The sequence below is a fragment of the Ixodes scapularis genome, unplaced genomic scaffold (genome assembly GCF_016920785.2).
Source record: "Ixodes scapularis isolate PalLabHiFi unplaced genomic scaffold, ASM1692078v2 PGA_scaffold3__209_contigs__length_174095766, whole genome shotgun sequence".
NCBI classification, from domain to species: Eukaryota; Metazoa; Arthropoda; class Arachnida; order Ixodida; family Ixodidae; genus Ixodes; species Ixodes scapularis.
The window spans coordinates 15,803,020-15,866,103 of NW_024609868.1; the positions used below are offsets into that span (position 1 = coordinate 15,803,020).

General features: G+C 45.7%; 1 protein-coding gene across 7 annotated transcripts; it reads left to right on the top strand.

Moving 5' to 3' along the window:
* Positions 1 to 14,925: 14,925 nt before the first annotated feature.
* LOC8050678 (dynamin-1) lies at positions 14,926 to 59,613 on the top strand. Of its 7 annotated transcripts, none has more exons than XM_040499855.2 (18): positions 14,941 to 15,252; positions 20,027 to 20,100; positions 21,084 to 21,233; positions 22,768 to 22,971; positions 24,245 to 24,343; positions 24,878 to 24,986; positions 25,388 to 25,582; positions 28,302 to 28,440; positions 28,997 to 29,203; positions 30,457 to 30,614; positions 36,203 to 36,220; positions 39,476 to 39,530; positions 40,969 to 40,980; positions 43,373 to 43,486; positions 43,642 to 43,751; positions 45,551 to 46,093; positions 46,965 to 47,162; positions 50,783 to 51,873. In XM_040499855.2, exons 1-18 carry the CDS (start codon positions 15,089 to 15,091, stop codon positions 50,871 to 50,873), a joined length of 2,640 nt encoding a protein of 879 aa, XP_040355789.1. In that variant the 5' UTR covers positions 14,941 to 15,088; the 3' UTR covers positions 50,874 to 51,873. The 7 variants fall into 7 exon arrangements, with proteins under 7 accessions (XP_042148242.1, XP_040355789.1, XP_040355790.1 ...); XM_029991184.4 differs by lacking the exon at positions 50,783 to 51,873 and adding an exon at positions 57,795 to 59,613 and having other exon boundaries at positions 14,949 to 15,252; XM_042292308.1 differs by lacking the exons at positions 36,203 to 36,220; positions 50,783 to 51,873 and adding an exon at positions 57,795 to 59,613 and having other exon boundaries at positions 14,926 to 15,252.
* The last annotated feature ends 3,471 nt before the right edge of the window (positions 59,614 to 63,084 follow it).

Consider the following 63,084-nt stretch of genomic DNA (forward strand, 5'->3'; position numbering starts at 1 on the left):
ATCTCAAAGGCTATGGCTAGAGTCGTGCACTTTATGAGATGCGGCAAGAGTCGCTGGTGTTGGCGACGCTGGGACGCGAGGCTAGGCCTGCACGCCTTGCCTTCTTTCATGGTATACAATTGGCAGCGGTCAACGTCTCAAGGTTCACGATCCGCGAGGCACCGCTACCATCCGTTACCACCCCCAGTCCGGTGCTGTGATGACTCGGCAGAAAGCGCGGTCGGTGACGAGCACGGGGGTTGTGCATGCCGGAAGTCTGCCGGCAGTCTGGCGCGTCCATGCGGGGCAGAAAGAAGCGGTCATGCTCGGCTGTGCTGGAAGGCCGGCGCGTGTCGCTGCCCTTGGGCGCGGTACCGCATTGTGCAGTGCCGTACGCAAAGCGACGCGGTCGTCGTAGGTCGTTCCCCGCCCCTCGATCACTTCATCGCATCGCGGGGACACAGTGTGCCCACGACTACAGAGTGTTTTCAACCGCTCGATCGGGGCCCTCGTTTGCAGTACGAGCTGAGGAAGCGTTGGTCGTCTGAAAGCGTCTCTGCCTTTCCGTTCGCCTCGCTTTCCCCCTCTCCACCCGAAAACGCACGCGCACTGGCGACCGAGTGCACCCGGGGAGGCGTCCGCCATTAAATTGAGAACACTGTCCCCACGGTTTGAGTTGCACCGTCTCTGAAATCTAGGGACACGGCGCGGAGGGTGTCGACGACGGGCCCGACGCCGCTAATTCGCCGGACTAAATCGACTTCCTGCAAACGACCTCGGAGATGGATGATGTCCCCGCGGGTGCCGGAGACGCTTCTCCTGATGAGCCAACTTGTAGTGTGACGTTTTGTTTGTCTTTGTTTTCTTGGGTAACCGTAATGCGCGTGTATGTAGACGAAAAATTATTATTCGTAAAGCAGTGGCTGCATATTTGAAATAGAGGAAGAGCTTTGGTTCGGGGGACCGCGGTCCTCGTGGCAGTGTGTAATTTAGCCTGGACTAGAGACTGTAATTTAACGTGGGCAGAAACGAAGCTAAATCCCTATCTGTATGTAAGCCTAACCCACCAGCGAACACGTGCATCCTAAAAAGAGGCACAAGGCAAAATTAAAAGCTAACAGTAACTGCACCATGAACCCACAAAGCAAAGATAGAAAAAACAAGTCTTGAAAATATTGAAAAAAAAAAAAAAGAAAAGAAAAATCAGGAATAAAGAATGAGGAATTCGAGGCAAGTACCTGGAATACAAACCTCAAATTGGCACGACAACGATGCGTAAAGTACTGCCCCTATAAAAGAAGTTATAGCGTATTATATATATATATATATATTGTGAACGAAGAGGGGAGAAGGTGATTATTCAATATATTGCATTAAAGTTAGGGAAAGGGAAAGGGACTGCAGCCTTCGCCCCGGACAGGCGAAGGTTGCGGGTTCAATCCCCGCTCCTGGCCCAATTTTTCGCCAGCTCTCTTTCCCTAACTTTAATGCAATAAATTCAATAATCACCTTCTCCTCTCTTCGTTCACAATATTGTCACGAATGACAATGGATGAGGCGGTGATACTGAAGAAATTAAACGTTTAATGGGGCCGAACTTGTGCCCGAAAATAAAAGAGCACAAAAGATAATAACAGAGCGTCGCGGGCGTCGAAGTCGGCGTAATCGCAGGTTCGAGCGCTGGGGTGAGACTGAACAAGCACTTTTAGAACAACAAAAGCAGGGATAAACGATAGAAGTTATGTCCGCAGCAAGAATAAACGAGAGCTTTCTACAAGTCTGTGACCCTGCGCGCGGCAATATTACTACGGCTGCACCTGTCCAATCTTCACTCATACACACACACACACACACACACATATACGTATATATCTTTTCTGGACACGGGGGGGGGGGGGGGGGGGGGGGGACTGTGCCAGGTGCGTTTTTGTTGGAGCCATAAGTTGATCTTCACTTGATATCATAAACGATTGGTTTGTTGATTGGATAAACTCCATCAGTTACGTAAACTAATGTAGTTGATTAACGTAGAAGTTTGGCCTAGTTGGTATTCATACATTTCATTTTGATTATTATTATTATGTAAACTAATGACTTTTCTCATTAATAAATCTGTTAGTTTTTTTAATATTGTCGCTTGCTCATGGGTTTTTCATGAGAATCTAATCGTTTATACGTACGTCTCGTGGTGAAAGTCCAGCCGCGTAGCGAAACAAGGTTAGCAGATAGATCTTTTGTCAAATTACCCAAGCACCAAAGAGAATGCTGGGAACGTAGGTGCACGCGCTGCAACACGCACTCGCCTTATCAGTATAAAATATTGGAAGTAACCAGTGTTGGTAAAGTACATCTAAAGTGCTTGAAATAAAGTACAAAGTAAATTGGAGGTTATGTCGGGCGGAATGTTCTTGAAGTAAAGTACGATAAATACAATGTACCTTCAAAGTAAAGTACAACTTCTTACACAATCTTTCATGGTGCCTTTTCGTGCCCCTATGGAGTGTTCTCTGTTTTATCTGGCATACCCCAGAAGTAATCGGGGGTGGATAATTTATTTTCGGAAATGACAGCGAATATTGGATAAAGTCAAATGGCGACAGGGTAGTGATTATCGGAAATTGCGCCAAATTCAGAAGTCATTCCGACTTCACAATATGGCGCCGCCTGCACTGCCCACGTAGCACGAAAACGTTCTGAGAACATTCCGGGAATGTTCAAAATAACATAGACAACATTCTTGGAATGTTGAAGATTTACGTAAGAACATGCGATCAACGTTGGCTTCACCTGCGAAAATTCTAGGAATGTTCGGAAGCGAACGTTCTAAGAATGTTGCACATATGAATGTTCAAAGGGGAACGTTCCGAGAACATTGTGCATACGAATGTTCGCCAACAAACGTTTTTAGAATGTTGAGCAGCATGCCTTGTAAGGAATGTTCGCATACGAACGTTCCTAGAACGTTCCGAATGGTGTTTAACGTTCCTTCAACATTCAGAACACCCAGGGAATGTTCGCACGACATTGGATGCTACGTGGATGGTTGCACCCAAAGTTAAACGTATGCGGAGCGCAAGTTCGTCTGCTTCTTTTGCAGGGGGCTGTGGTGACGTCAGAGAGACGCCGAGCTCCTATTGGCTCCGATTGAAGGATAGTGGGTAGATCTCTAGGCAGCCTGCATTGAAATCTACCCAGTATCCTTCAATCGGAGCCAATGAGAGCTCGGCATCGCTCTGACGTCACCACAGCCCCCTGCAAAAGTAGCAGACGAATGAGCGCAATTAAGTTCGTCTGCTTCTTTTGCAGGGGGCTGTGGTGACTTCAGAATGCCGAGCTCTAGCTTCCGAAAGCAAGCCTCTCGTGGACGAGAGTGTCCTCTCCTAATATTTTAACCTCCTCGCTTGCGCTGATCGAGCGAGGAGTAGCGAGGAAATACCGAGTTTAAATCGGAGGCATCCGGTTTAGAGAAGCTCGTTTTCGCGAACGTCGTTTCACCGACCCCAGTTTATCGGATCCCTTTGTAGAGGACCCGATGAGCCTCCGTTTAGCGAATTCGGCCGCCGCGAAGTGGCGTATGCGGGTAAGCCAGGTGAATTAACATTTTTGTAATGAGCCGCCGCGAACGGCCGCCGCGTAGCGGCGGGAGCGCAGCGGGGGGCTTGGGTTAAAGCGCGAAACACATGTACGACGAAACCGTCCGATCCGACGTCCGATCAGGTAATACGACGGTCGGAGGCGAGGGTCTTCAACGTTCTCCGGTGCTACAAAAACCCTCGCCACCCAAGGTCATTCCGGCCGTCCGCACGTCGGATCGGACGGTTTCGTCGTACACGTGTTTCGCGCTTAACGCGCGCACCAGTGATGCACGCGATGAGTAGGAAAACCTCTTTTTTAAAAAGCGTCTCCTTTTTGATAAACAGCGTTTCTCTAGATTGAGGCTCTGTTTCCTCTAAACCGCGTGCTTCGATGAAATGGCATTCGATCAATCGTAGAAAACCCGTTCTAAATGCTGTGGGAAAGCTTCCCTCTGTACGAAAGGAGCGATGCGTCGTCTGCTCGCGTTTCTGGAGAGAGTAAAATATCCCTCCCAGTATTTCTTCAGAGTTGACAAATCACAAATTTGGAATACAAATTCAAAGGGGCGATGCAACGATTTGTGTACTTTGCGCAAATACCGCTTAAAACGGATTCCTGACGTTAATGACATGTCAAACACCCGTTCGTTTTCCACCCAACGCCAATAGAAGTCACAGAAAAAAATTAAAGAAAAACGAGCAGCGTTCACCCCCTCAACTCACAGCCAGAACAAGCGGCCACGTGATCTGGAGCCGATTATATGCCGCCAGTGTTGATCATAGCCACGCGCTGGGGTTGGCAAGGCACAGGACACGCGCTGAGCTCCATGACCAGGGTTCCATGACATTGTTATGGTTCGGCTATTGTCGTCATTACAGCGATTGGACACGGGCCACTACCCGAATGCTTCTCGAGCTATCGATTATCACGTGTCCAAATCAAGTGTTCACGCAATACTCGGGTCCAAACTTTGAGCCGCATTAAAATATCGTGACTGTGCCGTACTGCGAACACCCAGCTACGACATCAAGTTTTGCAAAGAAGACATTGAATGAAAACGCTCTCTTTTGCCTTTGAAATTACACCGCAACAAAGGAGTTTCTTGGCCAGTGGCCCGTTGCGTGCGAGTACCCTTGAGTCCCACTGGTGCCAGTATATATATGCTCATGTAAAGGCCCTTTAACAAGTCTAAATTTCGGGAATGTACTTTGAAGTCGAGAATGTACTTTCCTCAGAAAGTATAAAAAAACAATGTTGAGTAAAGTACAAGTACATACTCAGACAATATACTTCAAGTAAAGTACAAGTTTTCGAAACCCACTTGAACTAGTAGTACTTTAAGTACAATGTACTGAAAGTACTTTCCAGCACTGTAAATAACCAAAGTAAGGCGTTGACGGACGCACCACGTCCAAAGTGCCAGTTACTGCTGCATATGCCAGCACGTGCAGCCCATATAACTACACTTACAGCATGCTCGTTGGTGCTTGAGTAATTTAGCAGGAGGTATATTCAGTTTTCCGCTGGGAAACGGGAGGAAGCGAATGGTGCGTAAGCCTTTTTAATGATTTTGTTTTAGCATCTGCGTGCCTGACGTTACATCCTGGAACAAGCAAAACAATTGGACGCGACGAACATAACGGCAATGACGCACGCAGTGCCAAACAAGCGTTCCAAGGGGCGAAAAGCCGCAGAGTAAAAATATAATTACTAATAAATTGCGAAGCATACAAGTTCATCGCAGCTGGAGCCCATTCAGGTTTGCGCACGGATATGGCCATGTCACGGATAGACAAAAGTAATAAACAAAACTGTGTGCGTAACACACACGCACACACACAAAAAAAAAAAAATATCACCGACACGAGATGCGAGAAATAACGAACTAAGTGAGTCACATTTGCAACATTTGAAACTCAGTATCGTAAGTTGATCGTGTTCACGATTGTAATGTGGGTTTGTTTCGAGATCTGTAGTTCATGCTACGACACAAGAATCACAAACACATTCAAAATAACTCAAGCTCTGTCTGTGTGTACGAGTCCACCAGGCAACTTGCAGTAGCGAATCAAAGTCACTCGAAGCTAAGCAGCTAACCCCCCAAATATTTTTAGATTGCCGTATACAAATTGCTGCTACAGTTAAAAAGGCGAAGTAACGATTTTTGTACTTTGCACCATTACGGCTTAGAATGGATCCCCGACGTTTCAAGCCTATTAAACGCGTGTTAGTTTTCCCTCCCCACGCAATGGAAATCGCCCTTGTCTTGCCCCCTCCTTCCCCTTCCCGCTCCTTTTAACTTTCCTTCTTCTATAGTGGAGTTCTGAAGGCGAAGCGTCCAGCAATAAATCATTTGTTCGTTGAAAGTTGGAAGATGTGTTGTCCCGTCCCCTGTCTTTACGTATATAACTCTTTCTAAACTTGCATCATTACCAACGCGCTCACTAACAAGTACAAGTAAAAAAAGAAAGACGTTTACAATTTTTGTTTGTAATGACGAATTAGAGCGCAGCTCTTTAGGAGGAGGAGGGGAGGGTATGCCCCTCTTTCTCATCCGTACCCTCTCCTCCTCCCGTACTCCTCCCTCGTCCTTTTTCCTCCTCCTGCTCCTCTCTTGAGGTATTTCGATTTTGTGACATTCCTACAAAACAATCTGATATATATGTATATATATATATATATATATATATATATATACAACGGGCATGGTGGCGGGGGGCCGAAGGCGTGGGTATAGAAGAAGAAAAGAACCCTTAGTGGAAACAGCAACGACGGACGATTTAATCTGCGACGACTTTCTCCACTCCACAAGCTCCACTCTGGAAGTTCTGCCAGTGCCAGGAAGCAGGACAGCAGGATCAAGGCGGGAAAACGAGACAGCGTTAGAGTCAACACTTTGACGAAGCACGTCATACTCTCGATGTCATCCAACTTGCTGTCGGCTCTGTCGAAGATTGCTCGGTGTTTTTGATTTCCTCAGCATTAGTCTTGAGCTTGCTGCCCCGAAATGGCACAGCGAGGGCACGTCCCTCGGGGCCAGTGGTATGTTTTCCTGCATTACTGGTATGAAGTTCTTTGTCTTGCACGAAATATTTGGCGAGTGACATAGGCGAGAGATACAGAGCTACCACGAACAAGCCGTTGTCGACGTCACTTGTGACGTCACGGTGACGTCATCGTGGGAAATGTCCCATAATGCAACGCGCAAGTCAGAGTGAGACTTGTGCGTTGCATTATGGGACGTTTCCCATAATGCAACGCGCACGTACGCCGACGGCGACGGCGACGCCGCTCAAGCCGGAAAGCTGCGCTCTAAGAAACGAGCTCCGTTTATTCTCTAACAAGCAGCCAGAACAAGCGGCCACGTGACCTGGAGCCGATTGTGTGCCCAGTGATGTGATTGGTCTGAGTCGATCTAAAATAGCTTTTAAAAAAGCCAAAAATACATTTTAAGAAAGAAACAAGCTTTTGGAGTATGAGTGCACACTTTATTTTCATTCATAGCGCAGAAAATATTATGTTAAGATTATTGTGTCGGCCTGTCAAATTGAAAGGTAGTGTCTACTTTTCCGTATGTGCAACCTTTCGTTAGCATCGATTGCACATCGGGAACGATTTCCTCAATGAACAGCGTTTAATTGCGCGGAGAAGCACCAGACGCTTTAACAAGACGACTGATGAAGGACAGCACAAACTGCTGTGAATGGTTATTTTTGGTACTGAATCCCACTAAAAAATGCTACAATACAAGAATCTTGAGCACCTAAATTAATGTTTCCTTCAAGTTCTAAAGGTTGTAATAAAACTGCAACTTTAATTTAAATGAACGTCAGATACATTTTTTATATAAATAACTTCATAACAAAAATTTGCATGTGAACGAATAATATGCCTTATTAAAAACAATCGCGCCGAACTCGTTAAGGTTCTCCGCATGTTTCCATTCACTGGTCTTGCCAATTTAGTTCTAATTCACTCGCACCCGTATAAAAGTGATAACAAAAAAAAAAGGTTGCCATAAAAATACACCTACAAAAAAGTGCATATAAACCTTCTTGCAATACCGAAGTATCCTTGCTAACTTTCGAATTTAAAAAAAGAAAAAGGTACCTTGAGGATATTGCAGTCTATTAGATATACAAGCCGAAGTTGCATTCAGAAATTGTCGCGTCTCGCTTTGGAAGAGTGCTTTCCCCTTAGCACGCGGGTGCGCTGCGGCGAAGCAAGACACTCCAAAATCGCGATGCTCAGTTTGCAGTTTTCGCTTCTCTGCAGTACATCAACGCGCGGGGAGAAGCGCACTCAACGAAGCTGACTAACCCTGCAAAACAGACAACGAACATGAGAATTATTGCGAAACTTCCGAGTACTGTCATCTTCGATACGAAATGCAGTCGAAGGGTGCGTGCGTTATTTGAGGCGATAATCAAAAGTTCTGAAAACTCGCATAAGCACACCGTAACGATCCACGCGGGAGGCGTGGCTGGGAAGCGAGGCCCGAGCAATTTTATTCTGAGTATTATTCCTATTAAGTTTTGGCGCAATGTTGGCGCAAAATTCTTCACATTTAGGTAAAACGTTGCAGGATGTAGCAGGCTAGGCACTTTGGCGCAAATGGCGCAGCGATCAGACCACTGTATGCCGCCAATGCTCCTCATATATCCACTCGCAGGGGTTGGCAAAACACATAACACGCGCAGAGTTCCAGACATTGTTAGTTATCGGCTATTGTAGTCATTGCAACGGTTGGCCACGAGCCACTGGCCGAACGTCCGTCAAGCTAAATTATCACGAGCCCAAATAAAGTGCTCACGCAATGCTCGAGCTATGCCCAACACAGCAAAGGGGGGATCGGTGGCCGAGTGGGCTAGCGTACACCAGCTTGGAGAACGTGAAGCAATAAATAGCTCGCGCTGCAGAACCCAGTGATCCGGGGTACAGTCCCCCACCCATGCCCGTCTCGATTTGGATGATCATCGTACCGGCGTGGCGATCGTGTACCATTATATTGCGTGGTGCACGTTAGAGACCCCAGGCTAGCGACAGGCTAGATTGCTCATCTACAGTTGAGAGACAAGTCGTCCGTTGAGGCAGACTAAGTTCAGGCGGTACAAACACACAGAAAAGAATACGCTCACTTTTATTCTTGAAATTACACCACAACAAAGAAGCTTCTAGTTCAGGGCGTTGCGTGCGAGTATTTCTGAATACCACTAGGGCCGTTAAGCTCTCGCAAACTGAAAAACATTCCGACTGAATATTGTTGCACCGCCCCTTTAATGTAACAATGAAGTATAAACCGCATGTGAGCAATTTGACGAGCGACGAGACAAGCGACGGCGACTCGCTTCGCTGTCGCTCGGTCAGTTGCGCGACGAGGCAAACCGCATGAAAGCGACGGGAGCAAGCGACGAAGGCGATGAGCAACGTTTTCTAGAAATCCAAAATCAAACGACGCGACGAGCGACAATGAAAAATCACCGTCGCTCGCTAGTCGCTGACTCTCCTCGCTCGTGCCGTCGCTCGTTTCGTCGCTCGGGGCAATAAGGGCTGTAATATGACGATGAACATGTTCTTGTATGAATAGGAATATGTTCACAACGACAGACAGTATAAAAAGATTGTAATTGTTTTGACTTTTTTTTTATCGCTTGTAACGAGTGCATTATTGGAGCAATTTGGGAAGAAAAAAAAAAAGAACGTATCTTTATTAAAATAATGTTTCGAAGTGGAGATTTCAGCTGCTGCAGTACCAGCACCACCGGTTTTGTTTTCTATTTTTTTTCTCGTTTCGTTTTGCGTAACAAAGGGAAACCAAATCACGACGGTTTAATGGACGGCTATAGTACTGGAAATATGATCAGTAATTAAATTTATGCTGAAGCAACTCTTCTCTTTCCGCCGAGAAAGAAAGAAAACCAAACAAACAAAGTAAATATCGAAGCGCACGAATATAAATATTTTTTTTTTCTTCTGGGAAACCCGACGCATTATACAATTTAAACAGGGCCAGTGTCACGTAAAAAGGGGAAAAAAATAAAAAAAAGAGAAGAAAAGGTATAGGCCCTACGATAAATATGACTCTTAGCGGTCGGTGACCTTTTGGCAGCCATTGCCCGAAAGGGTCACCCTTGTTTTGATGATCTGCTCGCTGATGCGTGCCTTGCCCCGGGATTGTTGTTCCCTCAAAAGACATTCGAGAGCATTTCTTTTTTTTTTTTTTTGCTAGCAATAAAATTGTCGAATTTACCAAAGGAAATAGGAAAAATAAATAAATATATAAGAAGATATGGCAGTCGTATGGGGACCGAAAAAAGGAAGTTCTGAGGAGTCTGCTAGTGACACAACAAAAGAAGATAACGGATGGCGTTTCCGAGGTGCCAGTTGAGAGTTTGGGTTCAAAATCGTTTTGGATGGAAATGCAGCTTTCATCCGCCGAGATTTATGCATCTCAAACTGCGCTGGCAGCAGTAGTTCGACGGCGACCATGCTGGATATGCAGGTTTTTGTCTTCGTTATTATTAGAGCGCAGCTCTTTGACGTCCGTTTCCGGATTGAGTGGCGACGGCGTCGGCGTAACCGCGCGTTGCATTTTGGGACGTTTCCCATAATGACGTCACGAGTCACGTCACCCTCGTGACGTCACACGGCGCCTAATATTGGCGAAAAAATTTTCCACTAAATTTTTGGGGGACATTTTTCCGCCAAATTTAGCGGGGGAATATTTCCCTGCGTACCCTTTCCTCCCCTCTGTGCCCTTCCCTCCTCCTCCTCAAGAGTTGTACTCTAATTCGGCTTCACAGAGAATTGTAAGCATCTTTCATTTTTATTATTTTATTTTAATTTTGTTTTGTTTTTTACGCAGAAAAATTACTATACGGAGATCTGTCGCCCTTTCAGTATCGCGATAACGTTCGTAGCCATGTCGGAACGGCCCTATATGCATATAGGGCATACAAACATACGCTCAAGTAAAGCCCGAGCGAACGGAAGGGCCTGAAAACTGGCGATGGTCGCTTTAGCAGTGGCAAACTTTCATCTTGTTCAATCAATTATTTGCGAGCATGCTCGCAAATAATAATCAATTATTTGCGAGCATGCTCGCAAATAATTGATTGAACAAGATGAAAGTTTGCCACTGCTAAAGCGACCATCGCCAGTTTTCAGGCCCTTCCGTTCGCTCGGGCTTTACTTGAGCGTATGTTTGTATGCACGTGTCCGTGCGCGCGCAGTCATCGATGTCTGTGAACATTGATAGGTTGCGAGTCGTCGATAGTACAAAGTGGATAGGTGAAATTTTTTTCTGTCATCACTCAAAGGATGAGGCATTGAGTTAACTGGAGAAACTAAACGTATAAGGGGGCGAACTTGCGCCCAAAATAAAATAGAAGAACGTTAGCGTCGCAAGCGTCGATGTCGGCGAAACAGCAGGATCGAGCGCTGGGGGGGAACTGACTCGCCACGCGAAGCCCTTTATATACGCGCGTGGACTTCTGGAATAATCGGCGTAGAAGGTTCGACACGTAGAACAATCGGACCTAGAATAAACAACAATGTTCTCGAATTCGCCAGAAAAGTAAACTGAAAGAATTATTAAAAAGACGCGTAACTCCCTGAGATCAAACTCTGGGCGTCCGCGCGAAAGTCAAGAGCGGTAACCACGCGGTCACGCACGCGCTCGCTCGCCGACTCGCGTGGTAATATATATGGTACGGCCTCCGTCCATGGTATTCCTTCATAAACGTGAGCAATCGACAAAAATCTGTCTGGGTGGGGGAAGAAAAATTAACAAAGGGATGTCCAACCTAGTGCCACTAAATAAGCTACGCTTCAGAGTAACGACACTTGGCCATATTGTGGCTTAAAATCATGGTTTCCAGTTATCTGAAGCTTTATCTGAAATCACAGGAAACGCTTTTCCGTCCTCCACAAATGTTTAAACAGTCCCCGACAGAGAAAAGCAATATTACATGAGCTTCCTAACACCGAATCGAATGCTGAGGAAGTCGCACTTTTGAATCATGACGATCTGAAGTCGCGTCTGCTCTGCACAAGCCCCAATATGGCGGCGTCTACAGCAATGTCGGGGAACGGAGTGCCGGTACTCTAAGCGCAGCTCATTTAGTGGCTCTAGTCCAACCTATCGCTTATTTAGTTCAACGTCCTTGGCCTTTGTTGTACGGGTTGTTGCATTTCTGTGGTGTCGCGGCTCCATGGGCCAATGATTATTATTATTATTATTAGACTTCGGCTAGCCGGGTACCGCCAAAAAAACCCTCCTTTAGTTGAACAAACCCGTATACTTGTACCGTGTCTCAAAATTTTGCGAAATACATATATTATTAGCAGCATCATCATCATCATGCTAATAATATATGTATTTGCAACTAAAAATAAGCCCTGGGGGACAAAAGAGGTGAAACAGATTATCAAACGAAAAAGAAGAGCATACCTTCGATATAAGAATAGGGGGAGTGAATCCAACAGGGTGAGATTAGAAAACATAAATACTCTTTTTAAAGCTACAATAAAAAGATCCAAAGACGCGTATTACGAACAGTTAGAAACTAAACTTAAAATGAACCCTAAAGAATTTTGAAAGTTTGTAAAAGCAAATAACAAGGACGATACATCTGTTCCTCCTCTTTTAGTAGGCGACGAACTTATCGAGAATGAAAAAAAGAAAGGCAACGCATCTAAATAAATATTTCGAATCTGTTTTTTCTAAGCCTGTTACATCGTGCTGTCACCCAAACGTGCAACAAAATATTAAACATGTCATGTTACCCATTGAAATAACATAGAATGGTATAGCCTCGCTGTTGCGAGAACTTGATGTCCAGAAAGCAATCGGACCGGATAACATCTCTCCGGTTATGTCAAAAAACTGTTCTCAAGAGTTGGCAAATTACTTGTGTGTTCTTTTTAATAAATCTCTACTGGAACAAAAGCTTCCATCTGATTGGAAAATGGCAAATGTGGTGCCAATACACAAGTCAGGAGCAAAAAACTGTGTGGAAAACTATAGACCCATTTCTTTGACGTGCATTTGCTGCAAGCTAATGGAACATGTCATTTATAGTGATCTCATTGCTCATCTAAACGTCGAAAAGTTTCTTATTCGAGATCAACACGGATTTCGTACTGGAACATCTTGTAAGACAGTACTTGCTGATGTCTTTCATTTTCTTGCTGGAGCCATTGACGCTAGAGACGAGGTGGATTGTTTGTTTTTGGATTTTCGAAAGGCATTTGACCTTGTAGATCAAGATTTGTTATTTTATAAACATAGCTTACTCTCACCGCATAGCAACGCACTGGCTTGGATTAAAGATAAACGACATTATTTCTGGCATGCAATCATATATTCAATTATTTGCGGACGATTGTGTTATTTATAGATTAATTAATGATTTTAACGATATTAATACTTTACAGAGGGATCTAGATAACATTTCTGTATGGTGTAAAAATTGGAGAATGAACCTAAATGTTAAAAAGTGCTTGCATGTTAAATTTACTAAGAAAAAAAATCCCACTACTTCCGGGTACATGATAAATAATGAAATAATTAAACCTAGCTCAAATGTAAAATACCGAGGTGTTATTTTATCTAATGATTTAACGTGGACGGGACATGTTGAAATGGTAGCCCTAAGAGCAATACGAATGCTTAATTTTGTACGGAGAAATTTTCGGCAAGCCCTGAGGAAAATTAGAGAAACTTTATACTTTACATATATCCGTCCGTATATGGAATACGCCTCAGTTGCCTGGGATCCACACCAAAATTATTTAATAGACAAACTTGAAAAGGTACAAAATCAATGTGCTAGATATGTATTAAACGCTTACGAACTTGGAGCGAGTGTCACTAACATGAAACATGCCCTACATTGGGAGAAACTCAGTGAGCGTAGAAGATTGTTTAGGATGAAATTTCTAGATGATATCTACAACAATAGACTATTAATTAACAGAGATGTGTTTTTACATGAACCGTTTTATGTGTCCGAAAGAGCAGATCATCCCAACAAGATTAGACCGTACTTTTGCCGCACCGACACCTTTGCTTTTTCTGTCTTTCCGAAAACCATGGAAGAGTGGAATAGGTTGCCGAAAGATGTGCTTGCGGCAAATTTTTTTTTCTTTTTTTAAATTTTTAATTGAGTAGTGTTTTTATAGACAGTATGTTTTTATTTAATTTCATTATTGATCCATAGAAAGTGTTTTTTTTTTTGTGTGTATTACTTGTGTTCTAAAACAAAAGTGTTTGTATGAAACCCACCCCTTGCAATAATGCCTCACAAAGAAGCAGGTTTTTTTTGTTTTTTTTTTTTGCTTTCTGCAAATAAATAAATAAAAAAAAAATCTATGGCGTACCTCACCATACCAATCCAGTCTCGAGAGCCCAGGATCCACCATGGTGGAAAGCCTGGCGATCCGTCCGGGCCCATTTTATCCGCAGTTGTATGTGCGAGCATGCGCTTCACTGTGCTAACCGCGTTGTGTGAGGCGATCTCACGCGCAGAGGTAAGGTAGGAAACCCTATGCCGTCGGGTTTCCTGCAACATACGAAACACCACCCGCGGCCAGAAAGTTGCGACGAAGACTACGATTCATTTCGTTTCTCCAACACGATCGCGCATTACCCAACACCTGTCGGAACGCCTGGCTTCCTTCGCCTACCGCTTGCAGCCTGACTAATGTAAACGTCACGCCGTTGAAGAGATCGTAGCGCGCTACTGCGCTTTCGCTTGACTCGTCGCATGCATGATGCACGTAAGGGGAAGCAGCTGTACTTCCCACGCACCTCAGGAGAACGCTCCGCGATTCCAAGCGCCTGCTAAATAAAAAAAAAAAAAAAAAAAAAAAAAAAAAGAGGGAGAGGGAGAGGAGGATGGGATGACCTTGACCCGGTTAAATTCTTGGGTGTCAAGGTGCTCAAGCCCACCACCGTTTGGTCAACATTGCATGGTGGCATTCTGTTGTCTTCTCCGTTTTCTACGTGGTAATTAAATGCAATAATAATAAAAAAAAAGAATATTCGTAATTCTTATGAATGTGTGATGATCTCGATTAGTCACCCGCCTGGGACATCATTTCCTCGACACGCCAAGGCGACCTCTCTATATCAATATGTTTCCGATGTGGGCAGCCAAAAAATGCCAAGCGAACAGATGATATCTAATAGTCTGCAGGGAGGCGGTGTCAGACCAATGTAGTGAGGCGCTTCCACGTGTTTTTTTTTTTTTTTCCCCTTCTTCGATGTTTTTTCTTTCCAGTTGTTTGGTTGTTTCGCGTGTTGCCGGCTCTACTATTGATCCTCTCTCCCGGTGACGTCACCAGGGACCGCACGACGCATGCGCCAGAGCGGCGGCAGCCATCTTGATTAGGGCCTCAGCTGCCTTCGGCGACGGTGTGGTGGTGGCTGGCGTGGCCTGCCCGTGTGATGCCTGTGTCGTACGAGTTTTGCCGAGTGTAGTGCGCGGCCAACAATTACCGCATCGACTGGGGGGCCGCCGTGCCCAGAATGACCGGGAACGACGGCATGGAAGGCCTGATTCCCATCGTGAACAGGCTGCAAGATGCATACGCACAGCTCGGCTCCAGCCTGACACTAGACCTGCCACAGATCGCCGTGGTCGGCGGGCAGAGCGCCGGAAAGAGCAGTGTTTTGGAGAATTTTGTCGGCAGGTAGGCTAAACCCAATCACTTCTCTACCTCTCTTCGCGATTTCCGAGTGTTTTGGAGTGGCCGGAACGGCGGGAGCCGCGTCGAGGCCCGCCGCCGAGTTTTGCGACTGCGGACTGTGGGGGACCCCGCGCAGCGGAGCGGGCGAGGGGAGGATGTTTTGTCCCAAGTTCATTCCGACGCACGGTTTCCGCTCCGAAAAGTGCCGATTCATTCTAATCCCGCTTCTTCCCGTCTTTTCGTCGCTAACGTTCCTCCGTGCATTTATGTTGCAGCGCTCGGCGACACCGTTTGCTGCGGTGACAGCGACCAAAGTACGGTGGCGAGCGGCCGAGTAGGCCTACTTGCTATTTGAAGCACCGCGATCGATTTACTTGTTTGTTTACACGCGAGACAAAAGACACTTGTTCTCGTGTCGCTCGACACCGGTCGTTGTTTCCAACTTTTGATTCGTTTGCTGGCGAGCGTTGTCTTACAACGGCACTGCCGACGACCGGCGCGCATTTGCACCCATCATAACCCGTTGCCGGAGCGATTTTTTCTTTTCCTCCGACGGCTGGCTGGTTTTTATGGATCAGCGATCGCGGGCAAAACGACGAGCGTTTCCTGGAAACTCCCTTCCAAGGCTGCCGGTCGCCAAACAAAGGAATGATGCTTCTTTTTCGAGGGGAGATTAAGGGCACGCGATATGTATTCTGCGCTAACTGGAAGAGAGCTGTCCGTACTGCTGCTTCTATGGGGCGTTGTCGTCGGTTCTAACGCGGCAGTCAGATTAGAAGATTTCAGAGGAGAAGGCCGTCCGTTCAAACGTTTACTCTACCGCCAGATAAACCGCGTTCTCTTTGTACGGGGCCGTACGGAAACTCGGGCCCGCACTTACGGAGGAGGGTATGGAGGAAGAGGGAACGATATTATCGGGTGCTATCGCCGCCTCATCGAGATAAGGCAAGACCTTGGCGGATAGGTGAGGTGTCGAACCGATATTGGACCGCAGCGCCGTGCGACTCCGACAGGGAAACTATCGCATAGTTCCGATGAGCAGACGATGGCATAACGATCTTCCCCTTCTGTTCAGGATGGCCCTGGATGGGCAGGCTCTACTGATAATTTGGTGGAAAGTGCAACCACTCGTCCCGCTAATTGGCTCTCGAATGAATCGTTGCACCTCATAAACTGGCGGTACACCGCGTGACGCCCTTTCTTTGATACCATTTGAATTTCATTACTCCAGGCTCTTTGCTATATTGTTTGGAGTAATTGATCTTTTTGTCTGGTTATGAAAATCTTATCTAGTGTGAGCTCACTGGTCTGGACGTTTCAGACGCTGTTGACATTTTTGGCGAACTCTCATTTATGACCCAAGTTTCATTCATTCAAAAGCTGGCGGATTTGAATCTTGTCCGAGGTGTCCCGGCTTGATCGACGACTTTTTACCGTGGAGGCGCAGGGAAACTGACATTTGGGTTGCGTGCCAAAAGATTCTTGGGTGCCCAAATGTCTCCCCAGTTCTTCATTGGGGCATGCTAGTTGCCCTTTGTTTTATTTGGCTCCTAAACCTCCGGGATTTCATTAAATTAATTTTGCACGTCGAACTGTGCAGGCATTATGGATAGTGGCATCTCTCATACTTTGATTCAGCATACTAAACAACTGCATTTCATGTAAAGAGAGTGGCGAGTCCATAGGTCGGTTAATTTAGCTTCCGTTAGTGATGAGGCTTAAGTGCCATCGGTGAAGCTGTCAATGAAAGAATTTGCAGCGCGCTGGCTAGAGGCACGAGTGCTGAACTCTGTCACCTCATTGTTTTTGAACGAGATTGACTCGAAGACCTGTCACGATCGCCGTGAGCCAGCTGTAGGTAATGCGTGACGTTGCCATTGTGAATGCCCGACTCTTTCTTCGTTGAGGAATGACTGTGACGGGACCTTGCTTTTGCTGGTGGTTCATTGGTCCTCTGAGATGCACAAAAGCTAAAAACAGATGATGAGCCAATTCTTTTTTAAAGGCATTCTTCAAACAAGTTTTATGTGCAAACCCCCAGGAAACTTTTACACAAACACCTTAAGGACTTTTGCTGAAACTGGCATAAGGAGCTGTTGCACTCAGTAAAAGCACCAGATACTCTTTTATTACTATTTTTATTTATTTGTTAATTAATAGAGCATCGCACACTTCAAAATTTGTCTCAATCATGGATACCCAAGACACAAGAACAGAAAAGTTCTTGAGTTTGTAAAATATTGGAAGTTCCCCAGCTTGCCTGTATGCTCTCATAATTTCTGAGGCGGTTCATATTTCGTAAAATACAATTTGACGCTATATTAATTTATACATTCAACTGGCCTTCTGAAGCAGTTATTGTAGGAGAAATGCACAAAGCAATTTCCATACATCCTACGGAATAGGTTGGAGATAAAGTGTCTTGCATCCAGCATGCTTTGACCTTTACGAAAGTGTAGCGGTGCTGCTGCTTCCATGTTTGTGACCTAAAGGTCATTTAAAGGTCCTTTTGCTTGATAGCAAATGGGCTGGAGTTCTGAGTCATGCAATCTTCGTGCACATTTTGCCAGGAGAACAGCTAACTATGAGGTTTCCACCCTCCTGCTCTGCGGCAGTAAAATAGTCTTTCTTCCCTCCTTTCTGGTCGACCATTGTTTGGTTTCGCTCTTCTTCGTGTTTGCCTCTTACATGCAGCAGCTGGGAAACAATCTATAAGGCCCTTTCGCAGACTTTCATTTGCTTCGGACACTCTAGAACCGAGCTCTTTCAATGTCTCGCGACGAGAGGACATGGTGGCGCCATCTGTGAGGTGACCCCGCAACTGCATTTGATTTGAGCAAAGGTTGTGCAGTATTTGTGTGATCAGATGTACATAATATCTATAAGAAATGGTTGTTTATAACTTTCTCAAAAGCTTTTCGAGCCAAAAAAGGAAGAACGATGGTAGTGAAAAAGAAATACCGTATTTTCCTGTGTAGAAGACTTGCGAAAAAGGGGGGGGGGGGGGTGCGTCTTATACAACGATGAGTCTCATACATGAGGCGCACATTCTTTCTATAATTTTCGACGGTGCGTTTTATATACTAATTTTTACTTAGAAACTTGCGAAAAGGGGGGGGGGGGGGGGTGCGTCTTTATACACAGGTGTGTTTTCTACACTGGTGTTTTCTACACAGGTGTGTCTTATACACCGCAAAAATACGGTATACAGAAACCGAGCATTCCACAGCTGTCTGACAGATGGCGTCGGTGTGCTCCCTTGTCGTGAGAGGTTTTAGAGCACACGGTTCTGAGCAGCCACAAAGTGTGTGAACCGGCCTATAGGGTATCGTAATGTTTCGTCGTAAATGCCAACGCTGCTTGGCTTGATGTTGTCGAGTGAAATGTCAGATATTCTGACAGTCCAGCATTTGATTGAAACGTTTTAGGATGTTGGGTAAGATATGGTTTCTTATAATAATTGCAATAAAAAACTCCCTGTAACGCCGAATTAGAGCACAGCCCTTGAGGAGGAGGAGCCAAGGCCACAAAGGTCACGTGACCCCCTCCCCAAAATCACAGGGGGGGGTCACGTGACCTGGGGGTGTCATGTGATCTCAGGGGGTCACGTGAACCCCCAGGTCACCTGACCCCCCAGAGAAATTTTTCCGCTACATTTAGCGGGGAAATTTTTCCGCTAAATCTAGCGGGAAAATTTTCCGCTAGATTTAGCAGGGAAATTTTTTCGCTAAATTTTTTTTAGCGGGGAAATTTTTTCGTGAAATTTTTTGCGGGGAAATTTTTCTGCTAGATTTAGCGGGGAAATTTTTCCGCTATATTTAGCGGCGAAATTTTTTTCGCTAGATTTAGTGGCGAAATTTTTTTCGCTAGATTTAGTGGCGAAATTTTTTTTGCTAGATTTAGCAGCGAAATTTTTCCGCTAGATTTTGCGGGGAAATTTACCCATAATGCACCGCGCGGTTACGCCGACGCCGCTCAAGCCGGAAACGGGCGCCTCAGAGCTGCGCTCTAAAACTGAGCCTGCGCTCAAAGCGTGGCAAAGTACAGGGTGCCATAAAGAAAAGGATCGTTAACATGTTTGTCTCAGTTGCCTGCGAAGGCTTATGGCAGTGGCTCTCGAATGGGGTCCTGAGGACCCGCTGGGATCCGTGAAGTCATTTTCGGGGTCCGTGAAGCTCTCGCCTCAAGCCTCACTCTCATTTTGTTTTATGAATTCTTTTTTTTTTAGCTTGGTTGGGTAGCGAAAGCTACCACCTGTTTTAGAGTACAGCCACTACCATCTATCCATCCATTTATCCTTTTACTTGATGCTTCTCATTTCGTTTCATAACAGTAAAGGATGCTCTTTTCACACTGCAATTAGTGGTCTCACTTTATACCCACCCCTCCCTCTTCCCCTTCCTCTACTGGCATGGGATCCCCCATCACCTTGGCATGTCCCCAAGGGGTCCCTGACACATTGATGCTTAAGAATCACTGGCTTATAGTATTCCTCTGTCATCTAGAGCAGTAATATTGCTCTCAAGAATTTATACATGGGATTGTGGCCTCAATCCAGCTTTCTAATGTGGATACGTGTCAATGACTTTGTTTTCGTGTGCTCACCTGTAGTTGGTTTTCTTGAATTGGGGTCTAGTGATTATGGGGGTAGTACAATTAGTCTTGAAGCCTCTTTTGCTGTGGGAAGTACAGGTACCTGAAGAGGGTTAAAAAAGACATGCCTGAGATTTTGAGTGAGCTTTGATGCGCAGTTGACGAATGGTGACTCGTGTTTCAGGGACTTTCTACCGAGAGGCTCTGGTATTGTCACCCGACGACCACTCGTGCTGCAACTGATCAACTGCAACACAGGTAAGATGCGGCACGCACCTGGGATAAGATTCTGTTGCCGTTAGAGGCAGCCTTCGAGGGTTTAATAGAACAGATGACATCTCATATCCCGACAGTTCCTATAATGGGGATACTGATCTGAATTTGGGAGGTTTTAACCTCCTAATTTGCACATTGAATTATCATGTTGTGTGGACGCCAGCTCCCCCCCTGCTTCTTACGTAACGGAATTATTTTACGAAGTGTCATTACTGCGGCAGATTACGCCTTTCAAAAACCCGCCTATTCGTCCTTGTTGCCCATAGAGGCTTTAAATACTCGCCAGATTGAGCCGCCATTGCCGACCTTCTCTTGTCTCACCGAGAGGGCGAGCCACTGAAGCAAGTGTTGATGAGCCTCCACGAAGGCGTGTGCTGGAGAGGACACAGTGGGCACCTAAAGTGGCAATAACCTGTCCGGCTATGGTAATGAAGAAGTGAAGCGAACGGAACAAGAAGAAACAAAATCTGAAGGTCGGTTATGGTGGCGCCCATGCACAGCTGCCTGAAAGCGTCTATACTTGCTATCGTGAGGCAGAGAGGCTAGCCAAAACTTTGTTGTTTCTGCCGTTTTCAGGGTTAATGTCCTCTGTTGCCAAAAACAGGCTTACATGAGGGAGTCCATGGTGTGTGCTTTGGCATCATGTTTAATTTTTATTCATAAGTAATGATGAAGAGAGTGAAAGCAAAACATATACATGGCTTGCACATGACATCAGTTCGCCCCTCTTTCTGGTGGCCCGAAGCGTCCCCTTCACCGTGGCAGAAGCTACACTCTCGCGCGCCCTTTCCACCATTGAGTCTGAACAAGTGACAGCAGTGCAAGCTATGTGTAGGGGGGGTGCGACGACGGGGCATTTGTGCCCTTACGTGTCCGTCGACGTCCCCCTTCTTCTGTTTCGCTTTTGATCCCACTTTTGTCTAAATATTTGTAGCTAATGAACTTGTGGTGATTGTTTCTTGCAGAATATGGCGAATTCCTACACTGTCGAGGAAAGAAATTCATGGACTTCGATCAGATTCGTAAAGAGATCGAAGATGAGACGGACCGGGTGACAGGCAGCAACAAGGGCATTTCGAGTGTGCCCATCAACCTCAGGGTCTACTCCCCACACGGTAAGACCCTACCGTGATCTCTTTCTTGTTTTCTTGTGTTATTTTAATTTTTTTTTCAAGTCATTTATTGTTATTGACTCTGCTTACCTGGTTCTTCCACTTATAAGAACCACGGACTTCAATTAAATGCTATTTTTAATTCTTGCAAGTCATTTTTTCCTTCCAAAGTTTTTAGGTAAACAAGTTAATTTTTGCGGGTACCTAATTTTCGCAAAATTTGTAAATTAAAGGTATTACAAAACACCCTACCATGTGGCTACATCACCACATGGAAACGAAGGCATTAGCGTGCCCTTCTCTATGGCGAAATGTTCTCACTTTGCGAAGTTCACAAAATATTGAGCGTGCAAAAATCAATTCGCATGCAGTATGTAGCAGTTTTATTTTTTGTGTTTCATTCTTTGATGACAAAGCTTCATGCACCCTGCATGCTGGTAGACTTATGCTTCCATGACAGACACTATATGATCGATTTTCTGACTAGTGTATAGAAGTTCATTTTTCTTTTTGCACATATTCAACAAAATGTATTTTCTGAAATGCAGTGACAGCTGATTTTAGTGAAATTAATTTTCACGATTTTTAAAGTGATAGGGCACAACACCCAAGGGGTAGTGGTGCAAACAATTTTTTTTCTTATATATTTAGGCTTGTTCAGTATTTCTTGAACTGACACATGATGGCACTTAGCTGGGGTTAGGCATAACAATTTCCCTATTCGCACGCTGTCTTCATAGCATTCAGGTGTCGAGCAACCGGAGAAAAGTCTGCTAGCCTAATCCTGAAGTCATCATAATTTATGCATGCACGGTGATGAAGAGAATTCATACTTTCCACCAGAAGAAATGGAAGCGAAGTAACACTACTGCACTTCTCTTTCTTGTGGTAAAAAGAATGAATCCCCTTCTGTCATCATGCATGCATATGCTATAGGTAAAAGCAAACAGCAACACAGAGCAAGACTCTGGCAGTCGTATGCTAGCACCTACATCACTATTTAAAGTGTTGCATAGGAATCGGCCTACACCTTGTTGCATTGCATGCGGCTCTTGCACTGCTCCTGCTTAGCGTTACCGGTAAAGCAGCTACCAGTGTTGGGCACATGAATTTTAGAATTGATTTTCAGTATTTCGGAGAGATATTACATAGTCTTGCTCACGAGATGCTATTTGATAGCAACAGTTTTGATTAAAAGTCAATTTCCGTAAACTTACATTTTTTACTTTTTGTTTCAAATATTTTTGTTGATGCCCGGATGTGGCTCCTTTTGCTGTGGCAGTCTTGCAAGCAGACTGCAACATAGTGTCTTTTTTTTTAGACAGGGACATTCCTAGCAAAAAGCAGACTACTATTCACAAAACTGCATGAGCTTAGAAAGTTGCCTGTGGCCAATGATGCCTCTCTTTCATTTGTGGATGACACGTTGAGTGTAGCTTACTCTCCATGCTGCTCCAACCTCCCACTAAATACCCTCTGCCGCCCACTAACCTCCTCCCCCTTTCCCGTCCTGCTCTCCTTCCTCCCCCTCTCCCAGTGCTGAACCTGACCCTGGTCGACCTCCCGGGGTTGACCAAGGTCCCCGTCGGTGACCAGCCCGCAGACATTGAGAAACAGATCCGAGACATGATCCTGCAGTTCATCTGTAAGGAGAACTGCCTTATCCTGGCCGTCACCTCGGCCAATCAGGACCTCGCCACGTCTGACGCCCTCAAACTTGCCAAGGAGATGGACCCCGAAGGTACCTCCTCTACCTCTATTTGACCTCTCTCTCTCCTTCTCTCTCTCTCTGGGGACGCCCGTCGTCTGCCAGTTCTGAACCTGACCATGATCGACCTGCCGGGGCTGACCAAGGTCCCTGTGGGAAGTCAGCCCCCGGACGTGGAGGCACGGGTGCGAGATCTGGTCCTAAGCTACGCCTCGCGGGATAACACAATCCTATTGGCCGTCACGCCGGCCAATCAGGATCTCGCCACGTCGGATGCGCTAAAGCTGGCCCTGGAGGTTGATCCGCCAGGTTAGAGGGAAGGCATGGTGTGACGCAGCGGGTGGAGTGAGAACATTGTTTTATACGTGGAATGGTGTGCAGCAGCGTCGGTACAGTAACCCTGCTTTCGTCTGCAATTAAGAAATAAGACAGCCTGTTTCTTTTAGTTTCTTGTTCTTTTTAGTGGAGTTGGAATGGTTTTGCTGACGTCCGGCCCATTTTAGATTCGAATGTGGGTTTTGAATTGAAAAAAAATTTTTGTCCGTTGTGGTAATTCAGTAGCAGAGATTCTTGAAACGTTTTGGAGGCATTTGGTGTTAGTCGCATGTGTGTGTGTTGAGTGTGGCTGTGTTGCAGTAGATCTTGCAGTGCACCCAGTGTGAGGCCTCCATTTGTACTAACTACAGTTCATGAAATGTTTTTGCTGTGTGGTGGTTTTTTTAAATTAATAATACTGCTGGGTAGACATGTTCCTAATAATGAGATGTTCATAGTTTGGCTGTGGATTTGTTGTAGCAGTGACTTGTAATTTCTCTGTAGGACGTTCAGAACTCTCAACATTGATGAATGGAAATGTTTTAGCCGTAACTGGTTTAGTTTTAGTCTCAATATTTATGGTGAGCAAGTAAGAAATGCTTTTTTTGTATTGAGGCATGACCATGTTTTCAATTCAATTTGCCAACATGATTGAGCAAGTCTTTCAGAAATGCAGCTTGAATTTGCTTAGATGCCTGCCAATTTGTGTGTCATAAGTGTCTGGTTTAGCTGGTTTTGGTAGTTATTAAGTCGTCACAGCTCCACTCTGGACACAAGGTTTCATACATACGTTGGCTCTTTTTTTGGAAGTCATGAAAGCTCTGGAGCAATCTCTGCTCTAGAATTTATGGCTTCCTCAACACGGTGATAGGTCATACGTGTGTACTCCATAATGATTTAGAAGCGTCCATACCTTTTACCAAAGAGTATGTTTCATCCTCTTCCCCTGAATCGGTTCAAATTAGGTTGTTTTCTCGTGTCTTCTTTTTAGGTCTACGCACTATTGGGGTCATCACGAAACTGGACCTCATGGATGAGGGTACAGATGCCAAGGACATCTTGGAGAACAAGCTTCTCCCTCTCAGGAGAGGTGAGAGTTCTTTCGTTAGAGTCGATGCAGCAGATTAAAACTGCGATTAAACTACTGGCTATACTGCACAAGAAGAAAGCACTCATGGTTTCTCTATTTGTGCACTGTCAGTCGTTGAAGTTGTCGAGCCGTTCTGAAACATTTGTTTTTATAAAATGTCGCAGATGTAAGGCATTCGGTGCCTCAGGGTTATCAGTTGCTTAGTTTCGATCCAGTCAAAATTGTGTTTATGGGATTGCAAAATTCGTGTTGATATTATGCTCCAAGCTTTTGCTTTCTGCCAGTTCAGAAAGAAGCTGTATCAATTTTGCAAAATCAACTTCATTATTTTGCCATTTATGAAGACAAACAATATTTTCCAATCATGCCCTCTTTAAACTTATGTGGAGCAATTCATCATTGCTTATTTGCAAGACTCTATGCACGTAGCCATGGGCTGCAATTTCGGCATGGAAGGGAGCCCGGAGGCATCTCTGATTTGCCACGCCTGGCAGCCGGCCTCTTGTGTCTTACGAGCTCTTTCACACTTGCTAGGCTATGTGGGTGTGGTGAACAGGAGCCAGAAGGACATTGAGGGCAAGAAAGACATCAGGGCAGCCCTGGAAGCAGAACGAAAGTTTTTTCTCAGCCATCCCTCGTATAGGTACGTATGCCTGCTTCTTCCGGATTGCTTAAACAGAGTTTCGGCGACGTGCTCGTAAATAATACAATGTCTGCTCTCCTTAGACGTGGCAGCGCTCGAAGACAAGAAGAAAAAGGAGGAAAACTGGACACCACTGTGCACTAGTTGTCTTCTTTTTTTCTTGTCTTTGAGTGCTACCATGTAATCTCAAATTTACCGTGTATTCTCAAATTCAGCATCAACTCGCCCATTAATCGGCACGGTCTTAGCTTTATTGTTAGCATGGAGTTTTGTTCTCTCCCAGTCTGGCAGTACCAGAATGCTTGCAATCGAGGATGGTGAACCGCCTCATTGTGACCAAAAAGGCAGTGTTGGGGCCATGCTGCCACTTACTCACCCGGTTGCTTGACGGGACGCTGCAGGCACATGGCAGACCGCATGGGCACACCGTACCTTCAGCGGGTGCTGAACCAACAGCTAACGAACCACATCAGGGACACCTTACCCGGGCTCAGGGACAAGTTGCAGAAGCAGCTCATCTCCATGGAGAAGGAAGTGGAGGAGTACAAGAACTTCCGCCCAGACGACCCCTCGCGCAAGACCAAGGCGATGCTGCAGTGAGGACGCTCGTCTTTCTCTCTGCATCTCCTCCTCCCTCTTCTTTTTGCTCCCCTTAAATGGTATCATGTACAGAAAAATGCTGCTCAGGTGCTTTGCCTTGGGGACTGGGCTTTACTTGTGTTGTAGGGCGACACTAGACATGCTGCTGAAGGAAAATGGGGTAGGGTAAGTTCGCTTTAAAGGGACATGTGCCAGTGGAAAGTTTTACAGTTTATAGTGCTTGATCTCCTTTTTACGAATCTGGTGTTAGTTTTGATATAGACGCTTTCAACACGCGCCAGATTCAGCCGCCATAGCCGACCTTCTCTTGTCATACTGAGATGCTGAGCCACTGAAGCGAGCGTTGACGAGCCTCCACAAAGGCCTCTGCTGCGGAGAAGGACACAGTAGCATCTAAAATGGCAATAACCTCTCCTGCTGTGGTAATTATGAAGTAGAGCGAACGGAATAAGAGGGAACAAAAACTGAAGGTCGGTTATGGCGGCGCCCATGCACAGTTGCCTGAAAGCGTCTATAGCTTGTGTTTTATGTTCTGGATGCTGTGCGCTTGCAGAGAGAACCATATTCTTGCACACATGTGGGGAAGACAACACACCTAAAAGGACCTAGTAAAATAAACTAATTCACTCTCAGTGCAAAACAAATTCACTCCGAGTCATGCTGAGTGCAAGGCCTATCTTGTTTTAAAAATAAAAATTGCAAAAACACCTTTTTCAAAGGGCTAACAGAAGTTCCTTACATTTTTCATAAACACAAAGTATATACATTCTATCCAAACCTTGACAGTGACATTCTAGATATTCTAAAGCATATGTATGCCAAGTTTGGTTGTTATAGGCCAATATTCAAGGGCAACTTTGGTCAATATTTTTTAATTTGGGATTACGACTGTTTTTGGCTAAGGCAGTGTCCCTGAATGTCGAGGTATTTTTTTTTTTCAATATAGTGTGTAGTTTTATAAATATCACGGCTCAAAGTTTGGTTTCGGGTACCTACGGCAAAACCGAAACCATCTGCTAGAGGGATGGCAGCACTGATCATCAACCGTATGGTTACGACGTGACGTCACGCTGGTGCTGCAGTATGGGGTACTATCATTCAACCGCAGCTCCACCGAGATACGACGTCACAGGGGTGCGGCGCCAGTGTTCCTCGACTAAACACTAACCCGCTCACTGTCTGCGAAAGAGCAGCTGTTCGCATCTTTAAAATTGGTTTTAGTGGAGTACGCAGCTTCACTTTGACGTAATATTTCGGCCGTGATCATATTTCGTGACACTAAAGCGATAGCAGTCATTTATTTTGGTTTAGTTTTTGACTGGAGTTGCCCTTTAAAAAAAACACTAACACACCCCCCAAAAAAAAAAAGTTTTTAATTTTTTTGCCAGGCGATTTAACATGGTGTGAGAAGGCAACCTAATCAATATTTTGCTACAGTGTTGCATATATTTTTAATAAAGTAAAAAAAACTGACAGATACTGAAACTGGATTGGGGAGGAAGAAGGAATAGATAGGGGAGAGTGGGTTGCCAAAAGTCATGTGGACGTGCAACTTTTTTTTTTTTTTTTTTCAATCAATGTATTTCCAGTTTTCTTAGAAACCACAAAAAATGGGCATCATACTTCTTTTGCTATTTTTAATATTTAGCGTGTGCCTTTGATTACCCTTGAATTTGATTATGTTTGGTGGTTGGGTCTAAACCATAGAAGACTGCCCGTGACCGCGGAGAAGAGAGTGAGCGTGACTCAAACCGGCTATTTCTTAATCGGCGGTTTTCAGGCAGAAAGAAAACTAATTTAGAGTTGCAAATTGTGTTCTGGGTAGTTGGGCACTCATCTGTCATGTACAAATAAAAACCTTGGCAAGCTTAAATACCCTGTCAGTGTCCCTTTAAGAACAAAAGTTCTTGTGTGCAAACTGTGAAGATGTTCCAAAATACATAAAGAGAAAAAACTCATTGGAATGTTGCCATAGATCTGTGGCGACACTCCTTTGCCATGGTGGTAAAAATAATTATTTGTTAATAACTTTTTGCGAGAAATTGAAGCTTCAAAGGGCTGCGATGGAGAGGAGAAGGTTAGGCCTGGCTTCTCAGCATTAACGGGATGGCACTCAACGCCACAATCGGGAGAACTGTGGACACTAAAATGGCTCAAGTTTATGCCGTTCTGGGTTGCTGGGAGTTCTTCAAATGCATATCTGATTCGTTTCGCGATAATAGCAAGCCCATATTATTAATCTTGTAAAACCCCAAATCACATTGTTTTAAAAAATTTTTCATTTTTCGATTTGCATTTTCTCTTAGTCATTAACTGTGGGTCATTACATTGAAACTTTATTATTTATAGTTGGTTTGTTATATATTGCAGTGTTCCTATTTCATAATAGCATGCTGTAGGATCATTTTGGCACAAGTAAGCGGCATTGGATGGCACGAGTTTGAAGACAATTAGGGTACGGGGTGAGACTTAGCCCCTTTTACATTCGTTGGGGCTTTTGTATCCGGTGCAAACTGAAGGAGGTTGTGTTGCGTGTCTGATGCCTTTCTCTCCTTCCTGTATAAAACTGGGTTCCCTTGTGTACTTTTTCAAGTTTTGAAGTGCAGAGACCAGGCCGGATTGAAAAGTTTGTCGAGTCACATCGGTGCCCTTGTACAAATTTGTTGTGTGGCCTTGAAGCTAAACGAGACTGCAAAACAAACCTAACTCGTGCAGGATGATCCAGCAGCTGCAGACAGATTTTGAGAGGAACATTGAAGGTTCCGGATCGGCAGCTATCAACACGTCCGAACTCTCGGGAGGTGCACGCATCAACCGACTCTTCCACGAGAGATTTCCCTTCGAAATTGTCAAGGTGCGTCTGCGCAGTTCAGCAACCTTAAATAAGACAAAGGTCTCCAGACTACAGTTTGTCCTGACGTAAAGCAATCTTGCCATTTCTAGTGACTTTCTTGTCCTAAAATCCTCTCTGTTTAATTCTGTATGTGTAGTCGCTGATGGGACGAGAGCAGCAGGGAAGTCCTTCATTTGTCCCGCCTCCAGCGTGAGCTTTCTGCCTTCGATAATACTTCTGTGTGTCGTGAGCTTCGAGTGTGTGTGCCGTGAAAGCACAACAGAAGGCAATGAGCGCGTGTTGGAGACCGGGAATTCGAAGGAGATGCCTTGTCCTTCTCACCCTCTCGGTGACTGTAGTGCAATACATTGAAGTCGTTAGTTTTTAGTGAAAAAACCTCAAATTGCCGCTGCAAACGTTTTCAGTTTCTTCGGGCTTCCCATGCCTAGTTTCTCTTTGCTTCTACTGATGTTGCATAGGGTTCATGGAGGGCAATATATGCATCGATGCGGCAACCGTCTGCTACGAAATGTTGGCGCAGTTTAATGCGGATGCCGGATTCTCGGTTTTTCTGCAGATGGAATTCGACGAGAAGGAGCTTCGGAAGGAGATAGCGTTTGCGATCCGCAACACACACGGTATTCGGGTCGGGCTGTTTACTCCAGATATGGCCTTCGAGGCCATAGTGAAGAAGCAGATCGCCAAGCTGAAGGAGCCCTCCATCAAATGCGTGGACCTCGTGGTGGCGGAACTCGGAAACGTTGTACGGCGCTGCGCCGAAAAGGTGACTGCTCCGCCCCCGCCCTCTCTCGGCGGGAGACTGCACCTTGCGGCGGCTTTCCCCGCAATGCCCGGAGGCGTTGGTGGGGCCTCTTCGGTGTACTGTGGACCTAGTGAACAAGTTGCGTTTAGAGAAGGGGCTCTCAAACTTTTTTTATTTCGAGGAATTCCTACCTTCTTTGTGCAGTTATGCGGTGCAGAGGCCTAAAGACCTTGTAGACAATAATACCAGGGAGTGTTTGGCTAATGGTTACGCATCAATGGGTGACTCAGATCTGCTGAAATAGTGACTAAAAGGACACTTCACTTCTGGGCGATTGAGGAAATTCGGGAGTTCGGAAAAGCCGCTATCGAACTCTGGGGAACCCAATTTGATGACTTGGAGTATCGGCGTTGCATTTGTTAAAGGCGTACTCAAGTGGATTCTGAGATCGTTTATTTATAATCTTAACTCAATCAATGGGCTCTAAGCATCCTAAGAAACCCGAAACAGCACTCATGGGCGGCCGATTTCCTTGTTCAAAATTCAATCGAAGAGTGTGACATGCCCCTCTTTCTGAACCCTGGAGCAGATGCCAGGTGGTGTTGTTGGGCACCGTTTTCAAACTAATTGCCGTATTGCATCTCCTACACCCAAAGATAATATGTTTTTGCAAAAATCTAATGCACAATGCGCCCAAAGAGGGCAATAATAGTAATGTTCGGAATCTCCACGCAATTAACTATTTTCGTTGATCAAATTTTATGGTGGTGGTGGGGACCCGCGGATGGCCCCCTCAAAAGAAAGTAGTACCCGTGTATTTCTATTGCCGTGAGTTTACTGCAACGTCTTGCCATCTGGAACTGGTCATTTCTGTAGATTAAAGCGAAACAAACAGTGTGCCATCAAAACAAGTGTCTGCGAAAAGTACTTGGGTGCCCCATAAGATTTGAAAATGTGACGTCTCTGAGGTGATTTTGACTTGCACTGAGGTGATTTCGAAAGTCTTAACTTTGTGATCGTAGCACATAGAAGAAATTAGCACGAAACAATGCAAGCCTAATCAACTCTGAGATAATTTTTAAAATAGAATATTTCTGGTTTTAGCACCTAGAAGTGCCGACCAAGTTTTGGTGCAAACAGGTGATTCTCTTTGGATCGAACTAAGCATCGACTTGGGCACTGTTCGAAGTGAGCGTTACGCCATCCCAGGTACGACCCGTTCGACCTTGCGATGTACACTTTGTCAGAGCTGACTCGTCTGCGTCTCTGTGCAGATGAGCCGCTACCCGCGGTTGCGCGAAGAGACGGAGCGCATAATCACCTCGCACGTGCGGGAGCGAGAGAACACAGCCAAGCACCAGATTTCGCTGCTCGTCGAGGTGGAGTTGGCGTACATGAACACCAACCACGAAGACTTCATTGGATTCACCAAGTGCGTGCACCCCACGTCTCTCGTCCTTGTCTTGCTTGCTTGCCATCTAGAATCGTTCCGCATTCTGCGCGGGGTCGCACTGGGCTGGCTATTGCAATGAGGGGGGGCGTCTAGTTTCATATTTTACGGACTATAGTCTGTAAACTATACATGTTTAAAAAGTTAAAATTTTACCCGGTGCAGACTCTACAGGTGCAAACATACGAGGATTTTTTTTTTTCTTCTAGATCGTTCACTGTGATAGGTTGTAAAAGATGTTATGAATAACAAGGTACTATATTAATGTTGATTTATGTATGATACAGGCTTCTTTGTGAGCTAATACAGCATATATTTGCCAATGTGTGCTGTGTAGAATGATTTTTATGTTCAGTTTAGGTGCTAAGTGTGGACCATGCGCAGCATGCAGACTATCCAAACAAGAACCTTTATCTTGGACCCCAAATTTGCCCTTGCAGACTATACACCGGGTGCTTACTTTAGTTTGGGAAATATGGTGCTAGTTTCATTCTAGAGCTTTTTCCAGCCATACTTTGCCTCTTTTTGTGCTGTTAAAGTTTTGTGGTAAAATATGTAATTAGCTGGTCAATTTTTATCTTTTTTTGCATAAGTTAAGATTATTAAAGTGCGGGAGGGAGTGTTCCCTTTGGTAGACTTTTTGACTGGCTTTTCGTGTAGACGTTTTTGTTATGAGCAGTAGCCTACCAGCTAATATGGTGTCTGAATACCTGCCCGCACTCGAGAAAGTATGTCTCTCGAGCTGAGGCAAGAAGTTTTGCTGTATTTGGGGGTTGCCTCGGAACGTAAGAATTGTCATTCAGATTGCCGTTATGCTTCGCTTTGCTCGCAAGGGTTCATGAAAACGGGCTACGTTCAGAGCGGGAGAGTAATTTTGGTGTGCTTTTTGCTTATGTATTGTGTGGCGTGCAAGACATTTCCATGTGCCTAGCACTGTGCCTGTGCAGTAAGGCCATGGGGAATGCAAGTTGTCTGGTGAACATGGCTGTTTAACTTGACAAACAGCTCATTGCCTGTCAGTTTATCCCTTTTTGTTGACAAAACAGATGTGAATGCATATGGCTTCTGTACTATTTAAAAATGTGCAGGTGCAAACTACTTTCTTCAGGGATTTGGCTGTGCCGATTGCCTGTTTGGCAATAGACCGATCTCACCAAGCGTTCCACGCATGCGTGACGCCGCCCTAACTGTAGTTCGTAGGAGGCAGACGCCAGTTCACGAGATAGCTCATGCGGCCTCGTGCTCTGCTCGTGCAGACCTCCAGCAGGGTTGTCGCGCGTGCGGAAAGACTACAGCTCCCACGAGGCATGTCGGCAGCGGTGGCATACTCTAACTAGCTGCGAGATCGGTCTATCGGCACACTCTTTGTTGCATGCTTGTTGCCCGAGTGTGTCATCATAACTAAATAATTTCTATGTTCTCCTTTGTTTGTGAAGGGTTAGGTAAGTTCTTGTTTTGCATACGAACTTGGAATGGGGCATGACGGTTGCCAGTTATCCGGTAGTTGGATGCACCACACTTACACTTTCGGCACGTCGAGATCCGGGCGAGTTCACAATGTCGCTGTGGCGTAATGTGGTTTTCATAAGCGAGTGATTTAGTGGATTAATAGACTTAGTCTAATATGATTTTATCTTGAAGTAACTAAGTTCCGCAGGCAGATTAAATGTATTTGAAAATTTTTCAATGGGCACCTTCAGTGTGCTCCATCACCTCAGCTGTGCTTTCTCAGGTTGGACCCGTAACTTCTTGCTTCAGAGATATACGTTGAGGAACTTACTGCCTGCATGCCCGTAGATATCCGCGGAGAACACCGAATTTTAAATAAAAAAACTGAGACCTGCACCAAAAACGTTAAAAACATCTTTTTGCTCTTATACTGAACAGTTTCTGAAGTTTTTGGAGTTAGATAACTAGCCATACTGATATGAGCATAATAGGGCAACCTAGCTAATGAGCATTCACATTTATAACCCCCCCCCCCCAAGAGAAAGTAAACAAACAAACAAACAAAAGGACAGCATAACAGCGTTTTGAAGTCTAAGTAAATGTGTGTTATAGAGGCTGTTTCAGCTGTCTTGTGCCAAGACTTCAAAAGAAAAGCTGGTGCATGCCACGCATGTTAAACCAACACAGTATTGTTCACAGTTCTATTGAGCAGGTCAAGGTAGTTTTTGTCATGTGTCATATTGGATAATTACTGAAGATTAATTAGCTAACCTTTCAAATAATTATTTGTGCCCACACTCTCCAATACAAAAGTTGTCGAGCGTGTTGGGAGACATCCCATCGTGTCATTTCCATAAAGGTAACCTTTGCGTGTCTAGTGTTTTCGAGCTTTAAAAAAAGCTAAAACATCTCGTGAGGGATTCAGAAAAAATCTCTCTTGACTACCCGCTAGCAGACTGCCATTTTAGTACCTTTAGTCACGGGGGATTGTTAAAGGGATGCTACAATGAAATTTCAACGCTTATTTCTTGGTCTATTCGTGTTCAAGGGAGCATTATCACATCGAACACAGCAATCTCTTGTGAAAAAAGACTCTAAAAGGAATTTTAAAACAAACGATTAGTGAAGAGCACCTGGGGGATGTCGCTAACGCCTCGTTTTTAATGGCCGTCTTGGAACCTTGACAGGTAGTGAGGATCACTGCCTCGCCTCGGGCCCATGACAAAAGGAAAGCTGAAGGAGGAACTCCCCTCTCCTTGAGACTCTGTTTTGTGTGTCCCAGAAGTTGCTATTGTCCCTCTACAAGATTATAGAAGATTAGCGTGTCACTCAAAATTCGTACAAAGGCACTTTGGCTGCTTTCAGGGGATGCTATGAGCCATCGGGGCATCCAAGGCTGTGTGAATGTCACGTGACCTTAGAGAGGGGGCACAGCGACGTGCAGAAAGCATATCACGGGCTATGTGCGCAGAGCAGGATTGGCTGGGATAGCTCGCAGCGTCTGCTGTGTGCGGACATAAAGTCCCGAGACAAACTACGTCACATGTGAAGTGCTCTCCGCTGGCTGCTCTCTGAGCGTTTGCCAGAGTGGGCCATTTATAACGAAAAATACAGCCATCAGGCTCAAAATACAAACGTGCGATTCTTATTTAAGGATATTCTGGGTCATAATCAACCTATTTCTGAACACGGCAGGTATATTTCATATTTCGTATAACTATCCCTTTAAAGATGTTGCGCTCTTGAAAAAATTAGGCATACGAAGGCTACCTTGGCGGAAACAACATGATGGGATGTTTCTCAATGTGCCCTACAATTTTTGGGTTGAATGGTTTCGCACAAATTCACATTTTAAAAGGTTGGCTAATTAATCTTTGTTAATTAGTGAGTTTGGCACATCGCAAGAAATATCTCGACTTGCTCAATAGTACAGTTGAACCTCGATTTAGCGAAGTCACCGGGACCCCCTAATTATTTCGTTAAATCGGGAACTTCGTAAAGTCGAGAAAGACATTCTCCGGGATAGGCTGCGCGGGGAATCCGAATTTGTTCGTTAAATCGGGAAACTTGTAAAATCGGGTTTCATTAAATTGAGGTTCAATTGTACTCTGAACAATACTGCATTGTTTCGACATGCATGGCGTGCACCAGCTTTTTTAAGTCTTGGCACTAGTTAGGTGAAACATATCTAAAGTTGTGCACAAAAAGACTAAACGACAGACAAGCGCACCCTCACAACCCGCATGTATAAGAAAAAAGAAGTATGAACTGCTTGCATCCTTCTGCCCGTGTGGCCGTTGCTCGAGCCAGTTCCACAGTTTGTGCTTCTTTCTCTCCTTCCTTCCTGCACGTGTGAGTTGTGAGAGTGCGCTTGTCTGTCATCTACGTCTTTTTCTCCTCTATTCACGTCTTTTTGTGCCCAACTTTAACAATGTTCAATCAGTACCAACTGTCCCAACTGACCACCTCACTTAGCTGAAACACTGTATTTCAAGTGCGAATAATCTTGTTTTTAAGTAGACTGTGCAAAGGAACATTGGCACACAGTTATTGGAGAGGGATTTGTTATGAGCATTGTTCCTCTCTCTTTACACATAAATATAGGAACTAAAGCAACTTTGCAGGCAAGCCGATTCACTACTGACCTGGTAATCCAGGAGCGGGGGAAAAAAAGAGACGGGCAACATAGAGCCGTCCCGGTTTTTCCCCCGCTCCCGGGTTTCCATGTCGGTATCAAATATAATTCGCTGAATCCAGGTTTTGGCATGAAACTGTTGGGCTGACTTCTCATATTTTACTCTCATAATTTCACTTCCTTAAAAACCTAGTCCGTTTTATTGTACTAATTTTTAGTTTTTCCCACTGCACTTCTGACTCATACAATCCATTTTGTGTTCATCTCTGAAATCATTATCAGAAACGTGTCATAAAGAATGACAGTTACAGCTGCAATGTGAAAGCTATAAGCTTCAGTGCTGAGTGAAATGTTGGTGTCGCATGATGCTTGGGCATGTTTGATTACATTTTCATGCTTGCTGCTGTTGTCTGAGATCCACTGGTCACCTTTTTCTTTCCACTTTCTTTCTTTCTATTTGTCTTTCCTGGTACTTGTTTGGAGCACAGCCTTTGTTCGATTGAGGTTTCAGGGAGTTCTGATGGCAGCTGATGAGTTTGGTGAGCTTGAAATTCGCTCCTGTCAGTGATAGTCCCCCTCTTCTGTCGAGGTATTATCTCACAGCATTCTCTATCTATTCTCTTTCAGGGCAACATTTTTATATATTTTTTGTGAGTGAAGTTGTTTGGCCTGACCAGGACCAAGTTGTCCTTATGGAACAATTCGTTAGTGCTTTTCCTTGTGTGAATATTTTCTGAAGCCCCAATATGTTGCCCAGTGATACATCTATATGAAAGAGTGGTGAAAGGCTGCCTGAAGGACCATTGCAACGAAATTGCAGTCTAAATGTATGTGCTCTGCTTTCTACGGCTACCAGCGATTCGTGCATTGATTTCAACTTCATACAAACTTGTCTCGAGGCCAAAGTCGAAATATGTAATTCCAAGCCGTTTGATTTTTTTTGGGACTCGAGAGTGCAACACGTTACAATATCTCGAGCCTTATCTTGTTCAGAGCACATGCTTTAGGAGGGTGGGGTGTCATTTTCATGTGCAGTGTCATTTCCTAAGATCAATTCAATTTATACAGAGCACCCAAGGGGTGTTGCTGGGTTCTGCTGGTCTGATTGGTCCTTGCAATCTGTTGGAACACAAAGGATTAGTAAAACTTTCTCCGTTGCAGTGCTTCTTTGATGTCTCCAGTTCCTTCGGTTCTGTTTGAATACTGTCTGGTTCTTTTCTTGCTCACTCATCCGCCTGCTTCTACAGTTCCTCACGGCACCTGCTTATGCATAGCCTCGTTGGCGAAATTCATGTGGCACTTTGTCTTGCGTTCCGGGTAGAGCGTTCTTTCTCTCTTTCGGCTCTTTCTTAGCTCTGTTACTGTAGTAGTTGGTTGTTTTTGTTCACCTTTTTGGTTTCTCCCTCTCCCCCTCCTTTTCCTCACGGTTCATCTTGTGTTCGTCTTCGTTTGTGTCTGGGCGCACAACTAAACGTTGCTCTCGCAGGGATGATTATCACTCCGGGTGAGTGTGTGTCACTTGTTTGAGTGTGTCTGCTTCTGTGTGCAAGCTGCCCTTGTTTTTGTGTTTTGTGGGGAAGCGGAGTGTAAAGGGGGCCTTTGCATCTGTGTATTTGCTCTCATTAGTGCCGGTTGGTAGGGAATCAATGTCGCACTAACGGGGAATGTGTCGTTCAATATGGCTTTGAGTTAAGTGGGCTCACGTAACAGCATGTGTGATGGTTTTGGGGAGTCTTTGTTTGCATTAAGTTTTTCTCGAATTGGGGTAACAGACTTCGAGAGTTTATAAAAGAAGGTATTTGTTAGGGTATTTCGGGATTTTTTAACGAGGCTATTATGGTATTTGTTAGAGAAGGTATTTGGTTTGGAATGACTGACACTGAGAAGTACTAGTTAGGTGCAGTATCTAAAAAGAGGTTAGTGTCGACAGCTTATAATTTCAAATTAGTTTTACTTAAAGAACTGACGATCCTTTCACCTGATACTAGATTCTGAGTGCATGGAAGATTGCGGATCGGACCTTACAAAGTGGTCAGATCCGTCATGTGAGCACACTCACTTCACTTGTGTGTTCTGCAATAGGCCAGTGAAAGTGAGCTTGTGTGGTGAAATGCCAATATCAAACCAGCATGATAGCCGAAATCTCAGTCTTGAATGTCGCAACCTCATGATGATTGAGGAGGTGATGTTTCAGTTCTACTATTGTTGGTTTTGCTTTGTTCCTGCATTTGACTTTAAAAAAGATGTGAATTTTTTTTTGTGTTAAAATAATCATGAATTACATATTGTAGTATTATCTGTGTGGCTTTAAACCTCTTGGACAGTGGCACAAACACCTCAACTTAGGCATCTTCACCAACTGGAGCTACTTCATTATTTGAAGTCGGAAAGCTTGTCCCATCAATTTGTTGCTTATCCTGTCACTGATCTTGTCGTACATTGAGACAATAGACTCTAAGACGTTAAACATAACTTAAATAAGACTTGTCTTAAACTCTCCGGTCAGAGTTTCTGCCAATCGCTCGGAGCATTTTACCATTTTGGACGGAGCGTTTGGTGCTGCTAGGCGAGCAGTCACTCATCTATCAAGGAAATAGTGCAAATTATTCTGCTATAGGCCTCCTGCTCTGCCCAGGAGGTACTGCGGAAAAACCGGCTGGCAGCGCCCCCTACGATTTGTTTATCGGTATTGGGTAGTACAAACCTGCACATTTGAATTTGTCCTGCGGCCAAACGTTAGCCGGCGGTATGAATTCCCCCTTTGTGATCGTTTTACGGCATGGAATCGAGCCAATTTCTAATGTGGAAAGCTTCTTTCGTTCCTGAACACTTTGCAAAGAGAATAAACTCAGCGATGCAAGCTGAGTCTGCACTGTACAAGAAGCCGCAAATTTGGTGTCGGTGCACTGTCACTCACATAAACAGAGAGCTTCTAATGATGTTGAGCTTGAGTGGGAATTACGAGATATGTTAACGCGCCTTGTAAGCAAAGACTTTCAAACTGCAGTCCCTCCATACAGCCAACATTATCAGCTGATGACCAACCTCGAAAATGCGCGAAAGCAGACGTAAGCGATCGTGCGTCAACCGGCCGTCACATCTGCACTGAAAGCTTCACGCAACCAGCACACAACATAAGATCAGCAGTAGGAGCTCCGCCTTCAGCACATGCTTGTTGCTTTCTGTGGTGGTGCGTTGGTGCGCGTGCACGCTCGATGTAGTTTAATCGGATCGCTCCACTGGGTCGGACAGTATGTTCCTGTTCGTAAAATTCGCATGACACGCATTTCGATCAATGCCACGCCCGCTTAATTGAATGGCCGTGCCTTAGCAGGACAACCTGGAGGACGAGAAAAACAAATCTCGTGTAATCTTCTCAGTAAGCCTGAGAACCCTCGCTAAGGATCAAAGATTCTGTCAAGCTTTTCTTGTTTACTGCATTTACTTGTACTAAATTACTTGAGTAGTAACAAAAAAGAGTGCTCGCCAAGGATCAAAGACAAACACGACTATCTTCGTCCGAATCCAAGCATGATCTGTTTTATCACACGGTATCACGTGGGCACGCCAGAACGTGCGGCATGGCTTTTGGCACCACTTCGAGTTTCGAGCTTCAACCACTACATCTCGCTTACTCGGTGCGCTGGGTGGCTAGTATCGTTCCCTCCGCTCGACTTCGCACAGTTTCGATGGGAATTTTTAGAAGTTCACTCCTGGGTTAATACCTTCTCGTTTTTGACAGTTAACGACGCAGCAGTACCGTCGACGGTGACGTTTCAAACGCATCAAGGCCGCGCTGCCAGCTCCCGGTTTCGACATGCTTGGACGAAGAAACATTACTAGCTTGCGACGAGCTCCGGTCCCTAGGGTAACGTTGTGCAGTGACGACTACTGGTGACACATTTTGAGTCGTGACCACACGAACGCACAAATAACAGCACCTTGCAGAGGTAAAGAGCCGCCCGAACAGGTTGGTTATTGTGCGGGGCTGCGGGACTTGTACTATTCAGACACTCTGTCGCCCACCACCGGAGGGCGCCACGATACGTTCAAAGCTTCAGCGCAGGAGGCCTATCTGCTAGTGACACCCACTGCCCAGACATGAGTGGTTTGAATCAAACGTTTTAATGCGAAAGCATTAACTGTCTCATGGAGCGAGCAGACGTCATCAGCTGCACCAAACAGCGGATAAATTCCTGAAGCCGCGGTCTGAGGCATCCCAGCTTTGAAACCACGCAGAAAGCCACAAAAAACGGCAGTGAAATGAAGCCCTTGCGCGTCAGTTTCAATTAGCACCACCCCATGGCGCTGCATGCCCCCACCGGAGCAGAAACGGCCAAGGCGCAGAGAGGATCAGGTGCGGCCGCGGCGCGAAGAACGACATTCATGCTTTTGCTTTCACAACTCGTAAGAAGTGCTTAGGTGCACCTCGAGCCTTTTTCTCTCTCTCTTTCTCTCAAATATTTTCTGCGAGCACTCAGTTGTATCTGGTGGAAGGGTTGAAAGTCCGATATGTCGAGCATGATGGAGTCTTTACATACTTTCATACTTGACAGCAATGTCTGTGGCTCGCTGCTAAGGGCAAAGGTTAGGAACTTTGGAATTTCAGTTAATATATATTTAGGGGTTTCAAAAGTTGTTAAGTTAGTTTTTCTGTTAATCTTTTTCTATTTTGGATTTTATTACCTGTGTGGTGCAAGTGATTCGGTTGTAGTTGTAACTAATTGGTTCCTGTCTGGTTCCTCTCTTTCTCCCTCAGTGCACAACAGACCGCGGATGTGTCATCGGCCGGTAAAAGAAAATTGGGCAACCAGGTAGGCTTTCTTCGATCCCTTATCACTGCAGTACAGAAACCCAAATTTTGATGGAATGACAAATGTTTCAGTTGCTATCTTTGTTCAAAAAACTTTTATTACTACATTGCAAGAGTTCCTAATGTGTTGTCAGACATTGAAGGTTTGTGGGTAGCAGTGAGTTACTGACTGCATTAATGATTTATAATAATAGCTTAATGGGTTCATTTGGAATTGAATGACATTGTTAGTGATTGTGTTCTTTATAAGCTCTGTGAGCTTACAGCTTAGAATTTCGCAAAGTTATCAGTGTGCACAAGTGAGCATCTAGTGCTGTCTGCCAAGGCATGAGGCATGGCTCTTGACATTAAATTGCTGTCCTATTGCACACCTCGTCGCTGAGTATTTTTGCATCAGCAGCACTTCGTAATATGGCTATCAGCAAGTGATCATAACATAAAATTGATGGCAGATCCACAAGAAGCATTCTGTTTTCATTTCAGCTTAGCTATAATGTAAATTCCATGGTATGGTCTCGTTGTAATCTTAGCCTGTAGCTTGGGGTTTGTTCGAAACACCCAAGCAAACTTTCTGGGCTGTTTGTTTGGGCCTAATTTTAACAAAATCGCATGTGTACTGTCTGGTGACTATACAGTTGAATCTCGTTAATTCAAACTCTCTTAATTCAAACTTTTGGATAATTCAAACTGATATGCTGGTCCCATTCTATGCGTCTCTATGGGAGGAAACTCCCGGTAATTCAAACTTTGCTTAATTCAAACAACTTTTCGGTCCCCCTCAAGTTCGAATTAAACAGATTCGACTGTAATTACTTAACAGGTTTCTTGAGCACAGATTTTAATTGCTGCATAACCCAAACTGCACTTCTTTCATTCTATTTTTTTTAGAAAGGCCTGATGGGTCTAAAAATAACTTGTGCACTGTCATATTTTTTGCATTTTCTTGATACACTGTTCGTAAATGCATTTTCTGGATAGTTTGGTCCTAGACACACAAAACAGGTTAAGAAAGCACATAGTTACCACAGCAAAAAAGACATTTGTCATAGAAGTATGCTTTTTTGGGGATATCTTTACATTGTTTCTCTCTTTAATTGATATATTAACTTTCTGTGGATAAGTCTAGTTGGTGTGCACGCTTGCTAACTTTGCATGATCCTCTGCTTTTTGTTTGCATGTGTGCATGTTTGCTTCATGTGCCTGCTTAGCAAACAGGCATGACTTGCTGTCTCACAACATAATGCATGCTAACAATAGAAAAGCTGGAGACAGCACCTGCATCTTTTTCTGCACTCCACCAAGTTGTGTTCACACTTTTGGAAAGCGCTTGCGTGGCTGCAATATTGAATGACTAAAGAAAGTATTGTTTCTGTTTTGTTTTGCATATTGGGTTGCCACGTTGCCAAGCATTTGTTTCTCCAAATTCTTTGGTTTCCTAGTCGGTGTTTGCTGTAAGTTACAGTTCTGCATCTCTCCGATTGCGCTGGTTTGCAACGACGCAAATTTGGCAAATACCTCGCATGTTTCGTCTGTTAAATGAAGGCATCTAGTTTGACGATGTCATTGGAGTTTACGCTATGGGCCCTTTACTGATTGTAAAGGTGCCATAGTGGATCTCTTGCTTGTGCATTGGCATATGGTTTTATCCCTTACAGTAACCTTGGGCATTTCTCATCTTCTCATGTAGACTAAATTGTAGCAGCTCTCTTGCAGGGTATTGGCCAAATCACTGAGCGTCCCATGTTTACGCATTTGCGAGTTAATTTCAGAGCCAAGCATTTACTGATACACACGTCTGTTTTTATGTCTGTACTGATGGGTGTGAAGTGTACCTCATTTATAATGATCTACTAAACAGAAAAATTCTATATATAGTGGAGGGATGATGTCCACTATTCCTTTCTGTACCTACACTGCCAACCATCAGTGCTAAAGCCTGCCTTGGATATTACAAAGGAGTAGTTAGCAAGCCCTCAAATCATGTAACGTGAAATTGTCTGTCGGGTGGCCAAAGAGGGTATGTTCCCCGAGTGCCAACTTTTTCCTAACTAGGTATTTGGCTTTTGATCCATGAGAATAGCGGCGATGGAAAAGAAAGCAACTTTCTAACCGGTGGCATTTGAAAGATTTATTCCAAGCAGTGACTGCATGGTTGTACAGTTCGTTGTGTCTCAAACAACTAGCTGAGGATATTAAGCTCATTTCGAGGGACTAAAAGAAAACTAGCTTTTTTCTATGCACTTTTTTGTGCCCTATTAGGGACTATGAGTGCATGAGCATAAGGTTCAGGTTGGTTAGTTAACGCTGTCCACACCTTTGTGTTATTGCGGTGTTTAGAGTCCATTCGCGCGAAAAATTAGTGTGGTGAAGTAACCTTTGGTCTTTGCTGACTTGTTTTATCACTTGGCTATCTGTAAGTCACCAGATAACAACATAACATAGATTAACAGTTTGTCATGCAAAATTGTTCCTCATGCATTTTATTTTTCTTGAGTAGCCATTAGAAATTTGTAAGTACTAATAGGCAAAGCATTTTTTGCTTTTGTAAGCCAGATTTGTATAATTTTTATGAAATAAGACACAATTTTATTAAAAGAATTATTATCCAAGTTTGTCACACATTCTACAACCCCAGCTGGAAATAATCTGGAGGTCTGGTTTTGTTGTCCGCTGTGACAAAATATTTTCTGCCATTTGAAATTAAAACTTTGCAACATAATTTTAGAGCTTGAAAAATCATGTGCACACTTTGCTCAGTACCCTAATGCATAGAAAGGATTCTTCCTTGTTGAATAAAAAAATACTGCCTTATAATTTGCATGAAATTGCTTTTTTTGAAGTCTATTTTAAGCAAAGGAATAGACATTGCACGAATATTTCTATTCAGGTTCTTTCCCATGTTTTCAACTTGCTCGTCTAAATGGTGTGGAGGTTTAGGCTGCACATTATATTGGGAACTGCTGTATTATATATTACTTCGAGGCTTTATTTAGTACTTTTGCAGTTTCGAGTGCCAGTTTGCTTGCCTGCATGAGTGTGCAAGTAAATAGTCTTGAGGCACAATGCTTAGGGCTTGCTATCCTTCACAGTATGGTGGGGTTACTTTGCATGGCAAACATAGGCTGTGGTTGTGGGCTGGTTGTAGTTGCTTGGAGGCTCAGCTGTGTGTTCTTTCTAGAGACAGTAACAGAAAGAAGAGTGGTCTAATGCATATTTCTTGGAGTGAAAAAGTTTAAATAGTGCAAATATGAACTTGATGGTTGAGAGGTTTTACCGAGCTGCACCATGTGAATCGGGAACATGATTGTGTCGTGAAAGCAAGATGTTGAATGGGGATGCAAGGTTTCTTCTGTTGACTTTGCCTGTAGTCACCTAGAAGAGAAGGGCTGTTCAGCTTGCACTGCACGAATCATTGCACCGTGTCCCAAAACTGCTGGCTATTGATTCGTAAGAACGGGAATGGTTCACGCATGTAAATCACCAGCTGGGCTTAACGTACTTGGACAATTGAGGCAATGTTGCAGTGGAGAGTATGCTTGTCTCGAATTGCAAACTGTTCTTGGCTGTCCGTACTTGCCTAGAACAAAAGCTTTAATTCGCTCAGAAAAGAGGTAGTATTCAATGTTTGTACAATAGATTGCAGTGGTGGAGAAGTTGCAACAAAGAACAGTATTAATGGAGGCTCGTTTACGTCAGTGTTTCTAGTTCCTGACAGCAAGCATAACTTTGTTGAACAGTGCAGAGAATTGCAAGCTACAAATGCAATGAAGAAACCTCGTAGAACATTCTTAAAAAGGAGGTCTCTGTCTACCCTATTCTCCCTGGTGTGCACCAACTGAACAGGTGATTCGCAAGGGGTGGATGTGCATCCACAACCTGGGCATCATGAAAGGTGGCTCAAGAGACTACTGGTTCGTGCTCACATCTGAGTCTATCTCATGGTACAAGGATGAGGAGGCAAGTTCCCTGTCCATTTTTTCTGCTTCATACTTTCAATTCATAATCCCGAGAACAATTGCGAGCATATTTTCTCGTGGCAATAATCTGTAAAGTTGCTTTGTTGGCCTCACGCCGTGCCGTTCTCACCTTCTGGTTCTCCTGGGCCTTTTTAGGAGAAGGACAAAAAGTATATGCTTCCTCTGGACGGCCTCAAGATCAAAGACATTGAGGCTGGCTTCATGTCTCGACGGAACACCTTTGCCCTGTTCAATCCAGACCAGAGGTTAGTTTTGCTCTTGCCTATCGGCTCTCTTTCTCACTTCTAGCAATGGCTTTTTTGCACCACAGTGCCACATTTTTTCCTAACTCGACATAATTTATTCCATGCGTGAAAATGTAGCGAGGGTTTAGGGAACGGCTGCCCGATGGAAGTGACCGGTCGCTTGATGGGACGATCGAAGGAACAGGCGATGGGGCGGGCGACCAGTTGGCACCTTGGAATGGGCAACAGATGGGTGTCGATGTAGGTGCGTGCTATACACTTGCCAATGAAGGGTTGACTGATGTCATGCTGAGACAAGCAGTGCGATGCTGATGGGCCGGATCGGAGGACATTCAATGGAAGCAAAGGGAGGTGACTAACAGATTGACGGATTGAGTTACCGGTGACATGGCAATGCATACAATGTGGTCTGTGATGAAAAAAATAGTTGTTAGTGTGGCAGAAAAAAAAAATATTGCAGCTGTATTTTTAGCCTAGGGATCCAATTGCCGTATTGCTGCATGCATCGCCGAGGGGAACGATTCTTCATGCTTCTGGAGGATTCTTGTTTACTCCTACCCCAAATGATTTGACGCTCGATTGGAATGTTCGCCGAGTCAGCCTTTTGAGTGTTCAGTGCTTGAGCATTCTAGATCGAATGTTCGAGATACTGAGTAGTTGATAAGGAGCCCAGAGTGGCCTTGCCGACTCACTTGGACACTTGCTCTAGTTGGCTGTCTTGCCGACACCTCGACCCTTGCTGCTGCTTCGTCGACGCTCATTCTTTCTTTTGTTTCTGGTACAAGTTCGTCGATTAAACCGTTATGTTCAGTTTTACGCTTGTCGATCCTTTTTCATCTGCGACACTCCCATTCCTGGCAAGTGGCGCCGGATCTTTTCATAGATCACCCCGCCGTCCTCTCCTCCTCCTTTTTGCGACAACACGGAGATTACACGGGAGAGCGTCGTTTGTAATGACTCCTAAAGGCCGGTTTGCGCACTTGGGCTTGAGTGTGACCACGAGTGAGTTGTGCTTCCATGTGATTGCTTACGACGAGCAAAAGCACAAAGACGACGCTGGTGCCGCCTATCAGGTTGCCCCAGAACCGCGCATAACTAGACGGAAGGTTTTGCAGTATTAGCGAGATCAAATGTGCATAGTACTGGGAAATGGTTACTCGCAACATTGTCAAGAGTTTAGAGCCCACAACGAAAGAACGACGCAGAAAGAAACAAATAGGAAATGTACACAAAATGCAAATGTTCCGGGGCCACCCGATAGATGGCGCCAGTTCTTCTCTCTGCGAGAGATCAGAAGGGTGAGCGACGTGCTTGGTTGCACTCAAACACGAGTGCGGGAACCAGTCTTTGCATTGTGGGTCACTTGGCACGAGTGTTTGACGGGCGGCCAGCTCGGCCACCAGTGACTGCGCCGCAGCACGCCTTGCTTTGCATGGTGTTCCCAAAATCTGCATTAGCTTAAAAGTGATTGCGTTGCATGTATACATAAACGGCGGGAAGTTAGTCGGCCCCAACGGGCGTCTGGTGTCTGTTGTAGACGAGAAAAGTGGCCGGTAGTGATTTACGACTGTTTTCTGGTATAATGCTCGTCCAGATCAAAACGAACAGGGCGGTGGGGATTGCGGCCAGGATGCACGGGTTTTGCAGCGCAAACTTTCGCTCTACGTGCTCAGAGTTCCGCCATGTTAGCACGCTCGGCTACCGACACCCCCCGTGTTAGCTTTTGTTGGAATGCAGTTTTGCATCAAGAGGAGGACAGGAGTTAACCAGCGGTACATGCGTGGCTTTTTTTTTAACAGAAGGAATGTATACAAGGACTACAAGCAGTTGGAGCTGTCTTGCGAGAGCCAGGAAGAGGTAGACTCGTGGAAGGCGTCCTTTCTCCGGGCGGGGGTGTACCCGGAGCGGGCCCAGAGTGCGGCCGGGGACGGAGAAGGGGGTTCCGACGGTAGCGGGTCGGAGGGCAGCGGCTCCTCGATGGATCCGCAGCTGGAGCGGCAGGTGGAGACCATCCGCAACCTGGTGGACTCCTACATGCGCATCATCACCAAGACCTTCCGCGACCTGGTCCCCAAGATCATCATGCACCTGACCATCAACGACACAAAGGAGTTCATCTACTCAGAGCTGCTGGCGGCCCTGTACGCCTCGGGGGACCAGACGCAGCTGATGGAGGAGAGCCCCGAGGAGGCCCAGAAGCGGGACGAGATGCTGCGCATGTACCACGCCTGCAAGGAGGCCCTGCGCATCATCGGGGACGTGTCGATGCAGACCTCGTACCAGCCGACGCCCCCTCCCGTCAAGGACGACTGGCTCAAGATGCAGCCCCCGGACTCCCCACGGTTAGCCTTCCTTCTCGGCTTTCGCGGTTGGGCCACTGGCGTACGGTCCTCAGGAGTCACAGTTGGGGTCGGGACAACTCAATCTAGACTACGAGGGTGCTTAATGGCAGTGGCAAGTGCTCAGCTTTGCTGAGTGTCAAACGAAGCACGAAGGTGGTAGAAGAAACATGAAGAGGGACCTTCAGTAGCCTCAGGGCGGCAGCGAAGTCTCGTGCCCTAGTCCCACTCTAGCGACAAGCAGCAACAACCGTTGCCGACCAACCTCAAGCGTGTGCAGCATGCGTTCGAAGGTATCTTCGCCAAGCTTAGTTTCTCATGGAGCTCATGAAGTAAGCACCAGGGACTGCGAGCCGGCCAATTATACCTTCCCATACACACGGCACCCACTCGAGGTTGGTCAGTGTCGGTTGGTGCTCTTTGTCGCTCGAGTGGGTCTAGGGCTTTACTGAAATGTCGGCTGCACCATAAGGCTATCGGGAGGCTTTCTTGACAAGTTTGAAAAATATTAACCCTAAGCGTTTTATGAAAAGTGAGTCAAATGTAGCTATTGTTCTACTGCAGTGTTCTGAGTGTGTCTTCAACAGAGAGTGAACTTGCCATGTGGCACCCTGTTTATCAGCAGATGACAACAGCAGCGGCATCTCCAGACGTTTTGCATTTAAATAACAAGTGCGGGGCTGGTTTTCGCTAAATACCAATCTGCCCATTAATTCATTCACTCGGAAGTGTTTACTGAAGGCCAGCCTGAAACGGGAAATTATGGCGAATGATGTAGTAAACGACCACGTGGAGGACTGTGGTCCGCTGGGTGCATACTCAATGAGAGTTGAATGTCGTCGGAGCGTTAAGACGGCACTTGTTTTCTGTGCAGGCCGGCCCCTCCCTCCCCGGGGGGTCCCCGGAGGAATGTGGGATCTTCCCGGGCACCCCCCCCAGTCCCAGCGGCGGCCAGCCGGCCAGCCCCAGTGATCCCATCGCGACCAGAGGCGGCGTCGGGGGGCCAGCGTCCCCCCCCGGCAGCCCCACCCAGGCCTATCAGTGCCGCTTTCCAGGCACCCCTTGTTCCTTCGTGAGTCCTCCCTTCCTCTCTGCTTCCCCTTGTTTTGCTCTGCTGCCCGTGGACACAGGAAGTAGTTTGGATTTGGGAGAGGTTTTGGGCACACCCAAGGACAACTTTGGGGACACATTTCTCTGTTTAGGCATCGTCAGTTTCAACCTCACTTGGTGTTTTAAGATGGGCACAACCAAAGGTAGACTCTTTTTCAAAAGTCCACCTTTCCAAAACATTCAGAGCCCAAACCCTACGCTCTAATGGCATAGTTTAGATGGGCCTTCAGATAATAGTACAGTAATCCCTCGTTATAGTGAAATCACTTTTTCCGAATTACCGCTTTTATTGAAGTCAACATGATCCTATCCGAAATGCACGTATTTTGAACCGGATGCACCGCAAAGGTCGCGGTGCTGAAAGCATGCAAGTCTACACGGAGCCGCATGGAGACCCTTGCGTTCCCTTCCTCTTCACCGGGGCAAACGGCAAACTGAGAATATGGCAAACAAGAAAACGAAGGTGACTCTGGGCAGAGCGCGCAGAGCGCCGCTTCTGATGACGGTGTGCCGACACAGGCAGGAAGCAGCGGGAGCTACATCCACGTTTTGATGCTACTCATAACACCCGCGGCCGACATCGTCTAACTTCTGTCGGAATTGGATCAAAGGAGCGATGGAGCCCGGAGGAGTGTGGAGGAGATCATTCCTTTGGAAGCCCCCAACACACGCTTTTGCGGGGTACACACGCACACGTGTCGTATGGGAGAGTGGGAGTGTTTACCAAAAGTCGCTTAGGTCTGCGAGTTTGAGAAAAGTGGCCGGTCCCAAGTTCGAAATCGCCAAAGAATTCAACATTCCGGCATCGACTGTTTGACACTGTCCACCATTTTGCAGTACAAGCAAGGCATACGGGAGAGGTTTGAGAAGTTCCTCATGCAAGAGAAAGCGCACCCACAACCCGAAGATGAGAGATTGCCGACTGCTTTGCGCACGTCTGATTTTCTCTAGCGAGCATGCTTGCCAAGCCAGTGCACGATTACCAGAACTGCAACAATCTCTAGAGGAGTATATGCAAACATGTCGGCGAAGCCACCGAGGATAAGTTTGATTTGTTCGAGCTTGTCGATGCAAACATTCTCGTTGTTGCTTCTATCACGGATGCTGCGATTGTAGACCTTGCGTGCGGCCAGGGTAAACACGAAGCGACGTCGGCGAAGCACCTCGGGAAATGCCGACAACCATGGATACGCTGAACGTCTTACGACTGCTTCGAAACAAAGTGGAGTGCAGCGGCGGTGACAGTGTTCTTGCGATGCCTGGAGGAGCTCGAGGAGAACTGATGCTTGGATTAAATTGTCGGCAAACTCCACTTAATTCTTATTTTTTTACTCGGTGAAGCAGCTGCTTGTTGTTCATAACCAAGGTGTGGTTGATTAAATAAACACACTCGGAGTGTTCCTCAGTGTTCCCATCCAGCTTCAGGACTGCTGACGCTGCTTTTTTGGTTCTATCGCTTTTATCGAATTACCACTTATATCTAATTTTTTTGCCCTCCCAATGACTTCGTTATAACGAGGGATTACTGTATTAGTCTACAATTTCTTAGGTTACATTGTGGCATGAGTGAGTCTACAGGACTTCAGTGCTGTCTCTGTCACTTGCAGAATTATCCTTTGAATTAATTACTACGCTTCGTACGGAGCACGGACATCTTGGGGACTCGCAGTCATAACTCAACGTGAGCCCTCATTGCATAGTCAGACATACTCTAACTGTACTGTGTGAGTAGGACTCAATAGTTTTATCTCCACTAGGAGAGCTTAATTTCTATGAGAGTGTAGAGGAGACAGCAATGATCTAACTCTGTCAAATTGGTTTAAAGGTCAAGGGCACACGGTTTAGTCTATTGTGTTGTTTTATCACTGACATTAAAGCAGAAATTTGGTGTTTTTAGTTACTAACTTTCGGAAAAAGGTTTATTGAGGACCTGTCCGAAAGAGAGGCACTCGCTTTCAGAAATATGGTTTGATGACTGTGTGTCAATGGTGAGGTTGCTCTTTATGTTTCAAAGATGACGAGGACTGCCGAAGTTGACGAAACATTGAGTGGTTAGAGATCTGTTTATTTGGTGATTCAGTTTTAGTTTTACAAACACTCTTCTCCAAACAATAAAAAACTTTTGAAAGGCGATTTTCAAGACATGTGCCATGAAGTCTGCTTCAGCCCTGCTGTTAGCTCGATGTGGGTCTTCCTAGGTGGCATGTAACGGGTAGTTTTAGAGGTTTCGGTAAGGGGGCTTCCTCTTGTACCTTTTGTTTGGTTGTACTCAATGGTTCCCTGATATGCCAAACAGTTGGGATGCAATACATCTTTAGTTCTATGTATAATATATAGTGCAACAATTTTACTTAGCATTGCAATGTGTAATATGTTGATTTTCAATTGTACACATATGAAGGTTATTTTGTAGGTTCATAACATTTTAGATTGTCTTTGTTTCAAGTTTTATCTATTTTACCCGTGTGTGCTTATCTTTTTTAGCTCCTAATTCTTTTTACCGGGTTATTTGTCTTCACAATTTATGGCCATAGTGTTGGGAAAGCTTGGATGCATTGGTTAGTAGGGAAGCTGTGCAGAACTTCCTTACAGGGGGATTTTGCTTTTTTCTGTCATTTCCACAAATTCCTCGATTATATTGAATATGGAAGCTCTGTCCTGAGACGGGAAACTGTTTCCATAAGCCGTTTTCTAATATGCTTTTCAACGGTGCTGAGGGTTGGTGATGTGGCAGTCTTTATGTTTGCAAATTGGCCTCTAGGAAACGGCTCCCAAGCTATGTTTTCAGTCTGTTACCTGTTGTACTGGGTATCTTGTTCCTGGGATGTGTGCTTAGAAACGTTTAGCATGTAAAGCCTTTATATTTGTGCTATACTAGCAACTTTTGCGGTGCACAACCTTAGAGTAGCCCTTCGGGGGAGGTCTGTTGCATACTTCTGGCACGTTTGCCAGACAGATGCCACTAACTCCCGGTCGTGGTTCCACTCTTTCTCTTCTTCCTGTCCCTGCCTACCTCTCCTATTGTTCGCTATCCCGTGACGCCGGCTTCTTCCTGTCGGCGTCCTTGTCTCACATTTTTTTGCTCCTTCAATTCTCCTTGCTATTATCCTTTCCTTGCGGTTCCCTTTTGTGCTACTTAATTTTTTCTCGTAATTCTCCCCTATTTTCTGCTCTCATGCTCGGGCATCTAAAATCGATTGTTTCGTTTTTTGTGTGCCACATTTTCCTGCGCCCTTATTCCTCCCCCAAATCATTGCCTCAACTTAATTCGCGCCGCTTTTTTATTATTTTTTTCTGGCGCTTCGTTTTGCCCTTGCGCTTCTTCCTCTTTCTGTCATGCACTGATGCCTTCCTCCCTTTTCTTCCCCCTGTTCCCACTTCACCGTCCCGCCACTCGCTCCAACGCCACCATCGCCTTCTTTCTTTTTTTTTTTTCTCCCCCATCTCGCACTTCCATCTTCGTAACTCACTATTCCGTTCCTGCACCACCTTCTTCTGTGCCTCCCCCTCTCTCTCCTCTGTCTCTTCCGCCCTCACACCGCACTCCACCGCCTTCGGCCGCCCGGCGGGGAAAAACACCAGGCGTGGCTCGTTGCCCAGCGTGCCGCCGCGCGTGGCGCAGGCGGCTATGGACAGCATGCTGGACGCCTTCGGCATGCCCATCAACAAGTGAACGGCTTCGACGCCATGGCGGAGGCCCATGTGTCGGCCTGCTTTGCCCCCAACTGCTCCACGTGCTCCACCTCGGCGCGCACCCTGGGCCACGGCAACCTGGCCACTGTCGGGCGCTGTCCCGGCTGCTGCACCTGCTGCTCCGTCTGCTCCAGGGTGGCCAGCGGCCACGCCCACCCTTCCTCCTGACACCCCCCGCACTATCCTTGCCCCGCCATCGATGTCCCGCTCGCTTTATGTCGGTGGCGGCGGCGGCTTTCTCGTTCGCACCCTGCTTGCTACGCAAGCTGTACTCTGTCTGGCCCTACGATGGACCACAGCCAAGGCTATGGGTGTCCTGGTCCAATCACGAGCTGGTTAGAAACCGCGTCGTATATTGCCCCGATAAGCTTATTGGTGTTCCAAGGCGTGCAGCGATGAAGGCGTTGAAAGAATGCACTGTGTCTCGTGATTGGGCTTGGCAGCCCACAGCCTTGGCACTGGTTCACCATGGGGTTGAGATGAAGTGTAGTAAACTGCAGAATGTCGTCCTATTCGGAAAATCATAATGGGGGAAGGTTTCAATTTGGTTTGAAGAAGTTGAAATCGGATAGGGCTTTATTTTTTATGGCCTTTTCAGTGGGAGGTTAGGTCGTACCATTCGGGTCTTCCTTGCACTGTGGAAGCCAGGAATTAAGTATTATTTGGTCTAACTTTTTCAAAGTGGTTTGAATGCGTGTGTACACAGTATGCACTGCCATAATTCCCGCTGAAAAGAGCAGCCTAGTCTTTGTATGCCCTATTAGCCTTTTCGCTACTGTGACAAGCGTTACTTGTAAGCTTCACACTAAAGTTAATGAATATTGCCCTGCACATATGCTTCATGAGTATTCTTGGAAAGGTACAAGTTTATGTTTACAAATATCATATTAGTACGCTTGCACGCGAGTGGGGATTGTCGACTGTTCAAAGAGGGTTAGTGATTTTCGTGGCCTGTTTTCCACCTTCGTAATCTCAACCCATGCGAAACAAGGCAGGGCAATAGAACCTCCATCCTTCTCTGTCGCTTCAGTCATTCCTTTCCTAGGCGTGTTGATAAGGTGGACTGGGTACCGGGTGGCGCTTAACGCCCTTTATTGTCCCACTGATGGGGTTTGGGTATTCCTTTGTCCCATCCATTGTGCACTTCTTTGTAGTTCAGTTGTGTGTATACCCCCCCTGTCACAGTACAGCTTCTCGGTTTGTGCAGAGGGGATAGAAGTGCTTGCTTCTAGCTTGTACTCGGTTGTAATCTTGGTACCTTCCCATTCACTTCTTTGCCTGTGTCCATCACCCTGAAACTTTATGGTAGCCACTTTACCCCCCACAGTGCCCTAGGGGAAATGATCTTTCATATCCTCTGCTTTGAGTTCTAGTCGTCTGAATACTCTCTAGTGCAATGGGACACTTGTTTTTTTCGCTCCATAGTCCCATTTGGATTGTCTGTTAGTCTTGTGCTTTGCTTTAGACTGAATCAAGCTCGATTCCTTGCATCCCTTTCACACTCCACTGCCCATTCATGCTTTGCGGTGAACTTTGGACACTGCCTCAGCATTGTAATGTCATGTCCTTTATGAATCTAAACAGAATTTTTAACACTCCATATTTTTTTTTTAATTTTCTTTACTCTAGATGACTCGTTTGCTTAGAAAGAAATATGGAATGCATCCTCCTGTATAGTCTGTTCTTTGCTTTTGTCCTGCATGTGCTGCTTCTTTCTTACTGTAGGAACAGCTGGCAGCCATTTGATTGCATTCACTGTGTCAAAGAATTTTAAGTTGGTAATTTTCTTTCTGTTCTTCGTTGCAGCATGTGCTGGTGGATAATAGCTGGGTGCACTTCTGAAGATCTGAGTAGCAGGCTTGTTCAGCATTCCTCTCTTTGTAAAAGTAGATTTTTTTTGCCAAGGTAGTAAGGAAATTTTTTCGGAAAGGGTTTACTTATTTGGAATGTGGTTTCTGCGACAGTTGGCGGCAGTGCACTTATATTTGAGATAGACTAGTGTATGGTGGTTGAAGCGTCTATTGGGGGAACTGGAGGGGTAGCAGTGGTCCTTGGGATAGGCTGCTTTAAAGGGGTTTTTGTTTGGGCTTGCACATTTAGCTTCCTGTGGTGTAATTGTCTGCTGTGACAGATCACAGAGAGTTACATCTTTCTCAGCTACTGCCATTCAGACTATTGTCAGAACTACACTGAGGAGGTGGATGTTTTGGAGTCGTGTTGCAGTAATTGAAGGAACATTGGTGTCGACTTGAAGGTGCAACCGTAACACAGACAGAAGTTGTCGACTACCACCAGTTTGTCTTGGTTTGGCGTCTTGCAGGTTTTCCGAACTCGATGGCTCAAGATTTTCATTTCCAAGCTCGAATACTTTGGTTGTTACTGGGCTTCTCTGTAAGTCGTGCTGGTCTGAAATTGTTTTTTAAACTGGCTATTGTCTTTGAATTAGGGTTTAGGTTCTTTAAAGTAATTTTTTCTCATCTTAACTCGTATATGCTTCAGCATCAGTGGTAAAATTTGCATATGTGGGTTTTGGCAATGGTTAGGAAAAGTGAAGCAGTTTGGTTCCTTTATCCCGAATGCTACAGCATTGTGTTGTCGACAGAACTGACACCTCACAGAATTCCTACCGACAAAGCCCAGCTTGCACTTGTGGTGCAACTTCAGTTAATCCTTCAGCCATGTTGGCGATTATGGATGCCGTACGTCCACTACAGCATTCTGGGATCAATTCTTTTTCAGGAAACTGTTTATAAGCTGTGTACTCGATATTTCAAGACACATTATCTGGGTTTCTGAAAGTTAAACATTTTTTTGTCATTTCTGAAGTCTCTGGGTTTGTTCTAGACTGTTCATTTGTTGCATTAGTGTGATTCATCAGGCATTTCATTGGTTTTTCTATGTTCACCATGATTGATCCTAGCCTTACTAAATTTTTATTTCCAGATTAGTTAATGGATACAGTTAAGTATGAATTTGTTCTACAATCCATTCACCTTTGGCCAGCTGGTGTTGTGATCAGTTGGTACTGTGTCAGTTTTGCTAGCCTTTTCTTTTTTGGCAATGCAGCATATGTCGGCAGGCCCATATATCTCCAAAGCGATAAGAACCAGCTGTCTTCCAGGTACCACCGTTCTGGTGTACAGTGAAGTTTGAAAGCATACTGACAAAGAAGGATATTTATTTTCTCTGAGGGGAGCAAAGCAAAGTCTCTTGTTGTGGCATGCTTGTGATAGTTGTAGTTCAATAACAGCTGTGTCGTTCAGTCATCTGGCTATCAAGTCCAAAATATAGTCGTTGGGAGTCTGAGTCGTCTGCGGGGGGGCATCGATGTTGCTGAATTCTCATCTGGGGCGAGGTGGCAGCTTCTTGAAAATCTTTACCTGCGGTATACCGTGGCATGAAAAACACTGTGCTGTTTGTGTTCATCAGTTCGTTTTGCCTCAGCTAAAAGTTAAATCTGCAGTGGAAATCCTCTAAAATTCACCATGGATATTCCGGAATCAGTTGTTCATCTTTCTGTTTTTTAGAAAAAAAACCTCCAGAAGTTAGTGTCGTAGGTGTGAGGTAGTACTCGTAACACCAATGGAGTAGCAGGAGCCAACATTCGCATTGCATCGGTGACCGTTCTGCATGTCGGAGGTCGGACCTGGGCACTGCAGATTGGGTTCCAAGTTTGAAAAAACTGTCTGCACCCTCACTACATTCACTGCAGTGGCTCTGTGTATAGTCCTAGTTTCATTGTGCCATGACTGAATTTCTCTCCAGTGATTCATGAACTACCTGTAGGACATTCATTGAAGCTGGTTTTCAGTGAACTACCTAGAAGTAATCGGAAAAAGTACTAATTTAATTGGTGCTGAAATTATTCCCATGACTACCTATGTGCAAGTTAAAATGCACCCAAACGCTATGGAGTCCACCACTTACTCATGATGCAGCGAACTTGGTATAGGCAGTCTCTCAGCGTGTTGAGTGCTACTGTCCCGCTCTCTTGACAGCACTCCCATAGAGCCATCGTTTCCAGTCGAAGCAGTGCAATGAAGCAAAGTTCACACCTCTTCTGATCGCGAATTGCCAGTCGGTCTGGCAGCCGCATACATAGATTTGAGAATACTTACAGTTGTTCCGGACCTTGTTACAAGAGTGCTGCTAGTTGTTTCTGGTTGCTGGCCATTCATCGCTGGAGGTAGAACTTCCTGTTCCAGGTTTGGAACGGTTCTGTGGCACTGTTTCTGGTTTGGAAGTTTGCCATAAGAAAAAGAAAAGGCGATTGCTCGCAGCCATTTTCTCGCTTTCATGTTGGAACACCTTGCTTTCCTTTCGGGAAGACGTGGCAAACGACCCTTCCTGTTCGCCGCTTTTCTGGGGGAATTATTTCTGGAGGCTGACGGCTGGCTCATTTATAGATTCATGCTTCAAAGTTTTTTCTTTTCTTTTTTTTTTTTTTTTTTTTGTGTATTGAAGGAAGGTCAGTAACTGGCCAGAAGGCTGTCTATTATGCCTGCTTAGTAACTGTGCCATTAGAGTGGAGTCATAGGGGAGGACAAGAAAACCCCCAGGTGCGATTTGTGGGCATCCCTTGAAATGGACTCTTTAAATTTATACTCCGTCTCATCGCAGTGTGGGCTCCCGCTAAGGACGCAAGCACGATCTCCTTTCTTTTAAATGTGATTTGGCTACATGAATGCTCATGAAGCGGAATCGGCGATTGAAAGTCACTTGCTCGCGCTCGTAACCTTCGCTGGCACCAACACTATGGCGAGGTGAAGTACAGTCACTCCAATCTCCCACTGCCCTTGCGCAGATCCAGCTTGGGGTTGCCTCGTAGCACAAAGACCATTTAGCGACCAATGTCTGGTCTTTAGATTGTTAGAATCAGTGCCCACAACCGCTTGCGTTCGGGTGGTCAGTCTTCCCGGCGAGAGAAGCAACGCCGCTTCGGCATGTTGCGCTTCCGGCAGACAATCATCCTTCGTCGCCCACGGACCCCCTTCGTGTTGCCGTCGTCGTTGACGATCTCCCTTCGGCGCATGTATGCTTCAGAACGGAGGGTGGCGGCACACTTTGTGTGCCCGCTTTCTCCCTTTCACCGTTTTTGGTCTCCCTCTCCCCCTCTAGCTGAAGCATGTAGCGGCAGCAGGTCAGCGCGAGACGCAACAACTGATCCAACTCGTATCCCTTCTGGTGTACGCTTCTCGGTGTGTCGCCTGGCAGAATTGTTTTTTTTCCGCAGTGAGTCAGCCTCTGATCGCGTTGGTCGGCCTACGTTCACTTTCCCACCATCCCCGTCTTTGCGCCCCCCTGTATCGTGGAGCATTGGCTGTCAAAACCTCATGTCTCTTTCGGCGCTCACGAAAACTGTAACCTGTTTGTGATGTGTAACACCAAAGTAGAAGTGTGTGGTGCGCATACCTTTTTGTGGCTCTATGTACATAGGCAGTGCCTTCATGCAGGGCCCCGATGGCAAGGGCAGGAAAGTGCTTGGGACTTCGCGTTTGGTGCTTGTCATCTCTTTTGCTTTTCTCGTGGTCAATGTTGCTTCACACTCCAAGGCCGGTTTTGCTTGGGAATTCGCCGTGAAAGAAGGTCCGCACATGCGAAGTGAACATGTCAACCACCATGATGTCATGTGCTGTTATGGATTGCTAATGCTGTGGCCATCTTGTTTGCCTTAATCAAGCTTCCTAAATAGTCTGGAGGGATGTGCAAATCTAAGAAGGCTTATTGAAAGATGGCCCATGAATTGGCGGTGCACAGCAACATTTCAGCTTTGTGGCTTTAGCCTTCCAGCCCAGTGGACAACTTCTCGTTGAATGATCGGGTTGAAAGGCCGACGAACGTTTAACTGCCTGTTGGTGTTGCTGTGTGGTGCAAAAGCAGTGCTAGTAGGGGTCCCATTTAAATGTTCTGTGACTGTATGACCTGCTCACTGTTTTCCTCGTTGAATGTTGGTCAGGCCAGTGCACTTGACTGCTCTTGCCAACACGGTCCTGTGGGGGTAGGCAGCAATTATGCAGACTCGAGATACGTGTGCCAGTTACCACTCATGTTATCGCGCTTCAATGCTGCAGTAGTACACTGTTCTAGAATGTCGTGCCTAGAACTTCACTGTTGCAGGAGATATTCTGAACCTTACTTGTGAGAATCAAGGAAAAGAGCTGTCTATTATATTGATCAAATTATGGTTCTTGTTTGTTCAGATTTTTGTTCTGGTGTTAATGTGGGCAGATATAAGTATATATATAAAAAAGAGCAACTTGTTTTGTAGGTGTTTGAATTCCTCCAAACTATGCTTTTGAAATAGTCTCAAGCTGTACCACAAAGAGCAAGCTTGATGGATTTTGACCCTCTTGCTTTTTCTCACTCGTAAACTCCAACTGTTGTTTCATTGGATCTGTTATCTCTTCACTCAAACTCACAATATTGAAGCATACTCACATAAAACAACAGCCCTGTTCACGAGACCATACCTTTGTAGAACTGAAAAGCAATATTCATAAATTTAATTTCTTTCTCCCATAATTCATACCACGCCACAGCTGTTTGCAGGATGTGTTTGTGTTCATTTCAGCCTGGTGATTTTGCTTTATACTCGTGCACCATCTGTTTTTTTCTCAAACATTGTGTAGTTAGAAGACATTTTTTTTAGTTTTTGAGATTTCAAGTTGCATTTTGACCTGCATTGCCTGTCGTATCTTTTGTTAGATGCTACGATGCATATATGGGAATCGTTTCACAAGCTTCCCCTGGGTTTGTTGCAACGCATTTTCTTGCATCGACGCAACCGTCGAGCCCCCATCTGCAGCTAACGAGCGGTAGTAGGGTTACCTTTCTCACCTTGGTTTGCTAACTGGTTTTCTTGGTTTTCGTTTTCCTCTTTCCGTTTCCGTGTCCCCCACAGGCGCCCGGTGCCGTCTGTCCCTCCCAGAATCCCCGACAGGCCCCAGCAGGTGTCCTCCTCGCAATGGCCCTACTGAGCCCCCCCCTTTCCCCCGCTCCCCCTCCCACCAAACAAAGACACAAGCACATGAGACTGAACTAGTGGGCCAAGTGGAGGCAAACATGTGGTCCAACTGGGGGTGGAGGGCGGCGTGACGACCGCATCGCAACCAGCCGCAGGATCCGGAAGAGCATTCCAAGGAGCAGCAGCAGACGGGGTGCGGGGGAGACAGACGCTCCGGTTTTCATCCCCCCGCGACCTTCTCCGGACGCGTCGTCTGTCGAGCGGGCGACGACGACGGGACGTCCAGAGTCCTGCTAGTCCTGGCCTCATCTCCTCCCCCTCCTCCCTTCCTTCATTACTTTTTGATTGTGTACGTTTGTAATTACTGTGATTGCATTCGCCACCTCTTTGGTTGTCTTTTTTTTTTATTGCAGCATTTTTTTTTTTTGTGGTTGCTGGTTTTTGGTTTATTATGACATAGCCATTTTTTTGTGTTAACATTCAGAAAGGTGTTTTCCACCTTATTTGCAATGGTCTTTTTTTTTTTTGTAATAAATTTATTTTGAGTGGTGAGTTGGCCTATAAAACAGGCCTGTCACAAGGTGACTCTGACAACAGGCTTCAACACATTTTTTTGGAACTCGATTGAGGATGCTTGGTTTTTGTTTCATGTTTTTTTTTTTCTTGTTTTGTTTAGAAAAGCATGGGCAGATGTTTTTGTGTGCCCTTCCGTACATTTTTATATCTGCATTGTAATGAATTCTTTTAAAGGGCTAATTTATTTGTGCAAAATGTTCATTGAAGGAAGGAATCGAGAAGGCGTGGCTTGTTTTGCTGATCGTCTGACTCAGAGTGATATGGTTTGGAAGGTAGGAAGGATTTCCGAGGTCCCGGGGCTTGGCGAAGTGGTCGACAGTTGACGACGACCTTCTTCTTTCCGCAATGGAACTTTGAGATTAGCCCTGTTTACGTTAGTTGCTCGCCCTTTGTAATGTAGCATTTAGTATTACTTTTTTTTTTCCTTCTCTTGTTTAGATTGTGGAAGCGAGGATGCATGATTTGCTTAACTACACCAAACTGGTTCGGTTGTTTGAGCTGCGTTTGTTACCGAATTCCTCCGTGTTGTTCATAGCAACTGTCTTCGCTGCGTAGCGCACATCTAATGGTTCCACTTAGTCTCCGGTGCTTTCGTTACCTGTGGTTTCGTTGACACACTGCGGAGCCTGGCTTGCTCGTCGAGGGTGTCGGCAGCCGTCATGCAGGCATGAGAAGCCGGCGATGCCACAGGTTGGTTTTCCGCTCCCCTTTCTGTTGCGGCACTCTCGACCCCGTCGGCAAGCCCAGCTCTGCCGATTCAGAACTATTGCGTACTCTCCTGACGCCACGCCATTAAGAGACGAGAGGCGCAGTAATCGCACTCAAGACAAAAGTGCAACATTTCTCTCTCGGGCGCATAGAAGCGTGTACGGCAAAGTTTTAGCATCGGTAATTACCGTGATTCTCTCTCGGCCCTAGCTGTAGCGGAGACGTGACCCTGTCCCCCCCCCAATTTCCCAATGTGCAGATGCCTCTACTTACTCTTTCGCAATGTAACGAGTGTTGCGCAGTGCACTCGGAACGTGGAAATTGTGCGTGTTGGCGTTCAAAGTGTGTGCACACTTGTGAGAATGTATGATATATATGACAACTGCAGACTGGGGACTTTGGTGCCAGTAGTGTACACTGGCAGCGATGTGTGTTTGAAGTTATAAATTAAAGAAGTATTGATGTTGGCGAAGCTCTGCCTTTCTTCCTTTCTTTTGTGTCCTTTCTGGTTGGCCTGACGGTGATGCTTTAGCACAGCACATTTGCCTGCAGGTCTCCTCTGAAGCTGTGGTGGCTACACCGAGGCTATCTTCAGAGGATTTACAAAGGGAGGTTTGCGGATCCTTTGGGAGTCAAAGAGGCACTTTGGGGTTGGCGAGCTCTACTCCATCTCGCAAACATTTGCAGTGCAGACAGACATGGGCTCGAGCGTGTGGCATAGGAAAGTGTCTCATATGCTCGAGTTCTTGTGCAAACAAAAACAATCTGCTGAGCTAGGCTCACGCTCCTGTGCCTTTAGGGCGGACATTTGTGAGAGGAGTATAATGGGTGCTCTGTTTTTAGGTTTTACAGATATATATATATATATATATATATATATATATATATATATATATATATATATATATATATATATATATATATATGTGAAGGTTACAGTTAACTTTTTAATTGAAAATAGACATGGTTTGAATTAATCTTGCTTAGCATCATCGAAAACCACTAGATCAACTCTTTTTTTGTGAAGATAAAAGACGAACTGCATTTTACAACGTTAGAAAAGAGAAGACTAAATTTGGACGGGTTTTTAGGTTGTTTTTTTATCGTAGCGAGTCTTTGCGCCCGCGGTCCTACTCCCCAGTGGTTCCGCCGCAAAGCCACCGCCTCGCCTCCCTCGTAGGATAGAGGGAGGTAGGACGCACGCCTGTTGCGCGTCTCAGCCACTGGGGAGCAGGACCACGGGCGCAGATATGTGCTCTGATAAGAAACCGGAACATAGGAACTCGTCCAGATGAGGTGTTTCTACGGAACGCTATAAAATACTGCGTTATATCTTTCTAAAGAAAGAGTTCATTTAGTGGCTTTTGATGACGCTGAGCAAGTTTCTAATTGGAACCATACCTCTATATTCACTAATTAAAACGTTAACACCGTTTACTTAATTTGGTGCCATTGCTCCGTATCATGTTCCCGTGTCTCGCTTCTGTGGCATACGTTTGGCACCATCCAATCTAAAACAAATTGAATGGTGCCAAATGTAGGCTGCAGGAGAATGTATGGAGCAATGGCGGCTGATCTCACGTCAATGTAAGCCACGTATACTATGTCTTCCTTGCCGTAAAACTCGCCTGCACAAACCGCGCAAGTGTAGCTTTCACGGCTTTTTTCCAAAAGCAAATCTGTAAAACGTAAAAAAAAAAAAAAAAAAAAAGAAAGCAGCGGCGGAGCTGTAGCTTCTGTTCTCGGCGGTGGCTTTCCAGGCGAGCGATCTGCTCTTTCGTAAGGGAATCTGAAACGCTCGACGCAGTGGAACTTTAGGCGATAGCGGCCTCGCGGCGGTTGCGGAACCATTCGCGCTGCTGCGCACACCGCTGCTCGTTCCGTTCCCTCTCTTCCTCCAAAGAAATGTTGCCGCCATCTGTGAGCGACGGCAATAACCAGTTGTCTGGTTGCCGAGGCTGGAAAGGTTGCCGCGATTTATGAGCGACGGCAGCAAGCAGACAACCGGCAAACACAACACACTGGACAGCTACCGCCATCTATGAGCGACGGCGGCACTCAGAGTGTTGTGTCGACATTTGTTTGCTACCGGACACGATCCTGGGGAAGCTAGCCCTTAACAGCTCCGCTGTAAAAACACATTGTATGTATTTTTACTTGTTGACGGCTGAGTCAATACCATAGTACCTAGAAGACGAGGCCTGCGCCTTTCCCTCCCCAACGTCATCTCTAGTGGAGCCACGCAGCGCCGCGTAGTTTGCATCAGCATAGCTGCTTGGGGCAGGGGGCGGGGATCCACCGACGATTACGTCATTTGCAGGCCTTGCTTTCTAAATATTTTTTTTTTTATTGGCATGGATTGGTTTTGCATAGAAACGCTGCCGCTTGATGCGTAAGTGCCGTGCCGCTGCATATGGCTATCGGGTGATTTCTATCGTTAATTGCCGCACAGCGAGTTCTCTTGTTTGGTGTGTTTAGCGAGGGTGGAGAATAAAAATCGAGATGATTTAAATGGAACCTTTATCGCAAAAAGAACCTGGAAAGTAGAATTTTCATTTAGTTTTATCATTTTGTCGTTTTTTTTATTTGCATTTGTTAAATGCGTCGGCAGTTATATCCCTGGTGCATGCAACAGTGTTTGGTTTGGACTGGACTGGACTGGACCGGACCGGACCGTGGACCAGTTTCGTGATGCCGCGGCGCAATTCTCGCCGTGACCGTTCGCTCCGTTCGTTACGTGCGCTTTCCCTCTTACGTGAGGAAGGGTTCTGGCACGCTTTCAATGACGCGCCGGTGCTGAAGCGTACTCCTCTAAAAGCTGTGGTGGCTGCATCCGAAATCGCCGACGCCAGGGAGAAGACTGGCTCTCCAAAGACAACGAACCCCTGCGCTCAATACTAACGCATTTCGTCGAAAATCAGCCTAACAACAACAATTTCAACCTCTTTTTTTTTTTTGGGGGGGGGGGGGGGGGGATTGAAATCAGAGATATTAAGCAAGACATTGATATCGGACTGAACACGAGCAAAAAAAAAAGTGAAAGCCGTTTACAAATCCCTGTAACGCCGAATTGGAGCGCAGCTCTTGAGGAGGAGGAGTGAAGGGTACTGAGGGGAGGGTAGACCCCTCCTCCTCCCCTCATTCTTTAATATGCTCCGGGGGGGCGGTCACGTGACCTCGGGGGGGGGGGGGGGGGGGGTGTCACGTGACTTCGGGGAGGGGGGTCACGTGACCTCGGGGGGGTCACGTGACCTCAGAGGCGTCACGTGACCTGGGGGGTCACGTGGGGGTCACCTTGGGGTCACGTGACCTTGAGATGACCTTGGGGAGGAGACCACGTGACCTCGGGGGTCACGTGACCTCAGAGAGGTCACGTGACCTTCAAAGGGTCACGTGGGGTCTTAAGGTCACGTGACCTTGAGATGACCTTGGGAGGGGTCACGTGACCTCGAGGGGTCACGTGACCTTGGGAGTCACGTGGGGTCACGTGACCTTGAGATGTCCTTGGGAGGGGTCACGTGACCTGGAGGGGTCACGTGACCTTGGGGGTCACGTGACCTTGGGATGGCCTTGGTTACGCCGACGGCGACGCCGACGGCGACGGCGACGCCGCTCAAGCCGGGAACGGGCCCCTAAGAGCTGCGCTCTAAAAAAGCGGTGCTGTTCTGAGCACATCAAAACATTGAGCTTTCTGCCTTCCACTTCGTCAAATCAAACGCAAAAAAAGGCTTTTTTGTGTGTGTTTTAGCAGTTTTAAACCGATAAAAAGGTAGTTAAGCAGTACTTTAAATATGCAGTAATTCTTCCGTATTGTTATAAATAACCGAATGGGTCAACCTACCATGTTTTAGAAATTTAATGATGATAAATTTTCTAGTCACAATGATTTAAGTCAAGTCAATAAATCTGACATAAACTAAAACTATTTTTTCCTTTTGTTAAA

Excerpts from the sequence above, each read along its gene's own strand:
- LOC8050678 (XM_040499855.2), top strand. The coding sequence starts at position 15,089 with ATGACCGGGAACGACGGCATGGAAGGCCTGATTCCCATCGTGAACAGG. Across the intron at positions 22,972-24,244 it reads CAAGGAGATGGACCCCGAAG|GTCTACGCACTATTGGGGTC; the intron begins GTACCTCCTCTA and ends TCTTCTTTTTAG. Across the intron at positions 46,094-46,964 it reads CAGCCCCCGGACTCCCCACG|GCCGGCCCCTCCCTCCCCGG; the intron begins GTTAGCCTTCCT and ends TTTTCTGTGCAG.